This window comes from Acinonyx jubatus, chromosome D3 (genome assembly GCF_027475565.1).
Source record: "Acinonyx jubatus isolate Ajub_Pintada_27869175 chromosome D3, VMU_Ajub_asm_v1.0, whole genome shotgun sequence".
Classification (NCBI taxonomy): domain Eukaryota; kingdom Metazoa; phylum Chordata; class Mammalia; order Carnivora; family Felidae; genus Acinonyx; species Acinonyx jubatus.
In genome coordinates, this window is record NC_069392.1 from 26,824,391 (window position 1) to 26,885,338 (window position 60,948).

At 48.3% G+C, this 60,948-nt stretch overlaps 2 protein-coding genes across 3 annotated transcripts; both read right to left on the reverse strand.

Moving 5' to 3' along the window:
* Nucleotides 1-26,098: 26,098 nt before the first annotated feature.
* MIF (macrophage migration inhibitory factor) lies at nucleotides 26,099-26,963 on the reverse strand. 2 transcript variants are annotated; one of them, XM_027049652.2, is made up of 3 exons: nucleotides 26,738-26,963; nucleotides 26,387-26,559; nucleotides 26,099-26,281 (listed from the first exon to the last, which is right to left on the reverse strand). In XM_027049652.2, exons 1-3 carry the CDS (start codon nucleotides 26,843-26,845, stop codon nucleotides 26,215-26,217), a joined length of 348 nt encoding a protein of 115 aa, XP_026905453.1. In that variant the 5' UTR covers nucleotides 26,846-26,963; the 3' UTR covers nucleotides 26,099-26,214. The 2 variants fall into 2 exon arrangements, with proteins under 2 accessions (XP_026905453.1, XP_053061826.1); XM_053205851.1 differs by having other exon boundaries at nucleotides 26,710-26,852.
* A 5,792-nt stretch (nucleotides 26,964-32,755) lies between these two features.
* Nucleotides 32,756-59,659, reverse strand: SLC2A11 (solute carrier family 2 member 11). Its single transcript, XM_053205924.1, is given in 12 exon segments — nucleotides 32,756-38,210; nucleotides 38,422-38,549; nucleotides 38,785-38,860; nucleotides 38,942-39,043; nucleotides 39,575-39,679; nucleotides 39,681-39,967; nucleotides 42,710-42,858; nucleotides 43,410-43,539; nucleotides 44,347-44,471; nucleotides 51,563-51,723; nucleotides 54,391-54,489; nucleotides 57,412-59,659. Coding segments are annotated over 11 exon segments (1,470 nt in total). The 5' UTR covers nucleotides 54,397-54,489; nucleotides 57,412-59,659; the 3' UTR covers nucleotides 32,756-38,009.
* Between the last annotated feature and the right edge of the window lie 1,289 nt (nucleotides 59,660-60,948).

The window sequence follows — 60,948 nt, forward strand, 5'->3', positions numbered from 1 at the left end:
AATAGTTCATTTTTGCTTTTAAATTCCCTTGCCTTTGGAGATGTGTCGAGTTAAGAAATTGCTGCGGCTGAGGTCAGAGAGGTTTTTTCCTACTTTCTCCTCTAGGGTTTTTATAGTTTCCTGTCTCACATTCAGGTCCTTCATCCATTTTGAGTTTATTTTTGTGAATGAAATAGGCATTGAGGAGGACACCCGCTGGGATGAGCACTGGGTGTTGTATGGAAACCAATTGGACAATAAATTATATTAAATAAATAAATAAATAAATAAATAAATAAATAAATAAAAACAGTGCTGGGAACGTCTGACCATGAGAGAAACTCCCTCAGACGTAAAGTTTGTCTTAAGAATATAACAAGCACTACCTACTCCCCCCTCATGTTTCCCACAGGACTGAACAACTCAGCACCAAGAGTTATCAGGCCAATAAAAGGAAAATAAAAGGGGAAGTGGACCAAAACCCCATAAAATAAAGTTGCTTTCTCATAGGGGTATTCACTTTCAGATGCCCCCTCTCTGCAAAGAGAGCTTTTGTGCTATTCTTACCTTTGCTATTCTAGCTTTAAAAAAAAAAATGTTTAAATATTTATTTTTGAGAGAGAGAGAGAGAGTGGGCAGAGAGACAGAGAGAGAGGGGACACAGAATCCAAAGCAGGCTCCAGGTTCTGAGCTGTTTTCACAGAGCCTGACGTGGGGCTCAAACTCATGAACTGTGATATCATGACCTGAGCTGAAGTCGGACACTTAACCTGATGAGTCACCCAGGCACCACGTATTCTAGCTTTTTTATAAACTTTTGCCTGTTATTCATTTTATTTTGTGTCTACCTCTTCATTCTTTGAAGTGGTGAGACAATAAACCCTAGGTATTGAGGTAAATAATCCTACAAAGTTTCTTTGGGAGCTTGTCGTGATCTCAACATCCTCCAACTGTAGGTAAATAGCAGCTAATGCCCTCATTTCTATCCTATATTGATGGGGTTTTGGGGTGATGGTGGGATTCAGAGCTGACAGCCAACAAAGAATTCTTGACATGTCTTTGGTGCAAAAAGGTGATTTTATTAAAGCATGGGGACAGGGCCTGTGGGCAGAAAAAGCTGCACTGAGGTTGTGAAGAGTGACTGATTATATACCTTCATGTTGGGAGCAAGTTAGGGACAGCATAAGTCTCTAAGGAATTTTTGAAGCAAGGTTCCCAGGACCTTGAGGGGCTAGCTGTTGTCAGGAAAATGTCATTTATTACTATTTAGTAAAACCTCAATCATGAGATCCTTCAGATGTATATCAGGGGCCATATGCTTGGAGTATAATTACCAACATATACTTGGGGGTTAAAGATAAAGGAGGTTTGCAAAGGAATTTTTAAGTGTATAAGGAGACTCACAGGATCCTGGGCAGAGGGTGGGGGGGGGGGGTGGGGGGGTGGGGGTCAGGATGTTAAGCCAAGATTCCCTTTTGCCCCTAGCAAAGTGTCATCATCGAAGCAGCTGAGCTCTTAGAAGAAGGTCACTCTGCCTGTTTCAAGGATTTGTCAATGGGCTGTAGGCAGTAAGGGAATTTAATTTTTCATTTGCCTTTTTCCCACATCACCATGGCAAGCACTGAGCCACCCAGGCGCCCCAGCTTGCCTCCATTTCTGACACTCTGGCACAGTTCACCTCCCAGCTCCCCATTTTTTTACCTTTTACTTTCAAATGTCTCTTGTGGGGCAGGGAGCAGGACTTACTTCAACACCTTCTGGGCTTACTACCCTCTTCCTGCTGCTGATGCCCACAGGGGCATGGGGAGAGAAGACATTTGGTAGGCTCCCACAAGATGAAAATGATGATCAGAGCCAAATGTCTCTGGTTAGTTTACCTCGGGACAGGATGTGGACTTTAAGGAATATTTCCAAGCAGCTGTCAAAACTTTTGTTTCAAAGAAGTTCCCTCTCTTTTCTGGAGACTCCCCATTTCCACTTGTTGGTGGAAAAAAATCTGCATCCACTCATCTGTCCAAGCTGACAAGTTTTAGGACTGGGAGCCCTCTTTCTCTGACCTCTGGGCTTTTATCTGCCACCAGGCTTCTTGGCAACACCTCACCTCTTCTGCCTTTCCCTCCCCCTCCTCCTGCTTCTCCACCACCTTGGGCGCAGCCTGCACAGCTGTCTCCTACACCATCTTCCATGCCTCTGACACCATGGGCCCCTCCTGTTCCCCTCGTGGTCAAGGAGTGAAGAACACCCCCTTAGACTTATACTGCCCACTTCAGATTTCCTCACTGGTGCCCAGGTAAAAATTGACAATGGTGAACAAATTGATTGACTTTTAAATGGACACAGGTGGAACATATTCGGTGTTTAAGCTAATTTAAGTTTATTGCTTTAATTAAGATAAACATGGCTTTAGAGTTATCAGCATTAAATATAAAACTTTCTATCTAGGTTTACTGAAGGTCAAACAAGCTCATGTTATCTCTCTTGCAATTTGTCAGCAAAAAGGTGACTTAAATGTTGGTTAATTTTGCTGTCTCAACGTTTTTTTATAAGTTTATTTATTTATTTTGAGAGAGAGAACAAGTGCATGGGAAGGGCAGAAAGAGAGGGAAATAGAGAACCCCATGTAGGCACTGCACTGACTGCACTGTTAGTGCAGAGCCCCGCATGGGGCTCAAACCCACAAACTATGAGATCATGACCTGAGCTGAAATCAAAAGTCTGACGCTTAACCAACTGAGTCACCCAGGCGCCTCTGTCTCAAAATTTTCATGGGTAATTGGTAAAATAGCTTTGAGGGTCTTTGGTAACCTGAAACTTTAGAGTTTTGCTTGGATGATAAACTGAATTAAATTCATTGGACATTTATTCCTTTTCCAAATCCAATGGAATGCTAGGGCATTGCTTACTAAACATAAGTTTATGCTTTTGGCTTCTTATTTCAGAAAAACTAAACATATTTAAATCTTTTAAAAAACATGCTTTGTGCTTAACTGATTGATAAATTTGCCATCTAAAAAAATTCTGATGTAACAGTTCACAATCAGTTACTATTTAGTTTTCACTGGACACTAAAGTTTCTAAGAGTTAAAATTCTACTAAATGTGCTTAAGACGATGGAAATAAGGAAAGCAACTCTGTATATAGAAAAGCAGAAGATAGATAAGAAAGATCTAAAAAAAATGGGAATATATTTTTGTTGAAGGTAAAAGAAAGTAATTTTGTCCTAAATGAGACTGATTGTTTGGAGGGAAAGGGCTTAGGTCAAAATCTAAAAGCAAAAGAAAGTTGTCAAAGGTTTTTAAAGGAAAAGCTCTATGAAAAATTTAATGTGGGGGCACCTGGGTGGCTCACTCAGTTAAGCTTCTGACTTCAGTTCAGGTCATGATCTCACAGTATGTGAGTTCGAGCCCCACGCGGGCTCTGTGCTAACAGCTCAGATTCTGGAGCCTGCTTCGGATTCTGTGTCTCCCTCTCTCTCTCTGCCCCTCCCCCACTCAAGCTCTGTCTCTCCAAAAATAAATAACCATTAAAAGTTTTTTTAATTAAAAAAATAAATAAATAAAAAATTTAATGTGTAGTCAAAACTAAGTTTAAAATAAATTAATTTTATTTATTTATTTATTTTAAAAAGTTTATTTATTTAATTTGAGACAGACAGAGAGAGTATGAGTGGGGAAGGTGCAGAGAGAAGGGGAGAGAGAGAATTACAAGCAAGCTCTGTGCTACCAGCACAGCAGAGTCAGATGAGGAGCTCAAACTGATGAACCAAGAGATCAAGATCCGAGCCAAAACCAAGAGTCAGACACTTAACCACCCAAGTGCCTCCAAAATAAATTAATTTTAAAAGTGCACTGGTATAAGATTAAAATTCTGCTTTACTCTCTGTAAAAATGAAAAGTTTACTTGGATTGTTGGTTTACTCTTGATAAACAAAATGTAAACAAAGTTGTTGTTTTTTTCTCTTTTGTCTGCCCAGAAAATGGAAAGGACTGTGATTTTAACCAAAAGGGCATGATAGCACACACCCTTTTGAGTTGTTTTGCTCAAGCTCTGATTGAAATTGCCCCTCCTTTGATCCAAAGGCTGGGAAAACAGTGTCGATGCCCTTGCTGCCTTGCCTCCAAACAACCCACATGAATGTTGTTCCTGTTTAGCAAAGGAATGGGTGCCTATGCCTTATGAGGGATGGTGACCTTGGTATATGATGGGCTTTTTTTTAATGTTTATTTATTTTTGAGGAGGGGTGGCAACATATGGCTGCAACATATCTATATGCACATTACTGAAAAAGGCAGGGGAATAGACCTCGATTTTGGCCCTTTTAACCCCTGCACCAGTGGCCAATTTTATCCTTAAAAGAATGGTTTCCACCAGCCTTTTAAAATATATTTGTAAAGAGGAGCGATTTTATTATTATCTTTATGCTGATGACTGTTAGGCCAAAATAAAATTAGTGATCCTTCTACAACCAGGGGAGTCTTGTTTGGCCACAGTCGATCCCCCCAAAGTCCTGCAGGCAGGAAATTGAGGGGTAGAAGAAATCAGGGAAAACAAGGTCAGCTCTCAGCAGTAGAGCCAAGCCTGGGTAAGAGTGACTACTCCCAGCATCTTAAGAGATCAACAGGGCTTTTGGCTGCCAGTCACATAGTCAGCCAAAACACCTGGCCAGGAGATGAAGCTTCTGGCCAACTCTTGGGGCCAGGAAATGAGGCTTCTCCTGGCCAGCTGTAGGAAGTCAAGATAAGGGACACCTTTTCCTCTTTTTCCTATAGATGGATAATTCCCCAAACTCAGTGCTCCTTTGGGATGCATTCTGAAAAATTGGGAGGATTTTTAATTTTATTTTTTTTTTAGTCCATTTATTTTGAGAAAGAGTATGTAAGCATGAGCAGGAGGAGGGCAGAGAGAGAGGGAGAGGGTGAGAGAGAATCCCAAGCAGGATCTGCACTGTCAGCACAGAGCCTGATGTGGGGCTCAGTCCCATGAACCCCGAGATCATGACCTGAGCCAAAACCGAGAGTCTGACGCTTAACCTACTGAGCCAACCAGATGCCTCAGAAGTTGGGAGGAGTTTGATCTGCAAACCCTGAAGAAAAAACCAATTCATTTTCTTTTCCACCAAGGCTGGGCCCCAATACAAATTGGAGAAGTAAACCTGGAAGCCAGAGGAAAGTGCCAATTGCAATACTACCTTACAATTGGACTTACTCTGTAAATGTGAAGGAAAGTGAGGTGAGGTCCCCTATGTGCAATGTTTCTGGGCCTTAAGAGGAAATCGGCATATGTGTATGCAATGCAAGGTTGACCCTGGCTTATTGGCAGCCCTTTCCAAGGTCCAGCTGCTTGGAATCAGTCAGGAGGGGAAATAATTCAAGGCCCCTTGCCTGTACCCAAAGCAGACCTAGAGAACGAGGAAGGAAAGCCTCCCACCTCAACCCCCTCCTCCTCAGGTTCTCGATCTATATATCCAGACTTAAACACGTGCACTTCTGCTCCCTACTGCCTACCTTATCCAGGCCCTCCTGGAGACATGACAAGCATGTGTCCCCTACAGGAAGCTTGAGCACCAGGAAGGGGAGCACAAAGAGGCATCGCTATGGTGAGAATGCAAATGCCCTTTTCATTGCAAGAGTTAAGACAAATAAAAGGATGTCTAGGTAAATTTTCTCATGATCCAGATAAATACACAGAGACTTTTCAAAATATTACCTGCGTTTTTGAATTGACCTGGAAAGACTTAATGCTTTTGTTGAATCAGACTCTTAATGAAACAGAAAAATGTAGAGTTCTGGCAGCAGCCGAGAGACATGGGGACAAGCAACTTATTATCATGAGACTGGTGGTCCCCTACTGGGACCCAGGGAGTTCCACCCCAAGATCCTAATTGGGGTATGACCACCCCATTGGGGAGTAGTATGGCTCCATTTGCAAGCCTGTATTTTAGAAGGATTAAAAAGGAAGCCCAAAGTTAAGCCTTTAAGTTATACTAAATTAGCCACCATTTTACAAACTCAGAATGAGAGCCTGGTGGCCTTTCCCAGAGAGGTTGAGGGAGGATCTCATTAAATATATGGCTATCTCCCCTGAAACCCCTGAGGCTGAGACGATTTTAAAGGACAAATTGGCCCCAGATATTCAGAGGAAGCTGCAGAAATTGGCTGTTGACCAGGAAGGGACACTGGAGGAGCTCTTACAAGCTGCCAATTGGGTGTATTACAACCGAGATCAAGGGGAGAATAAGAAACAGGAAAGGAAGCTATTTTTTATTTTAAATTTAAAAAATTTTTAATGTTTATTCATTTTTGAGAAGGAGGGGAGGAGCAGAGAGAGAGGGAAACACAGAATCTGAAGCAGGCTCCAGGCCCTGAGCTATCAGCACAGAGCCCAATAAGGGGTTTGAACTCACAAACTGTGAGATCATGACCTGAGCCGAAGTCGGACACTTGACCGACTGAGCCACCCAGGTGCCCCAGGAAGGTAACAATTTTAATAAGGTTTATTTGTACAGAATTCTCTTGGTCTCAATTTATCCATGATAAGAATGTTACTTCCTTCTAACTTAGGGAAGGTATCTTCTGCATGGAATTTAATCTCCTGCTTTTGATAGAGTTAGACAAAACTGGAGGAAATAAGGCTTCTGATAAATAGGTGACACATTAGACACCTGGAGACTGACAGACCAAGAGCCACTGGTGCAGAATATGAGCCCTCTTCTTCAACTTCTGCCCCAGGGTAACCTATGGCTTCACTATAATATATTTACATTGTGGTTTTGACATCCACCCCCAATATGGGAGTAATAGTTCCATGACAGTTCCAGCAAGAAACTTGTAGGGCCCAAAACTCCCCCTTCTGACTGGTAGGAAGAGTCCCTTCAATGATTAGAAACAACTTCAGCGGGAGATCACCCTAACTATGACTCATAACTTACACAAACATAAAAAGAAAAGGCAGCCCTAACCCCGGTGCACTGCCATCTCTGGGACTGACCACTCTTCCCTCTTGAGAATGCACTGTCCTTAATAAACTGCTTTCTGCTTGCTACTTTCCTTCTGGCTGTCTTTATCTGAATGCAGATCCTCGTGTAAATCTTTCTGTAAATCTTTTGTGGGGAATCCAAGAACCCAGACTCCATTCACGTAATGCAGACACTCCCCACTGGTAACTTTTTTTTTTTTGAGAGAGAGAGAGAGAGAGAGAGAGAGTGCACAGAGCAGGGGGTTGGGGAGAGGAGAAAGGGAGAGAGGGAGAGAGAGAATCCCTAGCAGGCCCCACACTGTCAGTACAGAGCCAGATGCAGATCTCTCACGTGAGATCATGACCTGACATCAAGAGTAGGAAGCTCGCCAACTTAACGACACAGATGCCCCCCTCCAGTAACTTCTAAGAAAAAGGAAAGAGTGGTTTCTGATGAGAACAAAGGCAAAAGATATGTAGATAAAATTAAATTTCCTTACAGTTTACAGCCCATCAATAAATATGTGAGACCATGAGACCTGCAAAGTGTGATATATTCCTTTAGGAACTCAAAACTGACTTAATGTTAATGCTTTGCTAGAGGCAAAAAGCAACCCCTAGCTTGACAATAGCCAGACCTCTAGGATCCTGCCAAGTTTTAATATATGAATATCTTTTTGGAAACTTCCACTATCTCTACTCACCCCGTTCAACTTAAAAATATCTAATCAATCGCTCCTTACTTTCCCAGTGCATCTCTTTCCGCCCATGGGCCCTGTCAGCTGTGCTTTAATTAAAACACTTTTTTGCACTGAAACCTCTCAAGAATTCTTTCTTGACCATTCCCTCCCCGCCCACATCACATCAACTTTTTTGCATTTAAGTTTTTTGAGTGTCTAATTCAAACTAGTCAACATGTCAGAGTGGCATATTCTGGGGTGGCATGATCTGAACTCCTTCTAGTAAACACATACACAACTATAAATCACCAGATTCCCCAGCATGGTTTCCTCCTTAGAGGCTGAAGTGTAAGGGCTGGTGGCGGAAGGGGACGGGGGCGGGGGGAGGGGAGTTCATTTCAGCCTGACCCAAGCGGGGGCACCCAGCCACCAGCACTTGCACATTATTCTTTATAACAAATTTAAATCATGATGCTAACAAAAAGGTCATTGCAAAGGTAAAAATAAAGCCAGATAAACTTCCTCTTGGATGCATGCCTCATGCCTGGCCCTGGGCGGAGCATTCTATTCCCCCCACCACGTTTGCCCACTGGACGGGGGTTCAGCGGGAACACCCCGCCCGCGGGTCTGATGGGCAAGCGGACGACGCCGGTCCCGCTCGAGCCCCGCCCCCGCGCGGCGCACTCTGGGAGCTACCTGGGCTTGCTCAGTAAGCCGGCTGTTGCGGTTCTGGTATGCTGCTTGGTGAGCGGAGCATGCTGGGAGCTTGGGGCGGTAGTGGGCGGGTTGCCTTGGCAACCGGCACCAGAGGCTACAGGCTGCGGGGCGCGCGCACGGTCAGTTATTCCCCGGTGATCGGAGCCCCCATTGTGTTCAGGGCCTTCTGAGGGCACCGAATGGCTCCGTTATTGCCAGGCGGCCACTGAGACTGAAGGGAAAGGGCGGGCAAACCAGCCGGGAGTGAGGAGCTTGCAAAGTGCCGGGGGGTTTCCGAGGCAGGAAGGGAAGGCGGCCCCAGCTTGTTTCAGATCCTGGGCAGAAGACAGGGGTAGATGACCCCCGATGTGCCCACTGGGCGAGGGAAGAGAGCCCCTCCAGCCCTTCAGCTGGGAGCCCAGAGTTTCAGATCGAGGGTCTAGTGGAAGGAACTGTGCAGGGTGCAGGAGGGAAGGAAGGAGAAGGGAGGACAGGAAGGCTTGAGGAGAGGGGTACTCAATGAAAAGGTGGAGGGGGAAAGGGAGCGACGGAACAGACAGAGCTGGGGCAGTCCCCTGGCAAAGATGAGTGTATGGCATCATTCCCTAGCCTTATAAACCCGATCATTGAACAAACCATAATAGACTCCGACTAATTTTTCGAGGGTCCATATTTTTATGTACAAGTTGGGTAGGGAAAGAACGGTCAGGGAAAGGAGGGAGGGGCATATGGGAGAAAATTTGTAAAACCTCTTTTGACCTGAATCAAGAGCCGAGTTCTGGAACAGGAAGAGACCTCATAGGTTGCTTTTACATGTAGTTGAAAGTTGGACCACAGCTCTTTCTGGTGCCTAAAGCTCCCTCTTAACCACCCCAAGACTTACCTTTACCTTTGGGAGACTTCCCTTCCCTTAGGAGAGGAAAGAGGAAGGGTCAGATGAACAGTGGCAATGTAAGGAAGGGATGTCAGTGGGAGATGAGGGAGAAAACACCATGTGGACCCAGCCTGGTGAGAACTAGACACTGATTTTAAGAGAAATCTGTGTCATGAACATGCCTTCCCATTTCATGGATTCTGAGTGTGGTGGATCAAGTGGACCAAGACTAGGGGGTCAGGAGAAGACCTCTCTTGGTAACTCTTGTCAATAAGACTTCACAGGGGACCCACTTCTTGGGCTTGACCTCCCCCTGTGCCCGTCATTTGTTCATGCTTTGTTCATCCTTTGCCAGGGTGCCTCAGCCCACCTCCCTCAGGGAGCATGATGGCAGGTGTTTCCCTATGGAATCAGCTATGATATTAGGTGAATGGCCCCTGTGCCTGTAGGTCACATTACTTCTGAGTACACCAGGGAATATCCTGATGGGGAGGTTATTGAGCTCCCAAAGTTTTCTGAGGCTGCTTTGTCATCTGTAAAATAATCTCAGCTCTGCCCCCTCCTGAGGTTGTTATAGAGACCTAGTGATAAACTGAAAGTGCTTTTAATGGGTCAGGGGGGTCATCAAATGCAAGGGTGTGGTACCAGAAACCTCCATCTACTTGGCTTGGGGAGCCACTGGGAAAAGAAGGGGCTGGAGCCAACCTGCTCAGGCTGTGACCTGCTCCTGCTGTTCTCCTCACTGCCCCCACTTGCTGGGAGCGCCAGGCCAGCTTGATTGACTGCCAGTCTGTTTGCCCTCACTCTTCCTGGCCCTGCTGAGTCCAGAGACCTGGATTTGAAACCTGGATCTGTCACTTACTGGCTGAGTGATCTTGGGCAAGTCATTTCAGCTTTCCTGCTTAAATAGAGCTAAGATGGCCTGTGAATGAAACCACATAAACCAAAGCGTTTCTGGCTCCTGAAGGAGGCCCCTGCTGTGGGGGAGGAGCCCTGGCTAGGAATCTGTTACAGACAGTTATTTTGTCACCAACTGGAATGGCCTTGGGACAAAGCACTGCAACTCTCTTGACTTCACCACCTGCCAGGACCTCATCCTTCATGTTATTGCTGTCACTTTTTAACACTGTCACCTCCTTCAGCCTTAGCATTGGCCTGGGCCTCAGTTTCCTCATGTGTGACTTGGGGATGATGATCTGTAGGAATCTGTAAGCTTAGGAGAAGGAAGCTATCCTGTCACATTATGGTTTAAATGCATTAAGTGGGATGTTCAGTTCTAGAGAGCAGCAGATGGCATGACATGAGAACAGAGCCATGGAGAAAGTTTGGGGCCCCATTACTTGCTGATAAAAGAGTAACGAATAAGTACTGGGGGACAGTGAGTCCTAAGTGAAGAGGTGGTTGGAAAAGGAGGGTGAACAGAAAACCGATTGGCAACACACTCAAAATGATAAGCAATTCTTTTTTATATAAAACAATTATTTAGATCGAGAAATTACAAATTTTAAAAACAAATGCCACAAACACCACAAAGTCAAGAAAAATACCCTGACATTTTTATTAACTGCTAGACACTCCTTCACCTTTAAAATGTTCCTTACTCCCATACTTTTTGACGGCAGATTACCTTTTTATGCAACAATGATTTTCTAATATTTCCTACAGAGTGAATAGAAAGATAATTCCATCTTTCTTTTGGCAGTTAAGTGCCTCTGGAAGCCATTTATGCATTAAAATAGCTATAATTAAGTAGACCCACAAGTGACTTCAAAGCACATAAATAATCCCACTCACCCCATACATTAGGGACTCCCCCCAATTTTACCTTCCCCCTTAGCCACATCCAAAATATCCACAGGATATGTGTGACAGAATTTGCAGTGGAAACACTGAGTGCTCCTCAACCAACTTGTAAAAATAACTTCTGCAAATTTCCCAACACACAACTGTGGAAGTACTGCTAGGGCCCCTCCCAGCGCAAACAGAGGTCCGGACTGTTGACTACCTCTGCCCTAAATAACTGCAGCATGGCTCAAGGTTAGCCCACGGGAAGCTAGCAAAAGACTCTGAACAATCCTGGTTTACTCTCAACTTTGACTAATTTTGTTGACATACAAGCTACCCCTCCCCCACAAGGGCCTCACACACACACCAGGGAGGCTCCTGGGATTTGACCTCCTCCTCCCCCAACACCCCCCCCCCTCCAAAGTATCCTCCTCTGGACAGGAAGAGGGTTCTTTGCTCTGAGCAGGGTTCTCCCTGCTGAGCCCATTCTGCCCTGTCTTGCACATGAGGAAATGGTCAAGCTGACCTTAGAACTACAGGTGCTCTTCCTGAAAGGGAAAAGGGTGGGGGCCAGAAAAGCCAATTAGGGTCCCAGACAGTCCTTTCAGAACCCCATGCCAGCTCCTGTCTTCCCTGCCTGTCCTAAAACAGGACTGTTGAATAGAACCATATAAAACCCATGCATAAGACATCCACAAGTATGAAAAATACCAGCAGGGAAGGAGAAACGAGAGAGAAAAAGCATAGAAGAGGAATTGGAAAAAAAAAAGGGGGGGGGATGGGGAAAGGCTTTCGGTGGCTTGCAAGGGAGGGCCGTGGGAGGAGGGTGCAGAGCTGCCGAGGGGAGGGAGGGCTCTCCCTGCTGTTGCTGTGCTGGAGGCCCATATTGCCCACTAACTTGCTGTGTGACACTGAGGGAAGCCTCCTACTTGACCTCTCTGGGCCCCTGTTTCCCCTTTAAAGTAGAGCTGCTAATACCTACCTCACAGGGTTGTTGTGAGGATAACACGAGGTAATGTCTGGGGAAATTGCTTGGGAAATTGGGAAAGGGTACTCACATAGGATCCTCTTGTAATCCTTTGGGCCAAAGGTGGAAAGTAGACTCAGAGGCTCTGGACCCAGGCCTGGGCCTTGCCTCTTTGGGAAAATTGCCCTAGCCTTTACTCAAAGCTGACCCTGCCTTAGGCAGAGTGGCCCTGCTTGACAATTTTCCACACTCTGGTGCAGGTGGGTGCCACCAGAGAGAGCACTGGCTGAGGAGTCAGAAACTCTGAGCTTAGTATGTGGGTGCTCCAGGGCCTGAGCCCTGACTGGACAAGACCCATTGTTGAAGAAGCCTGGAAAACTGAGGAGTTGCTGTTTTTCTCTAGCCAGACCCCAGCTGCTGGGGGTAGCCCAAATTGCTTCTCCAAGGGGCTGCAGGGAAAGGGACCAGGGGAGGCAGGGGACCAGGATAACAAACCCTCCGCCCAAAAAGTGCATGCAGGAGAACCGTCGTCAGCAGAGGCAGTGACAGGGAGGGCGTAGGCAGGGCTGGGCCAGGCATCAAGGAACCAAGGGGACCAATTCAGCAGAGGACTGCAAAGCTGGAGCTTCACTTCAGGCTCCAAGCCCAGGCCCACAGATTCAGGTGTTGCCACTGCCCAAGGACCCAGCTGCAGGGTGGTTCTAAAGCAGCCTAGGCCCGTGCAGCATTTCCGTGGTTGATTTTCCTCTGGATGATACCTGGGGCTAGCTCTTCTTGTCCCCCTTCCACGTCCCCACTGCCTCCATTATCTGAACATATTCTGCCTCTTCCAGTGTGTTCAGAGTGAGCCCTTTAAAAAAACAAAACAGCTTACCTGAAATGATAGTTTGGGATTCATTTCCAGCCAAGAAAATGGGTATTGGGTTCTGGGGATTGGGCTGATAGAGTTTGGGGGAGCAAAGCAGATGCTGACTGCAGCATTGAGGATGAGGAGGAAGCCAGACAGGGAGTGTGGGGATGCATCCAGTCAAGTGGGGGAGCCACTGCTCAGCAGCCTATTGGGCTTCTGGGGTGATGGAGAGGAACCTTCACAAGCTGGCAGTTTGCTCTGCTTCATCCCCAATCATAGAGTGGGCACTGCCAGGCACCCACATGGCAAGGCAGGCCAGAACCCAAGAGAGGACCCAAAGAACTTGTCCACTTTCTTTTCCTAAACTCATGGGTCTGTGATATTGCTGCTACTTGCTGAGCAGAGTGGAGGGTGAGGCTGGGCAGGGAGTGAAAAGGTCCCCCAGGGAGGGGGAGGCCATGACCCATTCAGCCAACTCTCAGTTTGGGGGTTTAGATTCACCATCCTAGGCCTTGGGATGGGTGAGAAACCAGTGTTATTGAACTCCCAAGGGCACATTGGACCCCAAACTAAGAATTCTCTCCCTACTCTTTCCCATCCTAAATTAGGTCCAATGTCAAAGTCCAAATTTGGCTCAGAGATGCTGCAAGAAGATAAAATGACAAAGATAGGTCAACATAGAAATGCCCTCTCTCGGGGGCGCCTGGGTGGTTCAGTCAGTTAAGCGTCCACCTTCAGCTCAGGTCATGATCTCACGGTTCACAAGTTCGAACCCCATGACAGGATCTGTGCTGACAGCCTGGAGCCTGCTTCAGATTCTGTGTCTCCCTCTCTCTGCCCCTCCCCTGCTCATCCTCTCTCTCTCAGAAATAAACATTAAAAAAAAAGAAAGCTGTCCTCTCTCATTATGAATTTCCTAGGGTGAAATTCATTCAAATAAAAACACTAAATTCCCTTGCCCTTTTCAGTTCAAGTTCAAAGAAATAAAAACTGGGGGCACCTGGGTGGCTCAGTCAGTTAAGCGTCCGACTTTGACTCAGGTCATGATCTCGCTGTTCATGAGTTTGAGCCCCCAGTTGGTCTCCGTGCTGACAGCTCAGAGCCTGGAGCCTGCTTTGGATTGTGTCTCTGGCTCTCTCTGCCCCTCCCCTACTCATGCTCTGGCTCTCTCTTTCTCAAAAATAAACATTTAAAAAAATTAAAGGGCACCTGGGTGGCTCAGTCGGTTAAGCAGCAGACTTTGACTCAGGTCATGATCTAATGGTTCGTGGGTTCAAGCTCCACCTCGGGCTTTGTGCTGACAACTCAGAGCCTGGAGCCTGCTTCAGATTCTGTGTCTTCCTCTCTCTCTCTCTCTCTCTCTGCTTCTCTCCTGCTTACACTCTCTCAAAACTTACACTGCTTACACTGCTCTCTCTCTCAAAAATAAATATTAAAAAATATTTTTAAATAATTTAAAGAAAGAAAGAAAGAAAGAAAGAAAAACTGAAAGTCTTAATAAGGTAAAAGGATTAAAGCCTGAAGCATTCACCGTGAGCCTAGCTGTCTGTCAAAGCCCAGTGGTGTTAATTGGCCAAGGCTCCTTGTCCATCCACTCACCCACCCAGCAGGCAAAGGAGGGCTGGGTGGCTCCAGAAGTAGGGTCCTTCTCCACACCTCAGCATTTTAATTAGCCTCTCATGTGCTTTGCTTTTTAAAACTCCTGAGTTAACCAGGATGAAGCAGGAGGTGACATCCTCATAGCCCTGCCTGCCACAGGGAAATCCCTAGGGCAGTCTGCAGGCCACTGGCTGCCCCCAGAATCCAGTGCTCAGCCCTGTGTAGGCACCTCTTCCCACTACCTCAAGATCCTGGTAAAAATGCCCTGGCAGCTAATGGAAAGTGGATAGGAAATAGAGTGATAGCCCAGATGCCATGCCCTGGGAGTTTGACCCATGGAGAGTTAGCTTTAGCCCAGTCAACCATGTTGGGTGGGGCAGGGAACAACTTCCACTCTCCTTCTCTCTGAGCCATCTGTGCCACTCCACTGGGTCTTATTTATATCTTCTTTCTTCCAGAATGCTTGAAACTTTGTCATTTCCATTTTCCTCTGTGGGCCCAGTGCTGGGCTCTGCCTAGTGACATGGTGTCCAAGTCCGGGCTCTGCCCAGTGTTCAGCTCTCAGCCCATGTCAGCAGGTCCTGCCTGGAGCAGGTTCCAGAACTGAGGGCCAGGGAGCAGCCACTCTGTCCCATTGGTTCTCAGGACACAAGCTGTCCTCCATTTGGGATGCTCCTGGCCTTGAGCAGCATTTTTTCTGCCACACAGTGTCCAGTGGGCCAACATCTGTTTCCACTGTGTTGCTTCCTCACACTGTTTCTGGCCGGTGACTCCAGGATGGCTCAGCTGAACCCCTAGCAATTGTGCTGTGTTGGCTCCTGACACTGGTTTAAAATCCCTTTTCTTCACACAGAGGGCTACCTGTTTTTGTTGGCTTCCAGTACCTTCCCTCCTTTTGCTTTTTGCTCTCTGACCCAAAATTTTACTTTTCTGACACGTTCCTCTAGATTTTGTCTCTTGGGGTCTCCCATGGCAATAGAAAGAAAAACAAGTCAATCTCAAGTTTGTCACAAGAATCTACTATTGAAACAATCCTATGGCTCTACCTGGGGAATGCTGGCCGGTGGCCACTCTGCCAACAGGTCGCCTCAGATGCCTGGGTCAGCCTTCCTCTGGTAGGGAGGGTTCGGCAGAGCCTTCCTTGAGCCTACTCCATACATTCTAGAACATTCTCCCTAAGGGAATGGGGGTTGCCCACCCAAAATGGATGCCAAATCTCAGTATTCGATGCTGGTCTTTGGTTCTTGAATTTGCTCAGATCCTCTATGGCCTCTTCAGAGCTGCCAGGCTCATGGGATGGCTTCTGGATCTTCCAGAGTCCTGTCCGTGGTGTGGCCAACCCCTCAAGAGTGTTCTGGGTCACCTGGTTCCCAGGCAGGGTGTGTGTGTGGGGGGGTGTCTTGTGTCTTCCCCAAACCTCCGCCCTCCCTTTCCAGCAGGGAGCTTGCCTATCTCCTGACACCTCATACTCTAAAGACATTCATTCCTCTTCACAGCTGGTCTCTCTCTCTCATTTTCCACTGCTTCTGTTCTGAAAGTAAGAGTGTGGCATGGTCTCTGAAAGGCCCTGATTCCTTTGCATGCTATTGTCCGTTAACAAACTACCACCCTTCTGTGGGTGCATCGGGCTTCATTCTCCTCTAATTCCAAGGGACTAAACTTCGAGAGCCTCAGATGTATTTGGAGGGTGCAGGAGCGACTCTCCACAGCCCCTGTCTAGCAGGAACTCATCGGTTATCGCCTCCCTTTGGGTGGCCCAAGATTCCCACCCAGTTGCACTGCAGCCCATTATGCCTTTGCAGCTGCAACATGCCTACACATGACCTACCCCCACCTCCCCCTCCCTCAGCAAGCCCACTGGAGCCGTCTCTGCCCCACTGTTCGTAATAGGCCAAGGTTCTCTTGAGGCCTACCTCTGCTCACCAATCCCCAACAGCTGAGGCTTGCTAAGGCCTCACTCATTAAAAAGCATAGCTGTGAACCTGTGACTCCCTCATCCCACCCCCCCACAAAGCACTGCTCTGGGCTGCTGAGGCCAAACGCTGACAGATACTGCTTGTGCAGCAGAGACTCTCACCAGGAGTTAAAAGCCACTCCCTGGACTGCTTACAGCACCAAAACACTGTGGGGAACAACCAAGGCCAGAAGCCAGTGTGGTCCTCATGAAGCCCCCACGAACATACCAGGCAACCTCAAAGCCTTCACTGGTGTGGACTCAAAGCTCAAAGCCAGTGAATAAGATGTCAGGTTTGAGGGGACTTAAACGGAACAACACCTCCTTCCAAGTCCGATTTCAAGGCCTCTGCCATGGTTGTGGGGGTTGTGGTATGTGCCGGAGGGCAGGCAGCAACACACTGCAGAGCAGGCCCAGGAGGGTCAAGCCAAGCAGTTCAGGGATGCAGAGGGGGGTCCTGGAGGGTTTCTACAAGAGTATAAACCTCACAGGTAAATGTGAGGAGATGAGGGGGGAAGGGCCTCCCAACCCTAGCAGGAACACCAGTAGTAGGACATTCAGGGAGGCTGGGGGTGGGGCGGGGAGAGGGCAGCGAAGTGGGGACAGCCCTCAGCAAGGCCCTTGGTGGGGGCAAGGTCCCAGAGCGATACGGTTGTTGGGCAGCACCACTGTATGGTCTTCCCTTTGTTCTGCTATGTACATGCAATCATTGAAGTACAACATACACACAGAAAAATGCGTAACAGTTTAACAAATATAACACAGACACTTGTGAGAACAGGGAGCAAAAAAATACCACTGCAGGACCCCATTACTTCCCATGAACCTACCCCAGTCTCTGCCCTCCCCCATCACCAGGGAGCCCACTGTCCAGAGTGTGAGGGGAACAGTCTCCCGACCTCCATCACAGTTTTACCAGCTAGGCGCGGACCTCTAACAATTCAGTTCGGCATTCTCTGTTTTTGAACTTTAAATAAATGAATATTTATCATCTGTGTATTGCACCTTGTGCTCAACATTCTATGCTGGTGAGATTCATCAATGGAGTATCTACAGCTTTTTCATTTCACTGCTGCATAGTAATCTGCACCATAAATATACCACAATTTATTTATCCATTCTATTCTTGGTGGACATCCAGGTTGTTTTCCAGATAGAAGTTTCTTTAGAGTATAGATACCTAGGAGCGGGATTGTGGTTGTGTTAATTATAGCCAACGTGATGGGTGGTTCGTGGTATCTTGGGGTGGCTTTAGTCGGATGTCCCTGTTTTCTACTAAGGTTGAGCACCTTTTGCATTTGAGTCTGCTTTGTGAAGTGACTTCTAAAGTCCTATGGTAATTTTTATTGGGTTGTCTATTGTAGGGGTTTAAAAAATATGTTCTGGATACGAGCCCTTTGTCAAGCATATGAGTTGCCAAAGCTGGTGTGGGTTTCCATTCTGTCTATGGTGTTTTACTAATATAAGGTCAAATGTGTCCATATTTTCCTTAGCCATATGTGCTTTGTGCATCTCATTTAAGAAATCATTAAGATGAAGGGCACCTGAGTGGCTCAGCCAGTTAAGTATCTAACTTTTGCTCAGGTCATGATCTCACAGTTCGTGGGTTCGAGCCCTGTGTTGGGCTCTGTGCTGACAGCTCAGAGCCTGGAGCCTGCTTCGGATTCTGTGTTTCTCTCTCTGCCCCTTCCCTGTTCATGATCTCTCTCTCTCTCTCTCTCTCTCTCTCTCTCTCTGTCTCTCTCTCTCTCTCTCAAATACATAAACATTAAAAAAAAATTAAGATGATATTCTCTTTTAAGAGCTTTATGGAGAACTGATTTTTGTGTGGATGTGAAATGGGGGCCCAGTTTGATATTTCTGCCCATGTGGTATGGTAGTCATTATGGCCCAGCACTTGTAACTGAACAGTGCTCCCTTTCACATAGATTTCAATGCTGCCTGGATCACATACCATGTCCGTATGTGTGTGGAGAGCTGTTTCTGGGATTTCTCTTCTTTCCATCCTTCTGTCGTCTACCCCATGCTGCTTTCATTTTGCCTTGATTATGGAACTTAATAACAAATCCCGACATGGGGAAAGCAAGCCCTCCCACCCTGTTTTCTTTAAGAAAATGTTTTGGCTTCTGTTGGTCCTTTGGATTCTCATGTGAATGGTAGAACTGGGTTCTCAAATTCCATTAAAATGTTGGAATTTCTATTGGGATGGTGTTGAATCATAACCCGGACTGGGGAGAAGTTGCATCATTACAATAAATGGTCTGTCCATTTATTTAGTTCTTTAGTGCCTCCCCTGGCCCCATGTGTCACTTTTCTAGAATTCTGCACATCTTGGATCTATTCCTAGGTACAGGGCAACTTATCTGCTAATTGGTTGCATGTTTCCTTTACCCTGCCCCCAAACCATCTTATTTGTATGTATGAAGTCATATTCTATATGGATGTAAAGTCATATCTTATTCTGAAAAATGTCTGTTTCTGCATCCATACTCAGTGTGTGCATTCTAAATATTCCTTGTCTTGAGATTTGGTAAATACACTATTACAGCGACTCCCCATGGGCTCAAATGTTAAACTTGTATAAATTCACACCCTTCATGTCCTTCTTTGGCTTTTCATCTAATCATGAGTACCAGCATCCTTAATGTCCACACACAGGTGGTCCTTCTCTACACTTTGAAATGGCAATAGGGAGACTGTAATAAGGACTGAACTCTCTTCTCTACCTTGTAGCCGTGTTTTGTTTTGACTGGCAGCAACTAAGGAATCACCCCATCACTGAAGGATTCATTCCTTTCCAAGGATCAGGGCTCCTTTCCAGAACCTTTCCTAGCACACAGCCCTCATCCATACTTTGTTGTGAGAGGAGGAGCCCTGTGGATGGATGGGGTTCAAAGGCTCAGAGCCACTCACCTTTTGCTATAAAGCATTATCACCCTGTTTGTGTGTTGTCAGAGAAGGCTAGAGGTTGTCTGTTACAGTCTGAATGGAGAAGGTCGAGGGGAAGATTCTTCCACCTCTTATCTCACTGCTTCGTCTTGTTTTTTTCTCTTCAGTCTGGCTCCCCAAACAGCTCACTCAGGAGCAATGTCACCTGAGCATCATCAGCCCCACCTTCTGGCTGTGGGATTCATTCACATCCTTCTCCAAAGCTGTGCGGTCACTGGGAGGGGTCTGGCTCCTGGTTCCTTTTCCCTCCAGACCCACTGTTAAAGTCTGGGTATTCACCAGAATTTTAAAAAGAGTCTAAAGGAATTAAACCCAAAGGGTCTTTTCATTTCTCTCTGAACAAAAAGGAAATGGCCTTATTTTATAAACAAGAATATTATCCTCTGAATTATCAGAGAGCAAAAGAGGACACTCACCACCTGAAAAGTCAAGTGTTGTCCTAAAGAAAAACTGGAAGGTTCTGACAGAGTTCCACCCAATTTTATTCTGTGTGGAGGCCCTGATGTCACATTGGTTTTTTTTCGCCCTTTCTTCAAGTTGGTCCAGCATTCCTTGAAATTCATACCATCTTTGAGGATCACATGTTACAGTTGCAGATGGACATTGCCTCTCCTGCTGGCAGAAGGGAGGAGAAACCTAGCACCAGCAAGAGTTCCTCATTCATAAGCCAAGTTGAAAACTTTGGAATTTGTTGCAGCTTCTTTGTGTATTGCTGACAGCATCAATGTGGTGTGAGAACACTTCGTCCACATGGTCTCTTGACATCTGAGGTCCTGGCACTCTTGCAGGCTGTCTAGTGGACACGATGGACAAAGTCCCGCCAGGACAGCAAGACCAGAAAGGTGGACATTTGGCAGGTGGGAAGGCAGGCTGTGGGGGAAACTGAGGGCAGTAGGGAGCAGCTGGAGGAGGGAGGGCCCTGGTAGGGTCAGGACAAGTTTCCCCTTTGTTTGCAGACTGCCCCCAAGTGCCCCCAAGCTCTTGTCTGTTATAAATGAAATCCAGCAGACCCATCAGGGGGACAGAATCGAGAGTTTTTGTACCCAAGTACAAAGGGGATTTCACTGGGAATAAATTGGCATTTATCAGTGGGGTCAGTTGGATAATTTAACAGATGATGATGGGACAGACAGCTGGGTGGTGTCCACAATAAAAATGGATTAGGGGTGCCTGGCTGGCTCAGGGCATGTAACTCTCAATGTCAGGGTCATAAGTTCAAGCCCCACACTGGGCATGGAGCCTACTTTAAAAAAAATGGATTAAAAAATGGATGGAAACATACCTCAGACCTGACACAGGGGAGATTCCAGAAAAAGCAAAAATGCAAATGTCAAAACAAAATTACATGACATCTTGAAAGAAACTGGGGGAAACAGTTTGATAATCATGGAGTGGGGAAAACCTAAGAATGACGCAAATCCCACGACGAGGTTGATAAGAAGTGTGTGTCCTGAGTCTATCTACAAAGTCAAAATCCAGATGACAAACTGGGAAAAATATTTGCAACTCATAACAATGGGTTAATTTCTCTAATATATATAAAGAGCTTTAAAACAAGAAAAACATCCAGTGGGAAAATGGGCTTGAGGACTTGACTTAGTTCCCAGGAAAGGAAAAGGGAATGGCCATTGACCCTGTGAAAAGATGCTCAACTTCATAGTAAGAGGCAAATTAAAACCGTTTGGCTGGAGAGAAAAGCATTTTCCCCATCAGACAGCCAAAAATCAAAACTTGGATTGGGAGGGCCTCCCTTGTCCAGCTGGGTAGTGCCATAAATCCCACCTCTAAGCTGGACATCAGACCATATTAAAACATATTAAACCTTTGACCAAATGATTCTACTTCCAGATACCTAGCCTACAGATAGATATACTTACACATGTGTGGAATTTAATATAGCAGAGCTAAGAATGGAAGTCTGAAAACAGCCTAAACGTTCAGGACAGGAACTGGTTGAATGGAATTGTGGCTGGTCCTAACAAGGGAATACTAGAGATTGTTCAAGTAGTAAGATCAACTTTTAAATGGGGGAAAAAAAAAAAGGCATAGTGCCAAACTTGTATAGAATATGCTATCATTCGGAGGGATATTATGCATATTTGCTTGTATACGCATAAATTATCTCTGGGGGGATTTGAAAGGATAATCCTGTGGAGGGAGGTGGTGGGAAGGAGCCTTCTCTCTGGGGATCCTTGGAATGCTCTGAATTGGAGCCGTGTGAATATATCACCGATTAAAATGAGAATCAAATCAGGTACACAAGAAACCATGTTGCAGGGGGATGCAGTCATGGGGGGACAAGGGGTATGAGACTTCTCACCTGTAGCTTGGGGATTTGGAGCCCTGTCTGGATGTTTTCAGGGCAGACTTATGGGAATGTGGAGTCCAGATCCCACTGTTCTCAGATGGGAACTGAGGCTCCAGGAGAGAGGGAACAGAGCCAATTTCAAAAAACTGACAACTTTTGTCTCTCTTATGTGGGCTTCAAACACAGCAGAGATGTGCTCACTTAATAAGGAGGAAAAATCTGGGCCAGTGGCTGGTGGGTTTGCATTGTGCCTCCCTCAACTCCCCCTACACCCTAGTTCTGGAATTCTCACTGGAAGGCAGGAGGGCTGGAACCCAGTTTGGCAAATGCTCAGCTGAGAAGGGGAGCTGGGCTGGCAAGATAAAGCTTCACAGAAACAGTTTTGGGGGGCCAACATAGTTGCCTAGTGGGGCAAGGAGTCAAGGAAGATAGTGGCCCAGAAACTTTGGAAACCTCCTCATCTCTGGGGGTCAGACGACCTCCCCCAGAAAATTGCACTATTTCTATCTACTGCTTTAAAGCAGTGGGGTAGCCCTGTGGCACGAGCTCCAGTGGTCAGTGGGCCCTGAGGTGTGGGCCGGGGTCCACAGTGAATGTTTCAGCTGTATTCCTGTAGGGGATGTGTGCCCAGCTTCAGGCCCTCCTCCCTCGTTCACCGCCAGCACCGCCAGGCTCTGGGTGGAGAACTTGCCCACACCCCCTAGTCTTTTCTTTGCCCACCCAGGGAAGGGGCTTCATAATTTTTATCAAGACCAAAGTACAGGCATAGGCTACCTGCTCAGTCCTTCCCCTCCCTTGGCAACGTGATCCACATTAATCATGCCCAAGTCTATGCACTGAGATGCTCCAAGGTTGAAGGAATATGTAGGGACATCAGGTGACTCCTTTCATTTCACAGATGGGGATGCGGCCTGGAGGGGAGCAGGGAAGGCGCTTGACTGTAACAACCTCTGTGTGATTGTGTGATTGGGCTCCCAGAAGCAGCGGAGGATTGAGGGGAGGCAGGGAGAGGAAGGCCCTGAGGCAGGGGTCTCAGCTGAGGCTGAAGGAGCAGTGGGTCCCTGCATGTGAGGGGTGACAAGGTGGGAGGCCTGGGGAAAAGCCTGCACCACTGGCCTCTCCAGAATAGACCAGCTGTGAGGCTCCTGCATGCAGCCCTGGGCCCAAAGGCCATGGGGCTGGGTGCAGCCACCTCTCAATGCTCACAGGTTGCTGGGGGATACAGGAAGAGAAACCCCAGCTCACAAGGCCTGGACCAAAGCAGAGAGGCCTTGGCATAGTCCTGCACTGGGTAGCCTCATGGAAGGTTTCCCAGAAGGGCATAGTGTGGGGCTCAAAGTGGGCAGATGGAAGATAAGCATTCCCTGCAGAAGGAACAGCACCCGTGAGGTGAGCTGTGAGGACAGTCAGGTCTTTATTGACAGATGACATGGTAGCACTGGAGCGATGATGGAGAGTAGGTGGAAGTCTATGTCCCCTCCCCCATCTGTTTCACACCTCACCGGAGGCATTATTTGGCAATGAGTTTCTGCAGCTCTTTTCAAGGCTCCCTGGGGCAGCCACTAGGGTTTGTAGGGTTTGAGGAAGGGACAGGCTGCTCAATGGGCAGTGGAGCCCTTGTTTTAGGCTAAATGGGGCTGACCACGGCAGCATTTGGGCGGGGGGGCGGGAGACAGGATGTGGCTTGAGTGACATACAGCAGCAGGCCTCCTTGGTGTACAGGGCATTACACGTTCCAGGGGACTTGGAAGTGGGTCCCTGACTCACAGACACTCCCCTTTCCCGAGGAGCCACCACCTTGATCCCCAAGCTGGCCTCAGAGCCTGACACTTCCAGGTTTCTTGTTGGGGGGGGGGGGGGGGGGGAAGGGGGCCGGGCCGTGCAGGCCGTACTCTGTTCTCCTGTGGGGCCTCCAGCCTCCCTAGACACAGCAGGAGCCCAGCCTATCTTGTCTCCCTCTCTGGTCTTGGGAGACCCCCATTGTCATGTGAAGCCACAAGGTAAGCCCTAACTGGGAGTGAATGTGTGGCTGACTCCTGGGAGATGGCTGGCCCAGCACTGGCACACCCAAGGAAGCTAGGGTCTGTCCTCATCTGTGAAATGAGGGAGGTGGACTAGATGCTCGTGGAGACCTGTGCCCTTGCCCTCTCCTGACCATGTATGGTGTGGGATCTGAGAGCTAGACTCTAAGAGCAGATCTGAGCACACCCAGAAGCAGAAGAGATATTCTGTGCTGGGAACTCAGGGACGGGGGTCACACAGGAGCTGAGGGGTCGTGACAAAGGCCAGGGCCGGGGTGGGAGCAGTAGTTGCTCAGATCCATGAGGGAGGCCCCAGCTCATAAGGGAGGCAGATGAGACCTTCTGGCTTTAGCTGGAGCCACACCACCATCCCCACCCCCAGGACAGACACAGATGTGGGGTTCCACGCCCTTTCATTGAGGGAGCTGGAGCAAGACACTCAAGAGATTTTTGTGGAAGAGGAGCATCTCACTCCCACCAAGATGGGCAACACCCTTCCAGCTTCCCTTTGAGCTGAATACTTCCTCTTTCAAAATGTGACCCCAACCATCACTCCTGTACTTCTGGAAGTAAATCCTTGCTGCCTAGGGCTGAAGGGAACAGTACCCGCCCCTACCCCAGGACCTAGACTAAGATGCAAAGCAGTCCTCAGGTATCTTGATAGCAAGATGGCAAGCAAGGGTGGGCTGCCCCAGAGGACAAGAGGCCAACCATTCTGTGATGGGAGAGGAAGGGAGGATGCAGATCCATGTGGAAAGTGCCAGCTGACTGCACTCCATAGCCTTGGGGCCTGGGTTGTTCTGCATTTGCCACAATCAGAGGGCACATGGGACTTGTCCTCGGCTTTAAGCCTGGGCTGGGAACCAGGAGTTTCCTGCCCCTGCCTGCCAGGTGTTCACGGTGACACCACAGAGGTACCACATTGGCTGGACCACTGACAGCCATCTCAGGGAAGGAGCTCATGGACACAGCAGACCCCCCTCTGTACACACACAGCCCTTGTCACTGCCTGTGGCTCAAAGGCAGGATTGTTCCTCACTCCCTCCAAAGGCTTGGTCCAGGTGACAATGCTGTTCCCTATAGCCCCTCAGCTTTCAAAAGCAAATTCACTTAAATTACATGTTTAAAGAAACAAAAAATCTTCCATCTAAGATGATCTTGCCTAGAGAGACTGAACAAGAGCAAGGGGGTCTCAAAGGCACAGAGCCATTAGGCATCCAGTGGAGTCCCCTCCCTGTGCAAGCAGGTAAAATGCACTTGACTTCTCCCACAGGTCAGGCAGTACGGGCTGGCCCTTTGCTTTAGTCAACACACAAGTGCTGGCCCTGGCTGACTAGGGCCAGTTCCAGGCATAGGAATTCCTAGTGCTAGTGGCTGGGTCTCACTTAGGTGGAGATGCTGTAGGGGCTATGGAGCCTCTCACACCGTGGGCTAGAAAGGCATTCTAGCCCAAAGGCACCTGCTCTGAGCAAGCAACATGGCAGCTGAGGCCCCTATGGCCCAATATGGGTGCAGAAATTGCCCACTGTCTTATCATCTCCACAAGGGAGCCCCTGCACTTGATGGGAGGGGCCTTGGATCAGTTAGACTCCAGCACACTGGGCCTTGATAGTGATTTTATTGTTGACAGTGCCCTGAGGGCCAGGACCTTCAGTGTCCCTGCAGGGTGCACTAAACACCTGAAGGCTTTCCAAAGGCACTATTCCATAAAACATGAATGGCTTCAAAACTACAGGCCCTGTGTTGTGTCCAGAAACTGTTGTGGTGGAGACCTGGGTGCCTAAGGAGAGCAGAGGCTAGACACAGATTTGAGGGACGTCAGGGCAATATAACCAAAAACTCTGCCTCTTGTGTACCTCCCCACTCCCACCTGAAAGCTGTCCAAAAGTTCCAGAACAACAGGACTTTCCAGGTCAAGAAACTAGGGAACTAGGGCAGGGTTTGATCCTGGAGAACAGGGAAGTGAAGGCTTCCTTTTCCCAGGGTACCCTTTGCCCATCTGGTAGATGGAGGAAGGTGGGGCTGGGAGAAAAGCCCAGACCCAGCTGACTCTCCAACCTCTAAAGCAAATCAGATTTTGATCCCGATCTCTCCCTCCCCTTCTCCCCCTGACCCGATCCCAGCCAGCCTGAGCCCAGCCAGCCTTAGCCTACGTGATGGCCCCGCCCCCGCAGGTGGGAATGGATTCAACTCTGGGTTCCCGCCAAGGGCACAATCGTGAACCTGCCCCTGGGAGGGCCAAGCTGCAAACGGCAAACGTTGAATGGGAGGCTCCGATTTGAGTCTGATTCCTGGGTCTGTGGCCCCGGGCAGGATGCCAATCAAGGCTGAGGCTTCTGCTGGGGGCACAGGACAGACAAGGCTAGGCAAAAGGACTCTAAGAGTAGGTTCTGGGAGGGCACCCCTCCCGCCCTCGGTTCCCCAGTCACTGTCCCGGCCCTGCACCCACTCCTCCGCAAGCCAAGGAAGCCCGAAGCAGCAGCAGCCTCCAAACCGTTTATTTCTCCGGACCTGGAGGTGGGGGTCGCTGGGGGCGAAGCGGGCACAATACTGCGGGCAGCAGGGCCTTGGTGCAGGCGGGTAGGGCCAGCGCGGCCCTCAAGCGAAGGTGGAGTTGTTCCAGCCCACGTTGGCCGCGTTCATGTCGTAGTAGTTGATGTAGATCCTGCGGGGCGTGGAAGCCAGATTCAGCGGGCTGCGTTGTCACGGGCCTTGGGCTGCGCCCCTCGGCGCCCCCACCGCCCCTCGGTGCCTCCACAGCCCCACGCACCTATCAGGGCTGACGCGCAGGCGCTCGGCCAGCAGGCCACACAGCAGCTTGCTGTAGGAACGGTTCTGCGCGCCGCCGATCTTGCCGATGCTGTGCAGGCTGCAGAGCGCGCACGGCTCGCTGGAGCCGCCGAAGACCATGAGCTGGTCAGGGACCACGTGCACCGCGATGTACTATGGGGAGACGGGGTGCGGTCAGCCGGCCCGCGAGCCCTCGCCTGGGCCCGGGCGGCCACCCATTCCATCCCTTCCCTGCCCAGAGCCTCGGCCTGGAGTCGCCCCTTCCTCGCCCCCAAGCCCGGGACCACCTCGTCCGGCCCGCACCCCTTCTCCCTGTTCTCTCCTGGCAAACCTGGGCCGGCTTGCCGGTGGCCTGCGCCAGCTGCTGAGTGAGCTCGGAAAGGAGCCCGTCCGGCACGGAAGCGCGGGGGACATTGGTGTTCACCACGAACATCGGCATGCTGGCGAAAGAACGGCGGGGACGGGTGCACAGAAACCCACCAACGCGCGAAAGGCTGCAGCACGGTAACCTGAGCTACGTGACCGCCGCCTGGTGCCGCCCAACAGGAAGCTGAGGCCCCGCCTCCTGTGACGCCACAGCCGGCGGACGCCCCGCCTCCGGACGCCCCGCCTACGTGCGACTGTGGGGCCCTCCCGGCTGGTGGGGCCCTTCAGTCTTCGGAAGCGGAGGCCCCGCCCCTGTGCGGCCACAGCTCTCTCCTGACTGGTGAAGTCCAGGCTGGCGGAGACCCTGTCTTGGCGGAACTTGGGTTGCTGGCTTCCTGGTCCCACTCACCCTCTCAAAGCCGTTCTTCACGCGGCGGCCAGAAATATTCCTATCCTTCGTTTCTTCGCTAGTCCTTTACTTTAGTCACTGACGTTTATTCAGCGACGTGTGTGTGCCAGGAGTTCGAGATGCAGCAGTTAACTGAGCACGTGGCCCCTTGCTACCCGCCAGGAGCTCACAGCCAGCAAAGTAGATGAAGTCCCAGCCCATTCCACCACACGCACCGAACCTTTGTGTGCCCTGAGTTTCCAGGGCTACATGTTCCCCAAGGCTGTAGTCCTGGGCCTGTGTGTGTGTGTGTGTGTGTGTGTCTGTGTGAGAGTGATGGGGAAAGGTAGGCATTGCTGCAGGTAGAAGGGGGCAGCCAGAGTAGAGTCAGGGGCAGCATCCAGGTGCCTTCCCTGCACCCTTGCTCTTTAACGTAAGTGAGCATGCTGGGAGGTGCCAGGGGGAGGGGCAGGGAATAAGAGATGAGGCTCAGGCAGGGCTCCATAGGCCAAGCAGTTAACAGCTCTGTCTCGGAGCCCCTGCTCCCCTGGGCAACTTCTCTGCAGGTCTGGGAACTTTAGCTCTTCGGGGGAAGCCCCACCATAGTTAGGTCCTCTAGGAATGCCCTCCCTGAGAGTCTTGGTGAATTCTTAACATCCCTTCCACCAATGGTAAGCTCAGGGGGCATCTAGTGGGTAGCAAGCATACAAGAGACACAGACTGAATACTGGTTGAATGAACGAATGGGTGAATGAAGACAGTCATGACACGGCAGGAAGAGGATAGGGCAGTGGCTGGATTGGGACCCTGGCCAGGCCTGCAGGCCTTGCCATCCCTGGGAAGAAGGGCTTGTGGCTACGTGGCCACCCCACTTCCACTCTGAAGAGCCCCCTCTGGTCAGGGTGTTGTGCTGGGGAACAGATCTCTCTCAGGTGCTCTAAGGGGCACACTGTGTTTGGCCAAGTCCTCAGAGCTCTCCAGGAAGGTCCTGTCTTTGGCATCTGGCAGGTGCTATCCAGTTAAGGTGGCACAGCACACACTGGCCTTGATATGCTACAGCAAGGACACTTGTGCCTGTGGGACCAGCCAGTATCCATTCAAGTAGGTCCCATGGCCCAGTTGTGCAATACCCTGCAAGTGTTTGTTCCTCCACCTAGGCCCCAGGCTGCTTCCTCACTCTCACACCCTATGCACAGGCCTCCTTACCACTGATGGACTGATGCACTCCACACCATGTCGACAGCTACCCCCCCTTCTGAGCTCAGTAGCCAATTCAGCACCTTCTGCTTCCTGTGTCCAAATCCAAGTGCATGACTATTCCTCCCACACCTGTTGGCCTGCCAGTGAAATGTACTTCCCTCCACTGTCACCCTTATCCTTCCCTGTCTCCACCCAGCCCATCACCACCACCACCACCTTAGTTTAAACTAGCTGGCTTCACCTTTGGCCTAGCATGGACCCTGTGATAACGCCATGGTGGACTGTTCTTCCTGGGAGAGGAGTCTATTTCCCTGCCCCCTGCCAGCGGACCTGGCCATATGACTTACCTTGCCCAATGAAATGCAAACAGAAGTTACGTAAGTGACTCCAGGAAGAATATTCAAGAGCCTGCACCTGCACCTGGTTCTCTGAGATGGTGGAAGTGTGACAAGATGGATCCACACCAGCAAACACCAGCAATGCCCCTGTAGGTGAGCCACTGCGATTTTGAGGTTTACTGTAGCATAGGGCAGTCTTCCCTAATCAGGACAGCCTATTTACTAATTACCCTTCCCTTTCCCAGTAGCAGTCAGTGCCATCTTTCTAGAAGGGCATCTGGGGAGGCGATATCATTCACAGGCCCACCCCTTACTAGCTTGGACACTTGACTCACCCCCTCTCTGAGATTCAGTTTGTTCCCCCACCTGTAATTTGAAGATAGTAGTGTCCACCTTACAGAGGAGTGTTCTGAGGACCAAGCGGCCTAAATACTGGTGATAGTCCCCGCTGATATTAGAGGTAGTACTGTCACAATGCCCTGGCATGTCACAATGCCCTGCCCCACAATTTGCACCCCTCCCCCTTGGTCCCTGAGTCTGTGCAGTGTCCTTAGGGACCATGCTCCTGACTCTTGGCTCTGGCATTGGTCCTGAAATGTGGTTTGCATGCACTTTACCTCATCTACCTCAGTTCCTTGGGAAAGTCCCAGAACCCCTGGCTTTAATGTGGTCCTGTAACATGCCCAGCACCTCTCCTTCCTTTGAGGCCATAACCTTATTCCTATTTGTGCGTTAATGTTTCCTTGCTAGGTGGCAAGCTCCATGAGAGAGGGGACTGGACTGTCTCTTTTTGGCCATCGCTGTTTGCCCACCTCCTTGACCCATTATTACCTCAGTGGTAGGCAGAGGGCCTCCAAAGATGTCCATGATCTAACCCCTGGAATCTGTGAATGTTATGTTACATGGCAGAAGGCACCACACAGATGTGATTAGAATTGCGGACCTTCAAATTGGGGGGTCATTATGGATTATCTGGGTTGGCCCAATGTAATCACACGAGCCCTTAAAAGCAGATAATTTTTTCCAGCTAGACTCAGTGAGATGCGGCAGAAGGGGAAGTCAGACTCAAAAGCAGGAGAAGTACTTGATGCGCCATTACTGGCTCTGAAGATGAAGGAGGCTAGGAGCCTCAGTCATACAACCACAAGGAACTGGATTCTGCTAACAACCTGAATGGACTTGGGAGAAGTGGGTTCTTCTCTAGTTGACCTAGGGACACCTTGACTTTGGCCGTACAAGACCCTAAGCAAAAGACCCAGTCACTTGATGCTGGACTTCTGACCCACAGAAAGTGTGAGATAATAAATCTATGTTGTTTTAAGCTGACAAATGTGTGTTGATTTGTTCTAGGAGCAATAGAAAGGTAATACACTTGGCATTGATAGGGGCTTGATAATTATTTGCTGAACAGCAGGGACACATGCACTGGGAGGTGTCGGCAGGCTGCTGAGCTGCCAGGGATCATCTCCCCTTTCCTCCTCACTGACCGAATCTCAGTTCTGTTTGATTAGAACACTCGCTGCCCCAGAGCCCCTGACAACCAGGCATGGCCACGTGAAGCTCATGCCATGTGTGGGGTTTATGGGGAAGCAGGTGATTTGCTAACAGAGGTGCCACCCTTCCCTTTTCCTCCTGCCCACTCCCCAAACTTGGACATGACCCCCAGATATGCAGCAACTGTTAGGCAACCATGAGCTGGAAAAACACAGGCCAAAGAGCCAGGAGTGGCAGCCCAGAGGAGCCTGGGGCTCTGAAAAATAAACCCCTCTCTGCTCAAAGCACTGCTTATCAGGGTTTGTGTCATTTGCAGCCCCAGTGCAAGTCCTGGCTCCTGCAGAGGACTTCCTGAGTGCCATGTCCAGGCATTCTTACTGCAAGTGTTTTTGCTGCAGGCATTTTCATGGCAAACGTTTTTGCCACATCACTGACCGGTCACAAGGCAGTGTTGCCATAAAAGATAAAATCAAGAAAAATAAAAGAGGGACATTCATTAAAAAGGACATAATTAATGAAACATGAAAACTGAATAATAAAACTACTTGGCTGAGAAATACAAAATTTTTGGATGCATTTATTTTTTTTTAATGTTTACTCATTTTTGAGAGACAGAGATAGAGAGAGTATGCACGTGCAGGAGGGGCAAAGATGGGGACAGAGGATCTGAAGTGGGCTCTGAGTGGACAGCAAAGAGCCCTATAAGGGGCTTGAACTCACAAACTGTGAGATCATGACCTGCGCTGGAGTTGGACGTGCAACCAACTGAGCCACCCAGGTGCCCTTAATATATTTGAATACATTTAAAACGTGTGTAGATTCTATGCAAATAACTGATTTTATTTTGTGGATTGTATCTATGTATGCTTTCAAGATCTTTCATTCATAGTATTGCACATTTTTTTTTTTATTCACTCATTAGGCATCACAGTTTTTCTTTTTTCACTAAACTTTTGTCCTTCATTAAGAGAGATATCTGTTTCTAAACACTAGGGTGCATTTTGTTTGTTCGTTTTTATTTTGTTTTTACTTTTTTTTTAATTTTTTAATGTTTATTTCTGAGAGAGAGACAGAGAATGAGCTGGGGAGAGGCAGAAGAAAGAGAGATGCAGAATCTGAAACAGGCTCCAGGCTCCAAGCTATCAGCACAGACCTGGATGAGGGGCTCGAACCCACGAATTGGGAGATCATGATCTGAGCCAAAGAGATGCATGATCTGCAACTGACTGAGCCACCCAGGCGCCCCTGTTTGTTTGCTTTTACAGGTGTATTTTTGAGAGACAAGGAGAGAGCATGAGTGGGGAGGGGTGGAGAGAGAGGGAGACAGGATCAGTGGCAGGTTCTGTGCTAACAGCAGAGAGCCCTATGCAGGGCTTGAAGAACCATGAGATCGTATATACATATACATAGGGTGTATATCACATCTTTATCCATTATCCATTAATCAATCGATGGACACTGGGGCTGCTTCCATAATTTGGTATTGTAGATAATGCTGCTATAAACATAGAGGTGTATGTGTCCCTTTGAATGAATGTTTTTATATTTGGGGGGTAAGTATCCAATAGTGTGACTACTGGATAGTTCTATTTTTATTTTAGTTCAGTTTTAGTGGGTTTTTTTCTTTGTGAAAACTTGTACATTGTTATTTGTTCTTGGTATTTTGTCACATATCCATTCATAGACCTTCCATAGTTCTATGGGAAATGCAGTCAATACTCTGCACCCCTGTATAGACCATTATGAAGGCTAAGATTCATATAATATACAAATGGGAACACTGTGTCAATGGAGAAACGAAACCAAACCGTCAACCAGTTGATGAAACCAAAGAGCCCAACCAGTTTTTGGTTTTGGTTTTTTTTTTTGTATCTTTTACAGCAAAATTGTTTCACAGCCAATTAGTTATGTGGTGAATTGCTTACGGCGAAGATGCTTACAGGAAAACGACCTAGGACCGTCTGGTGGGTAAGGACTGCCAGGCACGAAGCAGCAGGGAAGAAAACCTCCCAATGTAGGGACACGCCAGCTGGGTAAGGGGGAATATGGCCCACCCAAGCACTCAGCAGACTCTAAAAGCAGGGAGCATTTCTGTGGGCAGGATCTGAGTTACCTGAGTTGGAAAGAGGGCATAGGGAGGACAGAGGCCTGCTGGCACCCCACTGTGGGGCTACCTGCTCTTCCCCTTGCTGCCTCTCCCCTGCCAGCAGCCCATGTCCCGGGGCAGTCCACCCTTCCACAGCCTCCCACGAGCCTCATTTCCCTCAGCATCTCTCTCCTGGTCACGCAAGGCTCATCACCCCTACAGCAAAAACCCAGCCAGCCCTGAGCCCTCGACAGTCCCTGAACTCATCAGTCCCATGCCCTTGTTCACTGAACACATTGTGGTTCACATGTGGTGAACACATTCAGTGAACAAAGACAAGCGAAGATGATTCCTCCCCACCTCATTCCTGCTTCTGGTCACAGTGGAAAGAGACACAGAGCCCGACGCGGGGCTTGAACTCACGGACCGCGAGATCATGACCTGAGCCGAAGTCGGATGCTTAACCGACTGAGCCACCCAGGCACCCCTAAAACAAAGCATACTCTTATCCTGTCGTTGAGCAATCATGCTTCTTGGTATTTGCCCAAAGGGGTTGAAAATGTACTTTGACACAAAAACCTGCACGTGGATGTGTATACTAGCTTTATTCATAATTACCAAAACTTAGAAGCCACCAAGATGTCCTTCGGGAGGTGAATGGATAAATAGACTGTGGTTCATCCAGACAATGAAATATTATTCTGTGCTAAAAAGAAATGGGCTATAAAGCCATGCAAAGACTTGGGGGAAACTTAAATGCATATTACTAAGTGAAAGAAGCCAATCTGAAAAGGCTACATACTGTGCAATTCCAACTATAGGACGTTCTGGAAAAGGTAAAATTATGAAGACAGTAAAACCTCCCTCATTGGGTGCTAAGGATCAGCGGAAAGGGAGGGATGACTAGGTAGAGAAGAGCACTTTTAGGATGGTGAAAATACTCTGTATATACTACAGTGATGGGTGCGTGTCACTATACATTTGTCCAAACCTATAAAATGTAGCACACAACATGGCTGCTGGGTGCTAATGATGTGTCCACGTAGGTTCATGGATTATAACACATGTACCACTCTGGTGGGGGATGTTGATAATAAATGAGGCTATGCATATGTGGGGGTAGGGGGTATTTGGGAAGTGTCTATATTTTTCTCTAAATTTCGCTGTGAAATGAAAACTTCTCTAAGAAAAATAAACTATTTTTTAAAATCTTTTTAAAGATGTTTTAAGTTTATTTATTGTTGAGAGAGAGGTGCCTCTAGTATTTTTTAATATTTAAAAAAAAAAAGTAAGGGGCGCCTGGGTGGCTCAGTCAGTTGAGTGTCTGACTTCAGCTCAGGTCATGATCTCGCAGTTTGTGAGTTCGAGCCCCGCGTTGGGCTCTGTGCTGCCACCTCAAAGCCTGGAACCTGCTTCAGATTCTGTGTCTCCTTCTCTCTGCCCCTCCCCTGCTCATGTTCTGTCTGTCTGTCTGTCTGTCTCTCTCTCTCTCTCTGTCTCTCAATAATAAATAAACGCTAAAAAAATTTTTAAAAAAAGTAAGTAATTTCCATACCCAGTGTGGGGCTCAAACCCACAGCCCCAAGATTAAGTTACATGCTCTACTGACTGTGCCACCCAGGCACCCCCTAAAAACAATAAAGTCTTTGGGGCACCTGGGTGGCTCAGTCCAGTAAGCGTCTGACTTGGGCTCAGGTCATGATTTCATGGTTGGTGAGTTCAAGCCCCCCATCAAGCCCCACATGGGGCCCCGCATGGAGCTCCATACTGTCAGTGTAGGATTCTGTGTCTCCCTCTCTCTCTGCTCCCCCCCCCACTTGCATTCTCTCCCTCCCTCTCTCAAAATAAATAAATAAACTTTAAAAAATAATAAAATAAAACCCTTATTAAAAAATCAGTGGACAGGCTTTCCCTCTGCTCTGGGAACATGGTGGCAGCCTCAGGAGAGCTCTGCTGTGAAGGGGCAGTGGGGAGCAACCGCCAGCAGGAGTGTGACTTCAGCCTCTGTCACAGAACACCGTCATCATGGAGTGCTGGTGGAAGGTGCCACGGGAGGGAGAGGGCCGGAAGCTGTGCCTGCACTGGTGACACTGCATCTACGAGCTGGTAGAGAGAACACCCTGGAGCTAATCCTCACACAGTCAGTGGGAGGACTTGGAGTACTAGTGACCTGGACTTGGTGAAGAAATCTTTGGGCGGGAATTGACTACTGTCTCCAGGTCTGGCGGTAAATGCATCCCCTGAGACCAAGAAATTGGCCGAGGAGGAGAAATTGCTGAGACAAGAAGGAAAGTTAGAGAAGATCCAGAGCAGGGCAGGTGAGATGACAATGACATTTCTAAGAAGCTGTCACCTAGAGGCAGGAATGAAGAACATCCTCAAATGGGAACTAAACCCTGAAATAGTTGCCCATCATTTCTTTCTTTTTTTTTAATTAATATTTTTAATGTTTATTTATTTTTGAGAGAGAGCGTGAGCAGGGGAGTGGTGGAGAGAAGGGAACAGAGGATCCGAAGCAGACTCTGCTGACAGCAGAGAGCCCGATGTGGGGTTGGAACTCACGAACCATGAGACCATGACCTGAGCCGAAGTTGAACACTTAACCCACTGAGCCACCCAACTGCCCCTGCCCTCCATATCTTAAAGAATCCTGGTTGCTGTGGGCTCACATGTATTAAAGTTACCAGAGGACTCATCACTAGGTGGGGTGGACACTGGTGTGAGGGGTTGGTAAATGGGCTTGATGCTGTGAGGTTACCTATGTCTGTGGTGAACTCTGAAAGGCCCAAGACTGAAAGGTACAAGTACTGGATGATCCGCACCTACTCTCCTTCAACAGCAACAGAGCAAAATCAGAGGAGCGGTGGAGCAAAGATGGGTCATCACCCTGAAACCACTCCCCCCTCTGACCAAGTAATGGAATTTTATTGTTTTATTATTTTATTTTATTTTACTTATTTTTTATTTATTTATTTTGGGAGAGAGAGCACGAGCAGGGGGGAGGGGCAGAAAGGGATAGAAAATCCCAAGCAGCCTCTGCACTGATAGCGCAGTCAGACATGGGGTTCGAACTCACAAACTGTGAGATCATGACCTGAGCCAAAACCCAGACTCGGTGGCTTAATCAACTGAGCCACCCAGATGCCCCTATTTTTTTATATATATTTTTAAAAGTTTATTTATTTTGAGAGAGAGAGAGAGGGTGAGCAAGAGGAGGGGCAGAGAGAGAGAGAGAATCCCAAGCAGTCTCCATGCTCTCGGTGCAGAGCCTGACATGGGCGTGAACTCACAAACCGTGAGATCATGACCTGAGCAGAAACCAAGAGTTGGATGTTTAACCAACTGAGCCACCCAGGTGCCTTCAAATAGTGGAATTTTAAAGAGCATATGGGGACATTGGCCTAAACTGCATGTACACATTGAATCCTCCATATTTCCCACCTCCGTCTTTGACTGTTACACATCCAGCCTTATTGGGGCAGTCCTGCTCAAGGAGTACTAGGCTGTAGATTTGATAAGCTGAATACTAACAGATGGAAACAGTCTAGATCCTATTTAGCCTCCTCCTCCCTTGGAATTTAGTGGAACAAATAGGAGAGCTAAACACCATCTCCAGTACTGGGCTCATCTTCATACACACTGGACATTTGTATCTCAAGAGGAGATAAAGAGGTTGTGCTCTTTTTATTTTTTAGGTTTTTTTCATTACAGTGATACAGTTAATGTTATGCAGTTATGATTTAATACTGCACCTTTATGTTTATTTACATATCTCTCTACTGAAAATGGTACCATGTATGGTCTTTAAGTGTTTGCATGCATAAGTTTTGATAAATTTTAACTTTTTTTTTTTTAGAGAGAGAGAAAGAGCACGAGTGGATGAGGGGTAGAGACGGGGGGGGGGAGAGAATTCTAAGCACACTCCACGCTCAGCAAAGAGCCTGACTCAGGGCTGTATCTCACCACCCTGGGATCACGAGTCAGATGCTCAACCGACTGAGCCATCCAGATGCCCCTAACTTTGTTTTGTTGTTGTTATTGTTGTTAATAGTGGACAAAAGATTTGAACAGATTCTTCACAAGGGAAGATACATGAATGGCTATATTGAGTACATGAAAAGGTACTCAACATTATTATGATGAGCATTATAATCATTAGTCATCAGGGAAATGCCACCATTAAACCACAAGGGAACACCATTGTACCACCTGCAGCATGCCTAAATTAAGAAGACAGACAATACCAAGTGTTGGTGAGGGTCTGGAGCATCCACAACTCTTCTACATCACTAGTGGGGATGTAAAACAATACAATCACTTTGGACAATTTCTTCTATAGTTTTTGTTTTGTTTTGTTTGTTTTCCTCCCATAGTTAAACATACATTTACTATGGGTTTTTTTTTAAGTAACCTCTACACCCAATATGGGGCTCAAACTCACAACCCTGAGATCATGCTGTAACGACTGAGCCAGCCAGGGGCCCCTAAACATACATTTGCTACTAAACTCAGTAATTCACTTACCCAAAAGAAATGAAACATTTGTCTACACAACTTGTGCAGGAATGTTAATAGAAGTTTTATTCATGAATGGCCAAGAATCAAAAACAACCCAAAATGTCCATCGACAGGTAAATGGTAAACAAATTATGATACATCCATACAGTAGAATATTGCTCAGCAACACAAAAGAATATGTACTAATGATGTGACAACATGTGTGAATCCCCAAAACTTTATTTGGAGCAAAACCGGACACAAATGCATACATATGGTGTGGAATTATATCAAACTCCAAAAAAGGCAATGTGACCTATCATGGCCTGGGCCTGCAGGTGGGATGGCTTACTGGTTGCAAAGGGGCATGAGGGAGACTTTGGGATGATGTAAAGGTTCTACTTTGATTGTGGTGGTGGTTTCTTGGGCACATACATCTGCCAAAACTCATTAAGTGTATACTCAATATAGATTCATTTTACTGCATGTAAATTACACCTTAAGGTTGATTTTTTTTAACATGTATTCATTTTTGAGAGACAGAGACAAAGCATGAGTGGGGGAAGGGCAGAGCTAGCCTGGGAGACACACAATCCGAAGCAGGCTCCAGGCTCTGAGCTGTCAGCACAGAGCCCAACACGGGGCTCAAACCTACAAAATGTGAGATCATGACCTCAGCCGAAGTCGGACGCTTAACTGACGGAGCCACCCAGGTGCCCCGTCAACGTTGATTTTTTTAAAAAAATCAGTTCCTCAGAAAAAAAATTTTTTTTTTTTAGATTTTATTTTTAAGTAATCTCTACACCCGACATGGGGCTCAAACTTCCAACCCCAAGATTAAGAATTGCATGCTCTACTGACCAAGTCAGCCAAGTACCCCCAGAAAATTCTTTTCTGACCACCCTCCTCAGATAGGCCAGGCTCCCTAGTATGCACTCACTTCATAATCTGTATTTTCTCCTACTGCATTTCTCCAAGTTTGCAATAATGTTTTGATTGGTTGCCTGTTAGTTAACTGCCTCTAGATGGGGAGCACCAGTAGGTCCTGATCCCATCTCTCTGGCTCACCACGGATTGCTAAGCACCTAGCACCAAGCCTGCATGCAGTAGGTGCTACATGGGCACTCATTAAACAAATGAATGCAGGAAGGAGGGAACGCAGAGGGCTGGGACCCTGGGCAGGAAGCAAAGAAGAGAGCTGCCGCTGGATCTGGGGCCCACCACACCTACAGAACTACAGCTCTGTGGCCTGGATGACTTCCGGGCCCAGCCACTCAGGGCCCTGGCTCTGCCTAGGGAAGTTGAGTCTGTGAAGTTCCTCAGAGATCTCCAGGAAGGTCTTGCCTTTGGTCTTGGGAAGGAAGAAGCCAGTACAGATGGTCCCACAGACACAAACACCCAGGAAAGGCACATAAAGAAAGTGGGACAAGCCCTCCTGTGAGTGAAAAGAGTCTCTGAGACCTGGTGTGTGCCCTGTTCAGGACCAGACATAAGGCCACATGACAGGTCATGATGAGGGATTTGTCCCTCTTTTTGAGTCCCATCCCCTCCAGCCTCAGGCTCCCAGGATGGAGACTTCCCACTGGGGCTCTCCTGCAGACACAGGGGAAAACCTAAGGCAAGGGAAGGGTGGGGAGGGTGTCTACCATGATGAAGAGAAACCCCAGCCCGACCAGGAAGAGCATGGTCCACATGAGCACCCGGCAGACCATACAGGCAGCAGGCCGGGCCTTCTGGTCAAAGAGCTCCATGGCCAGAATCCCTGTCACTCCGGCTAGAAGGAAGAGCAGGGACAGGGGCTGCCAGCCAGGGCTGCCACCTTGTCCCTGACATAGGAGTGGGGGCCCCTTGTCCTCTTCTCCAGCCATTCCCTCCCAGAAGCCCCAGTACAGGGGGGCTGGGTGGCAGGGCATGCGGGTGACATTGCATTTATAGCCACTTGTCATTCGTGAAGACATTCGTGTTCCTTTGGCAAAGCCCACAGTGCAGAGCTCCTTGGGCCCACTCACCAGGGCCAAGGCCAAAGCTGAGGATGAGGGCAAAGACGCAGAACATGGCCAGGTAGGGCATCCAGGGGAGGGGGCTCTGCAGCAAAGGGGCAGAGGGGGTGGAGTGAGGTGGAGACCAGCTGCCCCAAGCCACAACCCTCATGCCCAGCCCCACTACCTGCAGGCACAGGGCCACTGTAAAGATACTTCCACAGCAGGCCATCAGACCATACCCCGCTATCGGCAGCTTCCGGCGGCCCACCATCTCAATCACTGCACACTGCAAAGGAAAGGAGCTCTCAGTAACTGACCTGTGCGCTGGAAGCATGCTTCCTTTGGTTTAAAGGCCAGAAGTGGGCAGCTCCAGGTGTGTGTGAGGGAGCAATTAGGAGCAGTTGGTTGCTTCAGGAGATTAAGACATTATTAGGGGGGGCCTGAGTGGGTTAAGCACCCACTCTTGGTTTCGGCTCAGGTCATGATCTCAAGGTTTGCAGGTTCCAGCCCCACATTGAGCTCTGTGCTGACAGCTCTGTGATGCTTGGGATTCTCTCTCACCCTCTCTCTCTCCTCTCTCTCTCTGCCCCTCCCTTATTCGTGCTCTCTCTCAAAATAAATAAATAAATAAATAAATAAACTTCAAATGCTGCTGACTTGCCCCATTTGAGCATAGTGAACTGGAGTGGAAAAGGGCCCAAGGTAGAGGACTTGATAGAAGACACTCCTCCAGGTGTCAGCACCTGATTCACCCCCACCCCCACAGGGCTGGTGGAGGGTCAACCCCTGAGCCCACGACAAACTCAGATAAACTCACACTGACCCAGGTCATGAGCAGCTCGCAGCTCCCAGTCCCCACGATAGCATACTGGACTTTCCCCTCGGGGATCCCGGCCTGCCAGAACACGGAGGAGGCGTAGGCGTACACCTGGACAGGGGGGTAGAGGGGTGGGCTGCCAGCTGCCTGTGGTCTGCAGCCCTCCCACCCCCAACCAGTTGAAGGACGCAGCGGGGAGCCTCACCGAGTTGGTTCCGCAAAGCTCCAAGGCACTGCCCAGGACCATGAGGCTTGTCACCTGTCTCCGCAGCCCACGATCCTGGAACAACTCCCATGGGCGCACGGCGCGCCGGCCCTGGCAGAAGATACGCTCCTCTTCCAGCTCAGCCAACTCCTCCGCCACCTCCGTGGTGCCCCGCAGCCGCTGCAGCGCTAGAGCAGGATGCAAGGGCAGAGGGCGCTGGGCCTCATTTCCCCCAACCTCTGCTTGGTGCCTTGCAGCGAGCTCCCACCCCAGCTCCGTTCACTCTCTCTCTGGGTCCCCCTGATCAGATGGGGATGATCTTCCTGTCCCTGTCATTTCAGGGCATCAAGAACCAGAAAAGGCTTTAGGAGCTGGGGGTTCTGTGGATACATCAGAGGGGACACAATTGTGGCAGATGACAATTATGCAATGTCCCCAGTTCTCCACGCTTCCCTGTATCTATGCTCTCTGCTAGGTGATTTTTGTAGCTGCCCCCACAAAAGGGGCAAGTATGCATCCTGCTCCTTGGCACTGCGCTGTGCCATGTGACTCACTCTGGCCAATAGAATGAGGTTGTAAGGAGGATATGCAAATTTCTGCCCAAGCCTTAAGAGACCTTGCTCATTTCTACTTGCTTTTCTCCCATCACCATAAAGACATGAGATGGGGCTAGCCCACTGGTCCCAGGAGAAGCAGAAATGGCCCAGCTGAGACTGTCCTAACTTTGCCAGTGCCCAGCTGACCTGAATGAGTGACGAAGACCAGCAGAGCCACCAGCTAGGCACAGCCTATATCAGCCAACCCCAGAGAACTCACAGACACTTGAGCTAAGTAATTGCTTCTTTGGTTTGCCATGAGATGTGATTATTAGGCAGCAATACAAAACTAATGAATTAACTGGTACCAGGAGTAGGTGCTACCATACTAGACCTGTGATCTATGGCATTGATTCCAAGACCAGGCAGAAGATGGTGAGGAGGCTGGAAAAATGGAAGCCTGGGTATTCAGGGCAGTAGTGTGGAAGAAAATAACGAAACACAAACAAACAGACCTAATGAACTTCTGGACTGGAGTGAAGAAACCTCTATATGTTGAAAACATGAACTGGTTGCTGTTAGCTGAGTATTCTAAGCTTACTATATTGAAACATGAGCTCAAAAAACCTTCAGAGGGAAAAAGATTTAGTTCCAGAACTCACTAGGTTGGTTTAATAAAAAAACAAACAAACAAAATAAACCTGTTGCTTATCTCCAGCCTCTCCAGTTAGCAAAAAGAGGCTCACATTAAGTGACAGCCTGAAAGCAAAGATCAAATCCAGAGCACTGCCAGTGAGTCATGGACGCAGGGCAACAATCAAATTAAGGGTGTGGCTTAATGCAGTGACTCACTGCAATGGAAAAAGAGGCATTTAGAAGGCTTAAGGATGTTGGTCCCCAGCCTCCCGACATGCCCCAAATTCCAGTAAGTGAGTCTCAAGAGAGAAGCATGCCTCAGAAAGACGTGTGGGTATGGCTTTTTGGCACATCGATCAAATACATAGAAAAATCACATCGGTTTCAAGAAAATTATATTTACAAATGCTCTGCCAGCCTGGAGAGAAAGGGACCAAGACAAATTGAATGTGCCCAACTTTCTGTGGGTACATTTGCAATGCCCTCTTCAGAAGGTGACTAGGAAGTATATCTCAGAGGGAAGAAGCAAGAACCTGGGGAAACCATGACCTGGGGAGCCCCTCCTAGGGGCCAGAGCCAGGACTTGATCATGAAACATTCCCTACCCCCAAGGCAGGGAGATCTGGCAGCGTTTTCTTAAGAGCACATCGGCATTAAGGATTGGTGACTGCATCCTGCTTCCTTGACTTCTTGTCTTTGGAATGAGGGTTAGTTCTGGTTACACTGTCCTACTTTCACATTGTGTGCTGAGTTCAGAGGGGCAGACTTGTGTTTTTAGTGCCTAGGTGTCTGTATCAAGAGAAGGCACGTATAGATTTGATGTGATCTTAAGATCCTGGACTTCAAGACTGACACCATGATTGGATGAGACTGTGGGGTCCTGGATGACATTGAGCATGTTTTGCACAGGGGAGGGATATCAATAATAGCTGTGGCCACAACGGCAAGCTGAGAGGGTGCCTGAGTGGGCCCTGGTCTTCACCCTTCTCCAAATCTATACCCCTTGCCATGAGAGAGGATATGCCATTGATTTTCCCATCTCTTGACTTTGGGTTCAGGGACAGGACTCTCTTTGGCCAATGGGATGTTAATGCGCATGGGGTGGGGGGTGGACCGTGGGTTTGAAAAGTGTTTGTGCAATTGGATCTGCTTTCTTGTGCCTCTGCTGTCGCTGTAATAAGAACATTCCTGGGCTAGCTTGTTGGTACTAAGAGTGAGAGGAAAGTCATGTGCAGCAGAGCTAAACTACTCCAGCCCAGACCAGCCTGGACTGGCTGACCTCCAGCTGATTCCCAGACACCATGAGCTGGCCCAGCTGAGATCAGCAGTCATGCAGCCAGCCCAGCAAGTAAGTGGGTGGAGGATGCAGTAAATGATTATTGTTTTAAGCCAGAGATTTGGTATTGTTCCTTGGGCATCACTATCATGGCCATAGCTAATGAATAAGCCCATCAGCACCCAGTTGGCCTTGGGTCTGTGAGGTCTTAACATGTTTCATCTTACATATATGGCGGGGGGGGGGGGGCTCTTTATTGGCACCATCCTACAGTTCCTGGATGGCAGGGTTCAGGTCTGCTCTATCCCCACTGCCTTGGCACTCAGGACAACCCCTTGGTAAATAGTTTTGAAGAGATGAATGGTTGTCAAAAAAGGAGGGACAGCTTTTTCCTGATAAATGAAACCCAAGAAATGGAGACTCACATGCTCTGGACAGATGTGCCCATTTGTCAAGGGTGGTCTGGGAACACAAGGACTCACCTGCCAGGCAGGCCTCCATGTCTCCACGGTCAATGAGGAGGTAGCGCGGGCTCTCAGGGAGCAGAGGGAGGAAGGCAAGCTGGAGCACCCCAGGCACCAGGCAGCTGGCCAGCAGCAGGTGCCAGGGCTGTGGGTCCCCCAGGAGTTCCCTGGGGAGGCAAAAGAGAGGCTGGGCCAGGTACTTTCTTGCCAGAGCCCTGCCCACTTGCCCCCTACTCCCCAGACCCACCCACCTGGCCCCTGCCTGCCCTCCTGAAGGCAGAGGATCTGCATTGCTCTCTGTTTCCTCAAACCAGTTCTGGGTCTGGACACCAAGATCCCTCCTCCAGGTGTTGGCTCCACCTTATCTGTAGCAAATCCTCTTCCCAGGGCTCTGGGATCTGCCCTCTCCCCTCTTTTCTGGGATGACCAGGACACGTTCCCCTTTAAAAGCCCAAATCTTCACCCTCTCCCTTTTTAAGATCTGTTCTTTGCTCCCTGATCTGGAGAGGATGCAAAATGGTGATTTACACTGAAGTGTGGTTGACTAACACCTGTTTTATGTATTGGCCAGATAGGTGTAGACAGGATTTCAATACAAAGATTTCTTAATACAAAGAAGCAATGCCTTAATACTTAATGGATAGAGGAGAAAGTTAGGCGAAGGGCTTTTACTGGCACCCCTCAAACCACTCAGTGCACATGGAGGCAGGTTGCTTACCTGAGTCCAACCACCTGGCCTATCACAATCCCTAGGGCAGTGAAGATGACTGAGGTCATGGCCACAGCTCCTCAGAGCTCCTTGGGGGCGCTTTCCCCTAGGTACATGGTCTGGACATTCATGCTCACACCTAGATGTGTGCACAACCAGTAAGTTTCAGAGTATTTTCTTTCATAGGAATAGATAACTAATATAGACATAGACACCTGGCCATATAAACAGTATTGAGTCAAGAGAGGATTTGTTGATGGGTATCCCTAAACACCCAGGTGGATGTGCTCAAAACTCTGCTTCCTCACATGACAAACCCCAGAAACTGAGGAGTCCCTAACAGCCTACTCTGCCTCTGTAATGAAAACCCAAGAATGCATCCTTTGTACCTTGGCTGCCAGGAAGCTCATGGCTTAGAGTATGGCTCAAATATGGGAACTCTGTCAGCATAGGTTTGGGTATGTTTGTACTCACACCCTGTGTGAGTTTTAGAAACTTTTTCATGTTTCTATATCCACTTTAAGTGTCTACTTATATGAGCCTTTTTAAGAGAAACCATATTTAATCATTTTGCAAAAGAAGAGGTGGGAATGAATGAAAAATGTGAATGGGGAGCCTGGGTGGCTCAGTCAGTTAAGCATCTAACTTCGACTCAGGTCATGATCTCATAGCTCGTGAGTTTGAGCCCCACATTGGGCTCTGTACTGACAGCTCAGAGCCTGGAGCCTGCTTCGGATTCGGTGTCTCCCTCTCTCTCTGCTCCTCCCCTGCTTGTGCTCTGTCTCTCTGTTTCTCTCTCTCTCAAAAATAAATAAACATTTAAAAAAATGTGAAGAAAGAGAATACATGAATGGATGAAAGAAATAAAGAGAACAGATGAATGAATAAATGGAATACACGAATGAGCAGGAAGAGAGAGGCAGGATGGGCTGCCCTCCCCCCATACCTGCACTGACTCCCAAGAGCAGCCTTCCCAGCATGACCATCTCAAAGGAGCCTGGTCTGTGGCTGAAGCCAAACAGGGTCACTGTGGCCACCACAAAGATATTATTCAACAGGAGGGACTTCTTCCTGGGGGGAAAGTAGAATACAGGTAAGAGAGGCTCATGTTCAGTCTAGCAGAACTCTCCCTGGGGATCCCTCTTTGCAGCCCCAGCCAGCCCTGATCAGACCTGTGTGTGAACATGTGTGAGCCGTGTCAAGGAGTCTAAGCTACATGAAGGGAAATGTCCATTAGCCATTGTGCCTACAGACTACCTGGGGCATATTGTCACACCCATCTCCCAAGATACCTGAAGTCCCTCTCCTTTCTGCCTGCACCACAGTGTGCAAAATTTGCATCTTACGGCTTTATCTCTTCAGATTAAGCATTGCTTTCTTCCTACTCCTTTGTAAAATGAGGGGCCTAACATCTGATTTCTTAGACACAATTAAACCATAGAGAAGAAGAGCAGGGACTTTCAGAGTAAGGGAAGGGATGCATGGAAAGCCAAGTACAGTCCCCTCACATTTTCTTCCATGTATTATAGAGTCACTTCTCAGAACTTTTAGGATGGCTTGATGGCCCAGGCCTCACTCAGTGGGACAGACTGCAAACCAGGGAGCAGGCAATAGAAATGTCAGTGAGGAGGCATCGGCTCTGAGATTCCTGATATTGAGCATGGAAGTGCTGTCACACAGTGACTTGAGCTCACTGTAGATCATACAGCTTACTATACCGACAGGGAAACTGGAACCTAGTGGAGGCCAGTATTCTGCCCAAAGTCAACAGCACACTGGTGACAGAATGTGAATGTTAAAGCATAGATCTGCTGAGTCAAGAGAATGGAGAATGACATCCATTATAACAAACCTGATCCAGCAGTAACTCCAGTTGAAAACCATATATGAAAAAAAAGAAAAGAAAAGAAAACCATATATGGTGGCTTCTTCGGTGGTGTGAATTAATAAAGTACTTCAACTGTGGGGTATTTACTTGGTAAATGCATTTTGCTCCATTTCAATACACAGACAGCACCAGAAACATGCAGCTTTCACCTAGTAGGGGCAGTAATATACCTTTGCTGACCTGCCTGAGGCTAGAGCAGCTCTCCAGCTCTGGGCCAGAATCCCTTCCACCGGGAGCTACACATCCCACAGGGCACCCTGCTGGCCCACTTCTTTGATGACTTTATACCGAAAGGACATGGAGAAAGGCACTATAATAGTACACTAGAGGTCTTGTAAGGTACAAGCATGACAAAGAGTAGAAACTGAAAAACGAAGGGGCCGCTGCATCAATGAACTGCTGAGGTTCAACAGGCTAAGATATGTCATTATATTTCCTCCAAAGTGCATGAGAACTCTCTGCCCTCCCTCTAAGGATGGGCAAATCTCAGAGGATTTCTTCCCATTTTGGAGGGAGCCTGCACCACACAGGCTGTTGTGATTTAGCACATATTATCAGTTGATTTGAAAACCTAGCAGCTTCCAGCAGAGCTAAGCAAGAAGAATATTCTCTAGGGAGTCCAAACTAAGTGCATAGAGCTCTGCCACTCGCCCCTTTAGACCTAGGAGACCCTGTAATGCTCCAAGTGACTGTGGCAGTTGTCTAAAAGAACAATCACAATGCAAGACCTAGAGTTTTGGAGTACAGCCACTCTACTTCAGTGAATTACCATCCTCTTAATTAGAAATAACTCTGGCCTTGTCAGTAGGCCTTAGCAGGGAATAAACACAGGCTGTAGGACCCCTAGTGGCCATGTACCCATCATGCACTGGGTGCCGTATGACACACCTATGCTAAGGTTGAGTGTGTCCAGTAGCATTCAATTGCTATTTAAGTGATGCCCCATGTGGCCCCAAAGGTTCTGATGAGCAGGTTACTCATGTCAGCATGCCTACACGACCACACTGCCACCCTTCTCCCAAGGCACACCAGGGCCTCTTTCTTTTCTTCAGTTTTTTTGTTTTAAAGTTTATTTTTCTCTTATGTGGATCCTGAGAAACTTAACAGAAGACCATGGGGGAGGGAAGGAAGAAAAAAAAAGAGAGGGAGGGAGCCAAACCATAAGAGACTCTTAAAAACTGAGAACAAACTGAGGGTTGATGGGGGTGGGAGGGAGGGGAGGGTGGGTGATGGGTATTGAGGAGGGCACCTTTTGGGATGAGCACTGGGTGTTGTATGGAAACCAATTTGACAATAAACTTCATATATTGAAAAAAAATAAATTAAATAAATAAATAAATAAATAAATATTTCTATCCCCAAAAATAGAGGGTGGCAAGCTATAGCCAACGGATCAAATCCAGCTTGCCCCGTTTTTCCAAATAAAAGTTTTATTGGGACACACACACACACAAAAATAAAGTTTTTTTATTTTTGAGAGAGAGCAGGGTAGGGGCAGAGAGAGGGGGATAGAGAATCTCAAGCTGGCTCCACGTTCAGTGTAGAGCCCAACATGGGGTTTGATTCCCCTACCATGAGATCATGACCTGAGCCAATATCAAGAGTCAAACACTCCACTGACTGAGTCACCCAGGTGCCCCTCTTGTCTTCAGTTTGAAACAAACAAAACAAAGCTTAACCCTGGTTTGTAGATGGCTCTGCGCATTAGTTCTAGCCAGAAATGTAGGGCTATGGCATTAAAGCACTCTCAGATGTGGCCCTAAAAGATACTGGAAAAGTGAAGCCCTTCCTGTAGACAGAATCTTGAGCACGGAATTTTGTCCCCTTTTCCAAAGCATTTGGTCAGATAGTCAAAGTCTTAGATGAAGCAGGATTTGAGGACTGGTTTCAAGAAGGTGTTGGAAGGTTAAACAGATGGATCTCTCAGAATTAGCCCCAAACTTGAACCTATACATGTCCCTGTTTCCACTCACCAGAATCTCCCTTCCACTGAAGAAAAGGCTCTTAAAAACCAAGCAGACAGAATGAACCCCTCTGGGATAGCATGCAGCAGCCTTCCTCAGCCCACCCAGTGGTCACTCCATTGCCTCATAAATCAGGTAGAGTCACAAGGATAGAAAATGCACATGGTGGACACCTAGGTGGCTGAGTTGGTTAAGCATCCAACTCTCGATTTCGGCTCAGGTTATGATCTCACGTTTCATGAATTCAAGCCCCGTGTCAGGCTCTGCACAGAGAGCATGAAGCCTGCTTGGAATTCTCTCTCCCCCTTTCTCTCTCTCTGCCCCTCCATGCTCATTCTCTCTCTTTCTCTCTCTCTCTCTCTCTCAAAATAAATGAATAAACTTAAAAAAAAAAAAAGGAAAATGCATATGGACTCAATGATAGGGGTCTCCTATCTCCAGACTAACCACCTTGCCACCCTACACACCCAACCCTGACTCCCAGAAATGGCAACACATGTCAGGACTTCAGTCTGCCACTGGGTGGAAGATGAACTGCACTGGATCCTTGCCCTGGGGATAGGACAGCAAGTTGTTATAAATGAAACAGGTACGTGTGCTGAATTTGAATTTTTAATTCCTTCCCTTCAAGCTTCTGCCAGTGCCATCACATAAGGACACTGTACCAAGTATCATTAGATATTTGGGCAACAATGATCAGATAATAGCTAATTTCTTCTATTTTGCAGGAAGAGCCTAAATTTGTTTGGGAATGTGCCCCTACCCTTTAAGGTTCAGGTGTGAACCCAACAATCTAACCTAGCCTTGGTGATCTTGTTCTCTGTGCTAGTGGCCTGGTACTGGGCAATGAGACATGGCACCTTTTTTGAAAAGTTTTTTCTGGGGCACCTGGGTGACTCAGTCAGTTAAGCATCCAACTTTGGCTCAGGTCATGATCTCACAGCTCGTGGGCTCAAGCCCCATGTCAGGCTCTGTGCTGCCAGCTTGGAGCCTGGAACCTGCTTTGGATTCTGTGTCTCCCTCTTTCTCTGTCCTTCCCCTGCTCATGCTCTCTCTCTCTCTCTCTCTCTCTCTCTCTCTCTCTCTCTCTCTCTCCCTCCCTCTCTCTCTCTCTCTCAAAAATAAAAACACTTAAAAATTTTTTTAAAAAAAAGAAAAGCTTTTTCTCTTCTGGATTTAAAACATCAGCTAGACAGGGGCGCCTGGGTGGCTCAGTCGGTTAAGCGGCCGACTTCAGCTCAGGTCATGATCTCACGGTCCGTGAGTTCAAGCCCTGAGTCGGGCTCTGTGCTGACAGCTCAGAGCCTGGAGCCTGTTTCAGATTCTGTGTCCCCCTCTCTCTGACCCTCCCCCGTTCATGCTCTGTCTCTCTCTGTCTCAAAAATAAAATAAATGTTAAAAAAAAAATTAAAAAAAAAAAACTTCAGCTAGGCAGAAATCCCCTTTCTGCTAGATAATGTTGCCTCTGAGTGAGGCACTTGTAGTTTTCTAGCTGTAAGCCCAAGGACAAAGCCAACACACAGTGGAGCCAGCAGACAAAGTGCTCTCAGAGGAGCACATCCAGGGCACTGAGGTAGCACTGAAGTCACCCACCTATACACTTCTTGTGTGAGACAAAGGACCTCCTATTGTTTCAGCCAACTAAGTCCTGATTTTCTGTTACTTGCAGTTGAAGGCATCCTAACAGATACACCTGTTAAATACACAAACATGGATGTAATCTGCATCCAAGAAGGTAGTTACATCAATGAAAGAAGAAGGGCTGGTGCCATGGAACTCATTACTGCATTGTGAGTCCCACCATCCAGAAGCAGATGACCTCTTAGGGTAATAACCTGCTGGACATTCCACGCTGTTAGGACCACCAAGCCCACTCAAGAATAAAGATTTGGGTCACCCTGACAGGCAAAGAGCCTCAACCAGTGGACATACTGGCTCAAGACAAGAGTAGAAAACTGGAGGATGAAGTCACCAATGCAAGCAAAGCCTGGAACCAGTTCCAAAACCACAGAGTAGAACTCTACCTGCACTACCAGGCTTTCTGCATCATGTGCTTCAAAATAAATTCACCCACTACTTTTTTGTTCCTTAATAAGTGTTTCCCCTACTCTTTATCCTTTCCTCCTTCTGTGGGATATCTTGATGACAGGTTAATTTGCCATGAATTGTGTAGATTGCAGAACATTGAGAAGTAATGGCAGGGCTGGCAGAATGGTCATTACGTGGAAATCCTGGACTCAGAAAGAATGCTTTCCTGATACTGGCCCTTGTGGTGTGACAAGACAAGGCTCTAAGTGGTCTCACTCAGGGAGAGGTGAATACATTTGCTGGTGTACATGATGAGATGGGTGAGGAACATTAGGAGGGCACGCATGGAGCTGAATACAGGGGACAAAGGGGTCGACACATGCGGGGCGGCCAGCAAACTGGTGGACTCTGGTAGCCATTTGTTTTTTTCTGCCCCACAATGCTTCTCTCCCACTGCTTCACTGGTGTAGATATGTGACCCACAGTGGGTCAATAATAATCTGTCTTTCTGGATTTGAATCTTGAATGAAGACAGTGGAGACAGAATGTGTATGTCGTTGGAGCTAATGCACTGAAGGCATCTTTCCCAGAAGGATGGTCCAATGCTCTGGCTGTTGAGATCCTCAGCACCATCTCAGGTCCTGTTCTTCTTAAGACCTGGCTTCTGAGTGTTTCCTTTCATTCTATGAGCTACTCCAGTATCTTTCCAGTTATTACAATTTTTCATCAAGTCAGTCCAAGCCTGTCTCTCTCTCTCTCTCTCTCTCTCTCTCTCTCTCAAGTAGACTTCTAAAAATTTTCATTTATTTTTATTTTATTTAAATCCAAGTTAGTTAATATATAGTTATATAGTTAATATATATAGTTATATATATATAGTTAGTATATATATTATATATACAGTTACTATATATATAATAGTTAATAACTATATATATAGTTAATATATACAGTTATATATGTAGTTAATATATAGTTATATAGTGTAAATAATGGTTTCAGGAGAGGCTCCTGGTGGCTCAGTCGGTTAAGCATCTGACTTTAGCTCAGGTCATGCTCTCGCTGTTTGTGAGTTCAAGCCCCACATCCGGCTCTGTGCCAACAGCTCAGAGCCTGGAGCCTGCTTCGGATTCTATGTCTCCCTCTCCCTCTGCCCCTTCCCTGCTCATGTTCTCTCTCTCTCTCCCTCTAAAATGAATAAACATTTAAAAAAGATTAATAAAATAAAATAAAAATAATGGTTTCAGGAGTAGAATTTAGTGATTCATCACTTATGTATAACACCCAGTGCTCATCCCAACAAGTGTTCTCCTTAATGCCCATCACCCATTTAGCCCATCCCCCTACCCTATCCTCCAGCAATGCTCAGTTTGTTCTTTGTATTTGAGAGTCTCTTATGGTTTGTCTCCCTCTAAAAATTTTTTTATTCAAGGGGCACCTGGCTGGCTCAGTCAGAAAAGCGTGTAACTCTTGATCTCAGGGTCGTGAGTTCAAGCCCCACACTGGGTATAAAGATTGCTTAAATAAATAAAAACTTAAAAAAAATTTTTTTTTAATGTTTATTTATTTTTGAGTGAGAGGGAGAGAATGAGAGAGAAAGTGCAAGCAGGGGAGGGGCATAGAGAGGGAGACAGAGGATCCAAAGTGGGCTCTGCACTGATGGCAGAGAAGCCTGATGTAGGGCTCAAACTCACAAACCGTGAGATCATGACCTGAGCTGAAGTCAGACTCTTAACTGACTGAGCCACCCAGGGAGCCCTAAACAAATTTTTTTTAAGTAGGCTCCACACCCAATGTGGGGCTCAAACTCACAACCCTGAGATCAAGAGTCGCATGCTCTACCAACTGAGTCAGCCAGTCACCTCTTTTTCCTTTCTTTCTTTCTTTCTTTCTTTCTTTCTTTCTTTCTTTCTTTCTTTCTTCCATTAATTTATTCATTCATTATGAGCCCGTCTTGTTTGCACCCCAAGACTGCATCAGTTGGATACAGAGAGGGGAATGAGGCCTGAAGAGGAAATACTTGTTTCCGGTCCAATATCACTTGCTGGAGAAATGGAACTGGAAATAAGGAGTCCTCCCTCCCTCAGGACACAGGGCTCTTCCCTCTACCAAATCCACTTGGAAATGTGACTCTTGTGGTGAAACTACAGGTAGGGTAGGAGGCTGGGGAGCTGACCTAGGCCTGGGCCTACAGGGCATCTTCCTTCTCCCACATTCCTCAGCTTACAGACTGGGGTACCAATCATCAAAGGGCATTTGGGGTGTACCCAGAAAGCCCTTACCTTCCCAATATGATGGCCAGGGGCCCAGCAAGCAGTGCTCCAAAGAGGCCCCCCAGGGGGTACAGAGACACGATGAGGGACCACACAAGCAGAACTAGGTGGTCGGGCAGTGGCTGGCCAGTACGCACCTGCCATGTCTCATTGATGAATTCCTGGATGGGCTGTGGACAGAGATACCGGTCAACTTCCCAGGGACAGGCTGGATACAATAGGCCTTCCCCTCCACAGGGCTCTGCCTCTGCAGAGCAGGCACCAAGTCGTGAGCAATACTGCTCCCCAGCCAGGGGGCAGGAACAGTCTCTGTTTGCCCTTCAGAGTCCACTTCACCCCTTGTCCTCCTGCTTTTGGTCCAAGAATCCACCTGCATCCATGGGCTCCTTGCTGACTGGCTTTCTGTTGGACTTGGACTTGGCCAATGGTGAGCACCAGCAGGGCATCAGAGAGAGGCAGAAGGGGTGTTTGTTCCCAGGTCACCCCAGGCTGGCTGTGACACTCAACCAAAGGTCACTGCTCCTCTCAAGGGGTCCTACTCCATATGGCTCTTTCTTTCCAGTTTCCAGACTCCTTCCACGAGTCCCTTTGGGGGTAAGAGTAGTAATGACTCTGGCATTACTGGGCTCTCCCTGGTCTTGTGTGTTGTCTCTGCCCCACTCAACCTTTGTAAATCATCCCTTGTGGTATCTAAACCTGCTTGGTTTATCTGGAGTGTGCCACTCATTTCCTTGGGACCCCAATTTTCACAGCCCTTAGAAGTACTCTGTTAGATACACATTACTGTGTTCACTGTTTAGACTGGCACTAGGCCTGGGAAAGTGGAAGGACTTGCCCACGGCCTCAGCCACAGGTCAGGGCTGAAGCCAGGTAGTTAGGACACCCCAGGGCCCCACCCCCAGAGCTGCAGTTTCAGGGAAGTGAATGGAGGCCAAATGGTTAGGAAGGATTGCACTTGGGCAAGACCCGGGCATACTTCACTTGCTTAGAGATGAAATGTCAGTGTCTGGCTGATCTCAGGCCTCCCAACAGGATGTGAGGGAGGACCTGAGGAGGACAGTGAGTTTAAGGGTCGGGCCAGCTCTCCTCTGCTCAGGCCAGCTCAGGGTAATGGCTGTCAAGCCTAGCACCCGCCAGCTCCCTCTCGGGGAAAGACTGTCCAGGGGAGCTAGGACCAGGGCAAGCCTCCCTGTCCCTTGGCGGAAACTCCTCAAGAATGACCATCCAGGGGATTAGGAGGAGCCTCTGAGGCCAAGAAAGTCCTACTTTGGGAGGCTGGGGATGGCCCATGGGAGATAAAGCCCAAGAGTGCCTGTTGCAGGTGGATCTTTCTCCAGCCTGTAAGTGTACTGTGAAGTGGGCACTCACATGTGTGTTGAATGAACAAATAAACAAGCAAATACAGCTAGCTCAGACCTCCCTTTCTAAGCCCTGCATTTCATCCTTTCTTTAAGGCATTGGGCTGCTATCACTGTTTCTGCCCAGAATGTGGTCCCACCCTGGCTTCTGCTAGGCTATCCTCTCTTCCTTTGGGGACTTCTCTCCCATCCCCAGTTACAGCCTGTCCTGTCCAAAGGCGGTCACCTGACTCAGACTGGCCAATGGGAGGGCTCCACCTCTTGATCACATGATTGGCTGGCCTGAATATGATCCAAATCAGCCAATCAGACTCTTCCCAGACCTTTCAGCTGGAACTACTAGGGAGGACTTTCCTTTGGGGGTTTCCAACTGGCAGGAAGTCAGTCTGGTACAGTTGCCCTCTTGTCACTGAATGAGGAGGGTAGAGGGAACAGGACAGGCAGGGAGAAGACAGCTGCACTTCTGTCCTGGGACCTGCTTCCTGCAGCTCTTTCCCCTGCACCTACAGTGTGCAGCCCCACAACCTTCCCAGCTATAGGACAGGACACTCACCCTTCTGATTTAAGTTACAGGCCAGTTTTTATCAATGGGCTGGAAGATTCACCTTTTCCATGGGCACCACTGAACATCAACATGGGTCAAGTCAGCATCAGGTGCTGGGGGCACAAAGATGATTCAGACACTCAGAGCAAACCAGCAGGAGGTTGCAAACAGCCGACATGCAACCTGAGTGGTGACAGTCAGCACAAAGGGCTGGGGATGGAGGGGTGACTTCCAGCCAGAGACTACTGAAGGAAGGCAGGATGTTTGGATGGTTCTTGTGGGGCTTCTGCAGATGCAGTGGAGAGGGCTTCCCAAACAAAGGAGGCTTAAAGAGAGGGCTGTGTGCATTTGAGGAACGGCATTTAACCTGCTTTGCTAGTGGGATTCAGGGAATAAAGGTGGAAGACAGGCGGGCAGGTTCTGATCAAGGAGGCCTTGAACTTCAGGTGGATGAGTCTGTCATGATTCCTATAGGCACAGAATGTTTCTGGGCAGGGAAGTGGCTTGATCAAACTTGAGAGGCTGAAGGCAGAGATGCCAATGAGGAGGCTAAGCCAGCAATCCAGGCAGGAAAGATGGGATCTAAACTGGAGTCATGGCAGAGACACGGGGAGAAATGGCTAGCTAGAGGTAATGAGCAAGGACTCAGTGTTTGAGGGGGAGGGGGCCAGAGTCAAGGCTGACCCCCAGTCACTGGGCAGACAGTAGAGTTATCTGCTGACATCAGGGACCCAGGAGGACGTGCAGGTTCAAGAGAGGATGTAGAGGTGGGTTTGAATTTGAATCCACAGGACCAATGGGACATCCCAGTGAAAGTGGACACATGGGAGAAAGTGCCACCAAGTGGATGCTAGCCCAAAGCCCCACAGTGGGCAGCTGTTAGCCCTCACCCAGCACCCACTGGGACGGTGACGGTGAGCACAGAGGATACATACCAACATCGGGGCACTGATGATGGAGAGGTTGTAGCCAAATTGAAACGTCCCACCAATGCCAGCCGCACAGATGGTCAGGAGCAGGACACTGCCCTGAATCTGAGGAGAGAGGGGAGGACACAGAGTGACCTTTGGCAGCCTCCATCTCCTCCCAGGACTGGAACCTACCAATCACAGCATTGCAATCTATTTGAACCAGGCAGCAATGCTTCCACTTTACAGATGAGGCAACTGAGGCACAGAGGAGGAGAGGAGTTACCTAGGTCACATTGCTGGCAGGCAGCACAGGAAGCCCAGCCTTCTGTTCTGAGTCCAGGTCCTTGCTGGCACCTCACCCTCCACCCTCTCCCCCATGAGCATTTTCCCCAAATGGACAACATTTCTCTGGTCCTCCCTGCCAGGCTGTCCCTGGGCAGGCCTGCTGTGGTTCAGGAGCACAGTGCCCTGAGCTGGGGCCCCAGGACAGTGAAGCTCTGCACCAAACAGGACTGGAGCCCCTGAACCCCAGCAAAACTCCAACAGAGTGGCTGGGCCTTCTTCTCTTACCTGCCAGCCAGTTCCACAATAAAGCTAACAGAAGGGGTCACATGGACCTACACATGTGGGGACTTGGGAGGCACAGGAAGAAGCAAAGAGTGGCTGCAGCCAGTGACAGTGCTTGGGTCCCAATGCCAGTTCTGCCCTTACTCCCTTGTCCTGAGTCACTTCTTTGCTGGACCTGGAGATGATAATGCCTACCTCCAGGTTGGGGGACAGCCAGGGTATATGTGCGCCGCACATACTTGGTACAATAAAGAACAGTTTTCATCCCTGTGCAATACCCTTAGAGATGGAGAGAGAACTCTCCAAAGTACCCAGCCACAAGAACTCAGTGCCCTGAGGTCCCATCACATTAGGTCAGTATATTTTTTAGGGACTCATAATCTTAATATTTTCCCTGTTATAATTTTTAATTACAAAATAACATGCTTGTTAAATTTTTTGAAAATTCAGTATATGCTGAATGTTCTCCACTGACCCAAAGGCAGAGCATTGAATTGCTCCTCTCAGATACTTTCCTGGGTGTTCACGAAGTAGCTGACTACACAAAAATCAAAGTGTTGGTCTTTTCCCAGTAACTATCATACTGCCTTTCTTGTTCTAGCAAATCATCCTGCAAACCTGAAGTCCTGTGAGTCAAATTTATGGTTTTTAAAATACTTACACACAAGTTCATAGTGGAAGGATGTTTGGCTGAAGATTTTATGAAGAATTTCCTGAACCTGAAGACTATTTATTCATTTTGTCAAATACCAAGTGCCTGTCCCAGCTAGAAATTATGCTGGGGGGGGGGGCAGATACAGCTGGGCAAAAGACTGATGTGCATTCTCCATTTGGTGAGATATTGTGCTGGCACTGGGCAGGCTGAGAAAGAGGCTCTGGGGGGCAGGATCCTGCCAAGGATCTCGCCACAGTTCTGGAGACAGGTCCATCACAGGGCCTGCCAAAAGTTCCTATAATAAGTCCTAAGTAACTTCCTTCCAAGCTGAAAGCCACAGGAGGAAACCAGGTAAGGACCCAGGACTCTGGTCTCATTGGAGTCACATTAAAGCTCCATGTGGGCTGCATGGAGGTGAGCGTTCCACTGAGACAGAAGATCTGCAGAAAGCAGCAAGAGACCCAGAGCCTGGAGCCCCTGGCTGGCTCAGTCAGAAGAGTATGTGACTCTTGATCTTGGGGTCATGGGTTTGATCCCCATGTTGAGTGCAGAGATTACTTAAAAAAAAAAAAAAAGAGGTTGGGCGGGGGCACCTGGGTGGCTCAATTGGTTGAGCATGCAACTCTTGATTTCAGCTCAGGTTGTGATCTCAGGGCTGTGGGATCAAGCCCTGCACCAGGTTCTGTGCTGGGTGTGGAGCCTACTTGGGATTCTCTCTCTCTCTCTCTCTCTCTCTCTCTCTCTCTCTCTCTCTCTCTCTTTTTCCCTCTGCCCCTCTCCCTGGCTCACGCTCTCTCTCTAAAATTAAATAAACAAACAAACAAATAAATAAATGAGACACAGAGCCTGATAACAATTGAGTCCATGTGGCAGGCAGGATATGCTGGCAGGTCTCCAAGATAGCAGGAAATTATTTAATTCACTAAGATCATGCATGGAGATTGCCTAGTCCTGTGCCTGATCATGAAAAACATTCAGACATTAGCTATGGTGGTGATTATCAATTCAGTGAACAAACATCTCTTGCCTCCCTACTGTGGGCAATAAATCAACTCTTCTAGTTGCTATGGATATAACCAGCAGAACAGGAGACAAAAATCTGTGACCTCACAGAGCTGTCCTTGCAGCTGGGGAAGATGGGCAATAACCAAATGAACAAGGAAAATACATAGTCTGTCAGCTGGTGTGATGGAGACATGAAGCAAGGAAGGGTGAGAGGGAGTGTTTGGAGAGGGTGGTCAGGAAATAGGCCCTGAGAAGGTGACATCTGCGCAAAGACTTGAAAGAGACAGGGGAATGTGCCATGCAGATATCTGAAGGAAATCAGCGCAGGCTGGCAGAGGGATTGGGGGAAGGGGAAGAGGCACTCAGAGATGGGAGGTTGAATGGTATAGTCATTCTCTTCTGGCTGCTCCCATTTCTCTGTGAAGGACATCAGGACAGGGTTTAGAGGGAGCATGGAGGATGTGAAGGCTGGGGAATGAGGCGAGAATGGTAAACAGTCGCAGAAGCCGGCAAAGCGGCCAGGGCTGCAATACTCAAGAGCTGACCCGCCCAAAGACTCCAGAACAGCACGGGCATGGGGAGGGCTGCTAGGGTGGGATCCTGCGGGGCCACAGGTCCTGTAGACACATGACCCCATGCAACCTTGCACTGACCCCCAGGCCATCCCTGCGAGCGACCTCCTGTTCGTCTGAGCCCAGCACCTAACTCCACTGACAAATAAGCACCAGCTATTTTTGTACACGGACACCTCCGTTAAGCCTTCCAGAGTGGCTGCGTCTGTGCATTCACGCAGGTCTGCAATCCCTGGTCTGAAATACCTGGGCCGGGCGTGTTTCGGAATTCAGATCTTTCCCAATCTCAGGCGGGCATCAAGCACGTACACATCTCTCCAGCATTCGCAGCAACAGGGGCCTGAGCTAGCCAGCTTCTCGGCTCAGGACGGCCGCTGCCACAGGCGAGCGGAGTGGAAGCGCACGCCCGCCGAGAGGAGGGCGGTGCAGTCATTTCAGCAGGCTCTCAGAAGGAGAGCACAAAGCCATGGCGCATGCGCCGTAGGCGTTGAAGCAGCGTGTGCTATCTTCGAGGCAGAAGCGGATGCGCAAGCGCAGTGGGCGTTGAGGGCGCCCTGGTAAGCGGAAGGCTGGCGCAAAGTGTACCTCTGTCCGAGGCGCGCGCCCCAGACACCTGCGTAGGCGCACAGGGAGGTTAAGGAGTGTGAGGTGTTTCCTGCAGGTCACCTGGCTCTGAGGCCGTAAGCGCCGCTCCGGTTCATACTCCCTCCCTCCATTTCCGTAGCTTTGAGGCGGAAAAGCCACACACTCCCTGGTCGGCCAAGCCTGGGGCTCATCTCCACAAACCAGAAGGGAGCTCTGGTCCGAGGTCACCGGAGCGCTCCAGATTCTCTCGCGATCCTGGCCCTGGCCTCTCGTCCTCTCGCCCGCGGCCTCCCGCGGAGTGAATCTCTGCCGGTTCCTGCCTCGTTCCCCCTCCGACCTTCGCCGCTGGCCCGCTTGGCCCCTCTGTCACGCTTCCTTTTACCCCTTTCAGGCCCCCCTGCACACCCACCGGGGCCCTCCTTCCTTTTGCCCCTTTCGGGCCCCCCTGCCTACCACCGTGGCCGGGGAGCCCCCAGTCCCGGGGAGGCCCGTGTCACCACGCACAACCTTTGATTCCACACCGACGTCCCCACTCTTTCCCTAGAGGAGGGGCAGAATTAGGAGGGACCGAAGGGCAGACCCAACCAGTCTCTGGAGCGATCTCATCTGTCAATCTTGGCAGAGTCAGTGATTCGGGGTGAGAAGAGAACCGGTCTCCGGTTGATTGCGTGAGAGGCTGGCCCTTTTGGAGGTGGAGAACCACAGGGTCCACCGGGCCTGATTAATTTTTTATTTCTCAGGGCTTCTCAGGCCCTGCATGGAATCCAGGAGTTGGATAAAGGCCAAACCGAAACCCGACTTGCCAAAGATGCTATTTGTGGTCATAGAAACACATACCTGAAAGTGGCCTTAGGAAGCCATCAGAGCAAAGGCTGTGATAGGACTTACACCGGAATGGAGACTGCAGTATCTCTCCTGCTCCTGCCTGGTTTTTGTTTGGTTTTGGCGGCCCTGAACTTTTAAAAAATTTCTAAAAACACCATGCGTTTTTTAAGGAAAAACACAATAAATAAAATACTAGCCGTTGCATGCTTTTTCTGTGTCTGTTGAGATCATACGGGTTTTCTGCTTTGCTCTGTTTATGAGCTCAGTTACATCAATAAAGTTTCTAAAGGTAATTCATCCTTGATTTCTTGGGATAAACACAACTTGCTCGTAGTGTTGTAATTGTTATTAACATGTTGTTGGTTTCAGTTGCTAATATTTTATTTAGATTTATTTTTTTCAAAAAAAAAAAAAAACTATTCTTCCCCTCAATCAGTGGGGAAACAATGGGCTAATAGTCCTGGAACAGTTGATTATATGGGGAAAAATGAAATTGGACCTCTAACCCTATACATAACAAATCATTCTGGGTGCTTACAAACCTAATTTGAAAGCAAACTTTAACCATTTTAGAAGAAAGTGAATATTTTTGTAATTGTGCAGTGACCCAATCGGGTGGAGGCCAGGGGCCCAGGTGGTGAAAGAATTCACCCAAGGCAGAACAAAGGAATAGAAGTTTACCTAATATGCTGCAAGGGACCACAGGCCTTTAGCAAAGGAGAGGCTGTCTGCCAAGAGGTGGGGTACACAGGGTAGGGCTGTAGTTAAGGGCGCAGGGGTTGGGGGGGGAGGTATGGAAACTATGGAATTCTCAATTTTTGGTACCTATGCCTGGGTTTAAGTAACCCATTGTTCAGCTAGGACTTACGGATATTTTGATGTGGGTCACTTAATGGGCCTGTTTGTATTCAGCAGCGGGTAGGAGGTCACTGTGGAACCTTCTACCTTACTCAGGTTTCCTTCCCCTGCTCAAGTTGGTTGCCTAAAAGTGGCCTCTACAATAACCTTAGGATAAATAAGGATAAAACATACAGGTTTCTTAGAAGGATTTAACATCATTAAAAATAAAAAATCTAGTGGCACCTGGAGGGCTCAGTGTCAGAGCATGCGACTCTTGATTTCATAAGTTCAAGCCTCCCATTGGGCATGGAGCCTACTTTAAAAAAATAAATAAATAAATAATGAAATTCTAAGATTTAAAATCTATGTTAAAAGATACCATAAAAAGGTGAGACTAAAAGCTACCAAGTTGGAGAAGGGGTCCACAAGAATATGACCAAAAAAGTAATAGTATTCAGAATATCTAAAGAAGTCCTATATATCAATAAAAGCAAGAAAATGGCAACGTCTATGAACAGGGAATTTATAGAATAGGAAACTGAAGTGGCAAAAAAAACAAACAAACAAACATGAAAAGATGCTGGCCTGTGTCAGCAATCAGGAAACGCAAGCTGGATCCACAAAAGAGTATTGTTTCACACAACAGACTGGCAACTAAATTCTGACAATACCAAAGTGGCAAGAATCTGCTGGACCGCTCACTGCTGATGGAAATGTAAATGAGGAGAACAATTTGGGCATATCCAAATGGGAGTTGCAAATACCCAGCAACACAGCAATTCCTGCAGTTCTGCTCCTGGGCTTGCCTCAGAGGAACCCTTAATCCCATGCTCAAGAACTTCTGGGGGCACCTGGGTGGCTCAGTCAGTTAAGGTCCAACTTCAGCTCAGGTCATGGTCACACAGTTGGTGAGTTTGAGCGCTGCATCAGGCTCTGCACTGACAGCTCAGAACGTGGATCCTGCTTTGGTTTCTCTGTCTCCCTCTCTCTGCCCCTCCCCTGCATGCTCGCTCTCTCTCTCTCTCTCTCTCTCAAATGAATAAACACTAAAAAAAAAAAAAAAAGAACATCTGTTCACAAATACAGCATTGTTTTTAATAATGGAAAACTTAACAACCCAATGTCAATCATCAGGAAAACAGAGAAATAAATTGTGGTTTACACCAGAATGCCTTCATCAGTGGAAAGTGACAAACTAGAGGAACAGCATTAACATAAAGTTCGGTGAGTGGCTAACACCGCCTGAACAAAGTTGCAGAAAATTGCATAGACTATAAAGCCTTTCTTTCTTTCTTCCTTTTTCTTTCTTTTTTCCTTTCTCTTTCTTTCTTTTTCTTTCTTCCTCTGTTTTTTCTTTCTTTTCCTTCCTTCCTTCCTTCCTTCCTTCCTTCCTTCCTTCCTTCCTTCCTCCCTTTCTTTCTTATAGTTTTATTTCAGAGAGAGAGTCCATCAGCAAGGGACAGGGGGAGAGAAAGAGAGAAAGAATCCCAAGCAGGCTCCACACTCAGCACTGAGCCCGTCACGGGGCTCGAT

What these genes read in the sequence shown, in the direction of transcription:
- MIF (XM_053205851.1), bottom strand. Translation starts at nt 26,820, where the DNA reads ATGTCCCCCGCGCTTCCGTGCCGGACGGGCTCCTTTCCGAGCTCACTC. An exon ending in GGAGAGAACAGGGAGAAGGG is followed by an intron (nt 26,560 to 26,709) that starts GTGCGGGCCGGA and finishes GTCTCCCCATAG; the next exon opens with TACATCGCGGTGCACGTGGT. An exon ending in CTGCGCGTCAGCCCTGATAG is followed by an intron (nt 26,282 to 26,386) that starts GTGCGTGGGGCT and finishes CACGCCCCGCAG; the next exon opens with GATCTACATCAACTACTACG.